We start from the raw sequence: 72,089 nt of genomic DNA, 5'->3' as shown, positions 1-72,089 counted from the left end.
ACCAGATGATACCTGGTATATCGGCGAAGTCGATCACATGACTAGGAGTGGACGGTATTTCAAGCCTCCACACCTAGATCAACCAGAGGGTCTGGGAAAGATAATGAAGCGGAGAAACAAAAGGAGAGGCAACTCGAAGACGAGGCTGTGTTGAGACAACTGAAAAGGATGCAAGCAGACATCTCCATTTGGGGACTGCTTATGGCTTCTCGAGTACATAGGCAGGCTGTCCTGTCAGCCATGGACAAGGCCAAGCTGTCCATAGACACCACGCCCGAGCAGCTGGTGGGATTAGTCTTTTCAGGAGGGAATTCCCCAGCATTGAATTTTTCTGACAAAGAGCTGCCACCCGAGGGTGCAAACCATAACAAGCCGCTCTACATCTCTGTCGAATGCAGGGATAAATGGATACCTGTAGTACTTGTCGACACGGGATCCGCTATCAATGTCTGCCCGGCAAGGACAGCTTATGCGATTGGTTTGAAAGTCGCGGATTTTATACCAACGGCCCAGGTAATTCGGGCATATGATAACACAAGCCGGGAGGTAATGGGGACAGTTAAGATTCAAACAAAGGTTGGGCCCGGACAGCATGAGATAGATTTCCATGTTTTGGAGGTTCCTGCAACGTTCAACTTGCTTTTGGGACGGCCGTGGCTGCATCAGGTAAAGGCGGTCTCCTCTACCTTACATCAAGTGGTGAAATACCCCTATGGGAAGGGAGTAGCCATTGTTTTTGGAAATTCATCAATTCATCCACCACCAGAGGTATCTACGCCTGTTCTAGAAATTGAGCATGGCATAGAAGATGTGTTCATATCAGGTTTTACCTTGGCCGAGGCTCGGGTTGTACAGAACATCATGGCAGCTAACGAAGGGGTGTATGTCAGCGCCCAAGCAGTTTATCTCATGAACAAACTCCAGCACATCCCCGGGATGGGATTAGGCAAGAGCGGTAGGAAAGGTGCCGCAGCATCGACAGAGGTGCCACATAACCCCCATACTTTTGGTTTGGGCTACTTGCCCACCAAAGAGGATTGGATAAGGAAAGGAAAGGAAATGGCCAGAAGGGCCAGGGCGAAACAGATGGGGAAGCCCTTTGACTTGATGCACCAGCCCATTCGGGGGACCCTGAACGGACGTTTCGTCCGGGAGGGGGAGGACTTCCCGTTCTGTGGCTTCCCAGAGCCGTGGCTCAACGCGGAGAAGAAGCGCGTGCCGGGATTTGAGATCTTCTTTGATTTACAGTTACCTGAGGATGACATCGCCGAAGGGCAGGCAGATCTATCGGCTGAGGCCGAACAAAGTAAGGAGGTACAGTCCGAGGACGTTGAAAATGAAATGGGGGCAGCGCTGGCATGTCTGCTGTCAGATCCTCCGATCGAACAGAGGTGCTTGGGGGATAGCTCCTCGGTATGTGTGATTGGGAATGAAGCGGCTGCGGGCCTACCATCAGCTATTTTGGATGCATCCATCGCACCTTCTCTCATTTGGCAATATGAAGAAGGCTTTCTATCAAGCAGCACCGGGTCAGGTAGTGAGCCGGAATCTGATTCTACCGAATCTTGTACGTCGGAATCAGATTCCAGCTCAACTGAGTCTGAGTCCGGTATTCCCGGGGGTGATAACCCGGATACCACAGTCCTGTCTAGGTCGTCTTTTTCATTTTCTTTTGAGTCTGTTGTAACGGAAGAATCCGACGGCTCGGAAATATTTAATGAGAACGACGTGGGTGTGGTTTCGGAGTATTTTTCTGTGCCTTTGATTTATTGCTTAAATCAGGATTTTCAAAATTTTGATGAAAACGACGAGGAAGAAATTCCTCCGGTTTTGCAACGGTTAATTGATCAAGAGCAGGAAAGATTTGTTAAACCTTTAATGGATGAAATCACTACTGTGAATGTTGGTACTGGGAAGGACCCGCGGCTGGTCCAGATCGGGTCCACGTTGTCTTCTAAGGAACGCGAGCGCTTAGTCGCTTTGTTAAAAGATTTCAAAGATGTTTTCGCGTGGTCCTACGAAGACATGCCTGGAATCGATCCTGAGATTGTACAGCACCGGATCCCTCTTGATCCCGAGGCCAGACCTGTCAAACAGAAGCTCAGGAGGATCCGCCCCGATTGGGCCATTAAGATCAAGGAAGAGGTCACCAAGCAGATTGATGCAGGCTTCCTGTTGGTGTCTGAGTATCCGACTTGGTTGGCCAACATTGTTCCGGTGCCGAAGAAAGACGGCAGAATTCGGGTCTGTGTAGACTTCAGGGATTTGAACAAGGCCAGTCCGAAGGACGACTTTCCCTTGCCGCACATTGATGAATTGGTAGATTTCACGGCAGGGCATGCCTTGCTTTCGTTCATGGATGGTTTCTCAGGCTATAATCAGATAGTAATGGCACCCGAAGACCGGGAGAAGACTGCATTCACTACCCCGTGGGGTACATATTGTTATCGAGTGATGCCATTTGGGTTGAAAAACGCGGGAGCTACCTATCAGCGGGCAGCAACTACAATATTGCATGACATGATCCATAAAGAGGTCGAGGTGTATGTGGACGACATGATTGTCAAGTCCAAGGAAAGAGAGGGCCACTACACCGCCTTACAAAAGTTTTTTCAAAGGATCAGAGAATTTCGGCTGCGGTTGAATCCCCAGAAGTGTACTTTTGGTGTTACAGCAGGAAAGATGCTAGGGTTTCTGATAACGCAAAGGGGCATCGAGGTCGACCCTTCCAAAATCAAGGCCATCTTAGAAATGCCACCACCAAGGACTGAAAAGGAGGTGCGAGGCTTTCTAGGTAAAGTGCAATTCATAAGGCGGTTTATCTCTAAACTAACCTTGACTTGTGAACCACTTTTTGGCCTCCTGAAGAAAGGAAAGAAATTCCAATGGGACGGCCGATGTCAAGCAGCTTTTGAGCAGATCAAAGAGTATCTACAGAACCCGCCTGTGTTGTCACCGCCAGAACCGGGGAAACCGTTGATATTGTATCTTTCGGTAACTGAGACCACCATGGGCTGCATGCTCGCACAGGAGTCGGAAGACAAAGTGGAAAGGGCTATCTACTATCTGAGCAAGAAGATGCTGGATTACGAGACCCGCTATACACCATTGGAGAAGGCTTGTTTGGCTTTGGTATGGGCTACCCGAAAGCTGCGGCATTACCTGTTAGCTCACTCTGTAATGTTGGTTTCACGTTTGGATCCCATCAAATATCTTTTCGAGAAACCAGCACTTACAGGTAGGCTAGCTCGTTGGTTGCTATTGCTTTCCGAATTTGACTTGAAGTATGTAACACGCAAATCGGTGAAAGGGAGAGCGGTAGCGGAGTTCCTTGCCGACCATCCGATTGAGGGGGATGAAGCGGTTGAGTACCTATTCCCGGATGAAGCGATTCTGCATGTTGAGGATGAAACTTGGACGATGTACTTTGACGGAGCGTCAAACCAGTATGGGTATGGGATAGGGGTGTTGCTGATAGCGCCTGACGATTCCCGTATCCCTTTGGCATTCAAGCTCCAGTTCAGGGTCTCGAACAATGAGGCAGAGTATGAGGCATGTATTGCTGGTCTGGAAGCAGCCCTAGAGCTAGGGGTAAGACGATTGGACGTCATTGGGGATTCGAATCTTGTTGTATCCCAAGCAAAAGGGGACTGGAAGGTCAAGGAGGAAAGGATGATAATTTACCACCAAACCTTGGATTTGTTAATTCCTCGGTTCGAGAAACTAAATTTCACCCACCTCGTAAGAGAGAACAACAGGTTTGCAGATTCGCTAGCAACTCTATCTTCCATGATAGACATCCCGTCGGGAGTCCGGATGCGTCCAGTTATCATTGATCAGAAGTTTGCACCAGCATACGAGTCAGTTTCCGCCATAGATGAGGCCCAAGACGACAACCCCTGGTATTACGATATTTGGAACTTCTTGGAAAAGGAGACGTATCCGACAGGGGCAAGCACCAAGGATAAAAGGGCCATCAGAAGAATGGCTATTCAGTTCATCATCTGCGGAGGTAAACTGTACAAAAGAGGTCATCTAGGAATGCATAAGCTCTGTGTAGAAGCTGAAGAGTCGAAACGCCTAATGGAGGCCATCCATGGAGGAGAATGCGGTGCACACATGAATGGAGTAATGTTGGCCAGAAAAATCCTTAGACAGGGCTATTATTGGTCGACCATGGAAGAGGATTGTATCGGCTTTGTTCGGCGATGCCACAAATGCCAGATCCATGCAAACCGTATGAACATCCCACCATCCAAATTGTACAATATGACTTCCCCGTGGCCGTTTTCCGTGTGGGGGATCGATGTAATCGGAGCTGTTACCCCGAAGGGATCGAACGGACATGAGTATATCCTCGTAGCGATAGATTATTTCACAAAGTGGGTCGAGGCCCAATCATACGCGGTGTTGAAGGCGTCGCATGTCGCAAAGTTCATCAGAAACAACATCATTTGTCGCTACGGGGTACCAAATGAGATCATCTCGGACAATGGATCCCACTTTAAGAAAGAAGTGGTCGACTTGTTGGAAAAGTATAACGTGGCTTTTCATAAGTCATCTACGTATCGGCCGCAAACCAATGGAGCAGTTGAGGCCGCCAACAAGAACATCAAGCATATACTGCGGAAAATGGTAGAGACCTATCGAGATTGGCCAGATAAGTTGCCGTTTGCTCTGTGGGGCTACAGAACTTCGATTAGAAGTTTTACCGGAGCAACTCCGTATTCGTTAGTTTATGGAATGGAGGCTGTTCTACCTATCGAAATTGAAGTTCCGTCTTTACGGGTATTGGCCGAGTGTCAGATAGCTGAGGCAGATTGGCAGCAAAGCAGGTTCGAAGAACTAATGCTCTTTGATGAAAGGAGACTGAAAGCACTGTACCACGTTCAGAGTTATCAGCGCAGGATTGCTCGGGCTTTTAACAAGAAGGTTAAGTCCAGGAATCTAAAGGAAGGGGACTTGGTACTCAAAGACAACCGAGCTCCCATCCACGACCCGAGGGGCAAGTTCAGACCCAATTGGACTGGTCCCTACATCATCAAAACCATCTGGTCAGGCGGAGCTGTGGTTCTAATGGACTTAGATGGCTTAGAATTCTCTCAACCGATCAATATGGACAAGTTGAAGAAATACTACCCTTGAGAGACTCGCTAGGCCGAAAACCCGAAAGGGCGACCTAGGCAAAAGTTAGAGCACAAAAAAATAGAAAATATAAAAACTGAGCTCGCAGGGCTGAAAACCCGCAAAGGGCGGCCTTGGCAAAAGTTAGAGCGCAAAAGGAGAGTGAAAATACTCGAGCGAACCCAAGCCGGAACTACGTAAGGCTTGATTCCCATGTTTGGGATACGTAGGCAGCTTCATCCTGAAGTTCAGCCATAACACTTCCCCGATCAACTTTGTCCATTTGATCATCTCAGCCATCTTAGTCCATCAGCATTCGTTGGAATCTCCGGTGCAGTGTCACTCAGACTAGGGGCAACTTTCCGTTGCTATGCGGTGCTACGAGGCTCTTCAGACTAGGGGCAACTTTCCAGTTGCAGGAATTTGGGGTTGTGCATCTCAAGCGACAGATCTCAGGCGTGTCCAGTTCTGATCCATGTCAAAAATACCTTTGAAAAGTTTTAATGTAAGCTGACTTTGTTCAAATAATTTTTTTACAACATTGACCATTTTTGGACCAAAGTGGAAAATTCTTAGTACCAGAACTTTCAATTTCATTGATTTCAAAACAGAGTCTTCCCGCTCTTACAAACAATTGAAATTGCCTTTTTTTTTTATTACATTCATGAAAGAAAACTTGAAAGTGCTAATAAAGCAATAAATCTAGGGCATGGTCAAGTCAGGTGTTCCTGCGCCCCCTCCCAGAGCTGGTCGAAGCCTCTGATGCCAAGCTGGGCCCGATCTGTGCTTCTTCATTTAGCCAATCTATGCACTCGTCAGATAAAGTGCAACTGAAAGTAGGAGCGGGGGCCAGGAGTTCTCTCATCCTCCACGCAGTGGCCTGCCAAGCAAGCTGCACGCCTCGGGTTGGAAATGCAGCAGGATACTCTATCCCCTCTGGCGGGCAGGTCTGATCATGGCCAAATTGGCGTCGAATCCGAAATGGGAAATAGAATACACAATGAGTGAGACCGACTAGTTGAATCCCAGTCTGTCGAGGCATGTTGTAACTCATTGCCGGAAGGCTCAACCAAGGACACCGCCAAGCAATACGGTCTGCGGACAAGTGGCACATCCAAGCGAACCACCATTCCTCATCCAAAGCATTGACCAGACGATGCCGGAAGAAGTAGCCACGAGCTGAATATGCTGGGCAGGAGTCCACAACCTGCAATTTATCCATCAACCACACCTGGGGAGGGATTGAAAAATGAGAGATTAAAGAATAGAGAGATGTACGAGGAGAGAAAAGTGAGAATGGGTTTTTGTGAGAAAAGACTGAGCTCGAGGGCCGAGTGATGTGAGCAAAACAGAAATGCGAGATTGGGTGGAAAACATTACCTGTAGTAGTAGTGGACTCCCCGCCAATCTAGACGTCTCATGACGGTAAAAGGCGTCTAAGCCCATTAGTGTCTCGGCCAGAACCATGGCGATACAGCTCTTGCCCTCTCTCAGGCCTTGGGCAACCTCAATCAGCCGGACACTAGCCCCTCCAGAGCCCGAAATGAACAGGAAATGAGACAGCATGCACAAGCAGAGCGCATGTCGCCGGAAGCCTTGCCAGTAATGGTTGCTGCGATCACCAGCATCAGAAAATCGATTGGCCAAACTCGGAATATCTAACATCCCGTCGCCCATCAGAGACCGAGCATCGCGCATGCTGAGCCCGCACATGCGCCCTAAGGATTGGGCATGACCAAAATTTAGTTGGGGCAGGAGCTCCTCGTCGCGCTCGGACTCCATTAGAGCTCGGAAATCTTCAAAGGTAGGACATATCTCTTGCCCGGCAAAGCTAAAGACATGTGTCACCGGATTCCAAAATCTTGCCGCGGCGTGAAGAAACGGGAGATGCAACGGGGTACGACCCAGAGTGAATAGTGCATTTATGCCGAAGCCCCGGAAATTCACCTTTTCCGAGCCATCCAAGCTAGCAATCCAAGCTGTGAGATTTTGAGCAAGAAACTCTTCCATTGGAGCAAATCAGTGTGAAAATGAGGAAAACTACGAAGCTGAGATCTTTTGTAGGAGATAAGGTTGAGTGGGGAAACAGGTGTCAACATTCTGGTGGTTCCCCTCATTTAGTGCCGACCGGCATTAAAATATGCCGACCGGCCATTCCAGTTTGCCGACAAAACAGACATACGGCCGGTAGCCACTCCTTGCAGCCGGTGGTTCCTACACCGTGCCGGTGGGCTTCTTCCCTGGCCTCCTGAGCTGTTTATGCTAAGAATTGGGGAACTTAACCACCTCCAACCCCTCCCCGGCGGTCGACTCTTACGGAGCTACGCCTGTCCGCTTGTCGAGTCTTGAACATTTGCTTATCGAGTTGTATTTCGCTCTCTTTGAGCTCTTGATTTGTTTATCGAGTTGTATTCACACTTGTTTGGCTGTGTCATGTCCTTGTTTTGCTTATCGAGTTGTAAGTCGGTTCACTACCTGATTATTACGATGGCAAATTTCCAAAATGGGTTCAATTTCGTTCACATTTTGGTGTGAAACCCTGCGATGCGATGCACAGAAGATCCACAATTGCAACATCTTTTGAACAAAATGATTCGTTTCATTTCCATCACATGTTTTGTAAAGTGCGTGAATTTTGAGAAAGAAAATAAACCTGCCTGAGGCAGTGCAATGTGCTCAAACTACTAGTAAAAAGGTAAATAAAACGTAGAATGGCAGGGTAGCCAAGTATCAGAACTGATACCGATGAAACTCCCCTTGTGGTTAACGCACCTTCCGTATCTTTGTTCGGGTCAGCCGCGTTGTCGGACGCCCTCACAATACGGGAAATCACACCTTTGAAACGTGAACCTTTGAGTTAACCTCAGGCCACAACTTCTGCAAGCAACGCTCGATGCGCGCAAAGAATGTCCCGCCCCGTATCCTTTTCATGCTTCGTGAGCCCCGCAAATCGTTTCGATTATGCTGTGTGATGTTTAATTCCATTACCTGCGTAGACCGCATGTTTTGATTGCGTAGATCGCATGTTTAATTCCATTACCTGCGTAGACCGCATGTTTTGACTGCGTAGATCGCATGTTTAATTCCATTACCTGCGTAGACCGCATGTTTTGATTGCGTAGATCGCATGTTTAATTCCATTACCTGCGTAGACCGCATGTTTTGACTGCGTAGATCGCATGTTTAATTCCATTACCTGCGTAGACCGCATGTTTTGATTGCGTAGATCGCATGTTTAATTCCATTACCTGCGTAGACCGCATGTTTTGATTGCGTAGATCGCATGTTTAATTCCATTACCTGCGTAGACCGCATGTTTTGATTGCGTAGATCGCATGTTTAATTCCATTACCTGCGTAGACCGCATGTTTTGATTGCGTAGATCGCATGTTTAATTCCATTACCTGCGTAGACCGCATGTTTTGATTGCGTAGATCGCATGTTTAATTCCATTACCTGCGTAGACCGCATGTTTTGATTGCGTAGATCGCATGCTTAATTCCATTACCTGCGTAGACCGCATGTTTTGATTGCGTAGATCGCATGTTTAATTCCATTACCTGCATAGACCGCATGTTTTGATTGCGTAGATCGCATGTTTAATTCCATTACCTGCGTAGACCGCATGTTTTGATTGCGTAGATCGCATGTTTAATTCCATTACCTGCGTAGACCGCATGTTTTGATTGCGTAGATCGCATGTTTAATTCCATTACCTGCGTAGACCGCATGTTTTGATTGCGTAGATCGCATGTTTAATTCCATTACCTGCGTAGACCGCATGTTTTGATTGCGTAGATCGCATGTTTAATTCCATTACCTGCGTAGACCGCATGTTTTGATTGCGTAGATCGCATGTTTAATTCCATTACCTGCGTAGACCGCATGTTTTGATTGCGTAGATCGCATGTTTAATTCCATTACCTGCGTAGACCGCATGTTTTGATTGCGTAGATCGCATGTTTAATTCCATTACCTGCGTAGACCGCATGTTTTGATTGCGTAGATCGCATGTTTAATTCCATTACCTGCGTAGACCGCATGTTTTGATTGCGTAGATCGCATGTTTAATTCCATTACCTGCGTAGACCGCATGTTTTGATTGCGTAGATCGCATGTTTAATTCCATTATCTGTGTAGACCGCATGTTTTGATTGCGTAGATCGCATGTTTAATTTCATTACCTGCGTAGACCGCATGTCTTGATTGCGTAAATCGCATGTTCAATTTCATTACCTGCGTAGACCGCATGCTCCATTTACATGTTTATATTTCCACAGCATTGTTATGCTCCCCACTTGCTTTGCGCTGTCACGTATTTCGAGTACACTACTTCGCATGTTGCTAACCATATTGTACCTGTTAAGTTTGTTTTCTTTTCAGGCACGATATTGTATGTACGGTTCATTTAAAGCTGGTGCAACCAGACGAGCCGCACAGGTATTTTATCTCCGAGTGAGACGCATTGAGAATTGCATAATTCTCTTACATCCTTTCTGCATTGTAGTGTAGTTCGGTGTATGCTAGCTTAAAACTGTCGCATGTGTGCTTCGTTACAGCTTTCTTTGCATGTTCATAAGTTATGTCCGGCTCTGTGCATTGTCTTGCATTTTGCCCCTGCCTTCGGGCGCATATCTTGTTTGTCTCGCATGTTTGTCTGAGTCTTCGGCCTTGTCAAAAATGGGTCGTCTCTGGGCTTTGACATTCACTCCCGTCATTGTTATGACTTTCGAGTTCTGTCAAAGAGGGGCAACTGTAGACACCCCATTTTTGACCCTCCTCAAGACTTGGACGTCACCGTTTGAACACTCGGTGATTATCCATGATTGTGTTCGTTTGGAGTTCCCGGAGGTCTCGGCTCGCGCGCCCTACCTCAGGATCTCCGAACTTGACCGTGTGGTGTCCGGTTTTACACCAAACACTTTTGTTTTGCCTTAGAAGGGCAGGGAATGTCTTGTGAGACACCCCCATACACCACCGGCAGTGGCTGGAGGCCACCGGCCGGTCTTTTTCTTCCATCGGCACTTTTGTTTGCCGGTCGGCACACTTTATTGCCGGTCGGCATAATATGTTGCCGGTCGGCACTGTTTTTTGCCGGAATAGCTTTTTTGGGCAGCCGACCACTGTTCCTCCACTTTATGGAGATATTTTGTGCCAGCTGTGATAGCTGGCACCAACTCCTTTCCCCTCCATACACGTGTATGGAGGGATTTCCCCCTAGCCAAGCTTGTTGTATAAGCTTTGCAAGAGGGATCCTTATAAGAGAGGGTCCTCCCTCTTGGTTCTAGGTTAGACTCTTAGAAGCAAAAACCAGCCCTTAACAATATAGATACACTCTATCTCTATATCTCCCTCTTCCCCTTCCTTTGTGTGTGTTTCTTGGCCCAAAAGGTGTGTTTTACCTTACTTTTGCACCATTACACACACTATCACACCTTAGTCCGAGATTGAGGGACTTGGGGGATTTGTTTCTTGAGTTTTGGACTGGTTTTGATCCAAAGAAGGAGGTTAGACCATTTGTTCTTCAAGGGTTCTTCAAGGGTGAGCATCTTCCCTTTTATTCCCCAAACTTGCATTGGTTTTCTACCTATTTTGTTTATTGTTTTGGCTCTTGTGTATAACATAAAAAAGGTTCATATTCTCCTGCTCTAACACTTTCATTGAGGTCTCTTTGTGGTTAGATCGCAAACTCACCCTCATAGGCCTTGTTTGGCCTATTTTGGTACCCTTTTGATAAGGTTTTGTTCACTTCAGCATTTTGATCTTTTGATCACCAAAAATCAGTGTATTTTAGTGTCAAAAAAGTTGGTTTGAAGTCTTGCATAGGGGAGGGACACCCCTCTCCCTTTATGGTTTTGTTCACTTGCTTTTTGGGCTCAAAAGGATAGCATGTGTACTTGTTGTTTCTTGGCTTCATTTCAGTACTTTTTTAGGCATCTTAGGTCTTACATAATCTCTGTTTTTGGTCGGATTTGGACCCTCTTGCATGCTTGTGATATTTGCTTTGTATTGCTCCATTTTGCTTAAAAGTATACCCCATGATTAGGCCATGATTTTTGTGTGTGTTGGCTTGGTTCCATGGAGTATTTGGCATTATTTTTCCATGTTTAAAATCTGTTGGTTATCAACTTGGTCATGTTTAGCATGTTTGTTAGAGTTGCTTTGTATTTTGGCTTGGAAGCCTTGAGCATTTTGACCTCTAGCATGCATGGTTGTGTTTACCCTTTTGATTTGGCATCATCTAGGGTCATATTTTAGTCCAAGAATCATGCTTGTATGTGTGCATGCATGGCCTCTTTCATGCCTTGAAGATGTGTCCTCTTATGCCTAAGAATGAGCCTTAGTTTGTTTGCTTCATGGGGGATATCTTAGTTGCCATATTAGGAGCTTCTTGGGGTCCTATCTTGCATGCATAAATTCCCTTTTGGGCTTGTTTTGATCATGCCATGAGTGGTCATGGTAATGGGGGTGGGTTGTCTCCTCTTTGTGTCTTAACTTTGGGGCCATGAATTTGCTTGATAACATGAGTTGATTGCCTACCATTTTAAGCACCTTTGGTCACTGTTTTGAGGAGGGTAAGGGTCTGTCCCTTTGTTTTTTTTAAGCCCTCTTGCATGCTTGCTCCATGTTTGTTGGATAGTTGTTCCATTAAGCTTTGTAGCACATCAATTCCATGGTCAATTTGCTTCATGTTTGCATCATGTTTGTATCTTGTGTGCTTGGTATCATACATTTTGTCATCATAGTTGCATATTGCTTGTTGTGTTTTACATCTTGGTGGTATGACACACTTGAGGCTTGTGAGCATTACATGCATTGCATTTACTTGGTTTGGGGTGTCAAACCAAGTGCGGGAGTCAAGGACCATTCATACTTCAAGTGATGTTATGTGCCTTGATCCCCGGTCATCGGGACCTTTGACTCCAATTTGATAAGGCCCCGGTTTTTCACGTTATTTGTTGCATGCATTTTCATATCAAATAGCAAATTTGATCCATTGAGTCATCATGCACCTTAGATGACTCAAAGATCGAAGGTCATGCTTCTTTGAGTTCGAAATCTGATAAGAAGTAGGACCATGCTTACATGTGTCCAAGAACCCCATGCCATGCATTGTCTGTTCTCTGTTTTGCTGTCAAATTGTCTGCTGCAGGAAGTTTCTGCCGACCGGCAGAATTTAGTGCCGACCGGCACTATCTGGAATGCCGATGGGTCTGATAAAGTGCCGACGGGAATTTTGGAGTGCCGGTGGCAATTCTGTCTGGCCGGTGGTGCTCTGCAAGATGCAGAGAGCTTGCTCCAGCACTTTGGTAATTTTCGGAAAGACAAGGCAGTACAAACAGAGGCGATAAGAGTATAGTACGGGTTTTCCGGGCAGGACGGATTCGAGCATGCATCATCTGCGCGCCCCGAGGCAGAGGCTGTGGCCACCCTCTTCATTCTTTTGCCTCCTTTTTTTTAATTAAATTAGTTAATTTGTAATATTAATTAGCTTGCGTAGTTAGTTAATTTGTAACATTTATTCGGTCCCTCCGAGCGAGGGCAAATCTGTAATAAGTGTGTGTGGGTGTGTGAATGTCTTCCAATCCCCACTTCTTTCTTCCCTTTTACTTACCTGCTTTGATGGTTAGTATTAGGTCACGTCTAATTTAGCATACCTTATGCTATGCATGTGTGCATCCATGCATTTGTATTACATGCATTAGGCTCGGTACATCACGCTAATTGCATCAATACTTCAATTTTCAAACTGAATACGTGATAATTGTGCATTTTCACATGACATGTTTAGGGTAGCCGAGCCTATCTTAGCGACATTTTGTATGCGATGCATTAGGCACTTCACATGGACTTGGATCATGCATGATTACTAACAAGTTCTTTGTTTTGGCGCGGAGTACTATGTAAGTATTTCCGCTTTAGCATATCGCATGAGTGTGAATGTTGCCATAACAGCATGCTTAACATGTGGCTAGATGCTTATGTGTTAAACTGTTTTGAATGCCTGTGGGTGAAGGCCGGATTGTTTGAGTTGGAAAAACTCGTTGAAATCCGTATTTTAGCCTACTTGCGAGTAGCAAATTCCAAAGCATTTTTCAAACCAAACGGATATGCAATGTTTATTTCCAAATTAGGCAATCTAGTCTATACTTGTTTGCTGTGCGCATAACATAGTAATTCTAGGCTAATAACCGGAATAAGAATACATAAAGTTTTCAAAATCAGATATCACGGTTAGTAGAGGCCGGTCTTCGGACCGGGCGAAAGGGGGTGCTCATAGCTGACCTTCCCCGATCGTACCCAAGCTCCCGAGCCGAGACAACTCCGGTGATGACGGACATGTGGCCTTCGGCACCGAGTCAGGGTTTCCTAAATTCCCCCATTTTAAAATATTTAGGTGGCGACTCTGTATCTGGCAAAGCAGTCCATGTTTGGCACTACTTTTTCAAAAATCTGTTTCTCAAAACGATTTGCCAGATTTGGACTCTTTGGTTCAGATTAAGAACCGTGACACAAATCGAGAGTCCGAACTGTAGCGCATGGTCCCACGCGGGCGCTGTTACAGCTTCACACAGTTCACAGAGGTTACTTGAAGATGAAATATCGTAGTAAGTTAATGTATGTGTTTGTGTGATTAGGTGGAGTCGACTCAAAGAAATTGTAACATTAACATATCCTTCAGCATTGGTGAACTCAAAGGAATGCTGAATGAACTGGTTGCAGCTATATTGTCTGGGAAACAACTGTTTAATGAACAGACACATATTGCTGAAATGAAGCAAATGATGCAGCAAGTGCTGGAAGGTTTATCGAAAACAGCACAATTGCCTCGCGCAGAGGAAAAGGGTGTTGACCCTACCATGGGAGTCGAGTTGCATGATGGCGGCGTGGTGTTCCCAACTTACTATGGTAGCCCAAATGAGGGTAATGTTCAAGATTTACAGGGGGTGGATTGGGAGGACAATACTGTGAATGGAATGTTGTCTAATGAGATAATTGATATGCACGTTGGATAGTTATGTACCGTCCAAGTAGTTGGGGACATGCACAACAACCGTGGCCTTGCTTTAGAGAAAACATACGCAAGCGAAGAAAGCAAATCTCTTTCGGTTCATTTTCTGGCCATGAAGAACGTTGCAAAAAAGAGTTTATCTTCCTTTGATGATTTGTAAACCCTACGACCAATGTGAGGAGAAGCAGACAATGTGCATCCTTCTGCCGATAAGCTTGCCCAAACTTTGGGAGCGGGACAAATTGTGACAGGCACACGAAAGGGAAGAGGAAGAGGAAGAGGACAAGGAAGAGGAAGAGGTGTTAGAGCGACAGACGTAAGGGATATGCATTCGTGCAACGATAGCAAAATAAGTACTCGACATACTGCAGAAAAATTCCCAAGTCGCCACATCACTTCACCTTTCGTATGTTTCATTACCAATTGATGCCGACATCATTACTGATCATAATTGAACCATTATTTGTGTTATATTTTAATAGTTATCATTGTAGTGCAAGTTTGCAGTAACAAATGTTGTACAATTGTCTTACAGATTTTGGACAAAGTCCTGTCCAAACTGCACAGGTTGGAGAAGCGGTTCCGTTCAAAGGTTAGACATCGCTTCACCAATTTTAGATGCATAAGGATGTGTTATGTATGTTGTAAATTACTTTTCTGAACAGTGTTCAGTTAGTTAACTGTTTATATTAATAGGAGGAGTTGATGTCACTTGATTGTTTATATTGATAGAATGACTTGATGACACTGGAGAGCAGAGAGGTTTTATCAGCGGCCGAACAGAAAGTCGTTGACTATGTACTTGACGACAGAAAAAATGAAAGGTACGGATGAGTTTAGTACTCGCAATTAACCTGTTCCGTAGTATTTGTGAAATAAGTTTGAATTCCACAATTTTCATTTGTCGTGTTATGTTTTTTTGATTTTTGTAGCTATCAGTGCTTTAATTTTTCATTCTGTATGATTTTGATGGGTTTATGATGGGTTTATCCATGTCGTATGTAGGATTTTCTTTGAATTTAATGCAGTGGCCTAGGGAAAGATCATTGGCTAAATTTTCTATCTGAAGTTTTCTTCTGTTGGTCTTATCCTGCACACATGTAGCTATTGGGAAAATTACAAATCACTGATATTTTCACAAAATATTTACAAATTCTTGGAAAACTTTATAATTTTAATTATGAAAGTTAATAAAGTTTACCAATGATTTGCAAAAATTTTTGAAAACTTATAATGAAGTGCAATTTTCCGCAGCTATTTTCTTCTAGTCTGCTTACATTTTCCATTTTGATCATTTTGGGATATTGTTGGCTCCAGTTTGTAAAAAACATGTATTTTTTTTTAAACTTGCTCACCTGTAAATGAGCATTTCAATTTTCACATATTATTTTAGCAAATACTATTGGACGTGTCATAAGTTGTAATATGTAAAACTTTTTCCTTTTACTTTTGTTTTTTCAAAACTTAAAACTAATCTTAATTGGATTGGAGCCTAGTAGAATCAGGAATATCTGGCATAGTTGTACAACAGAAAAACTAATCTTATGTTGTAGAGTTAAGCCAAATACGTTTAAGTTGTACTAGGCTGTAGGTTGCTTCTTACTGGTTCATGTATACGTTTAATGTAGGGACATTGTCATGTCTATGAATCTTCATGAAATGCCTTGCGAATGTGCTACGCGACAAGACATGCGCACGCTTAAACCAGGGGCATGGCTATCCGACACAGTAAGTCCTGGCATCTGACAATGTTATTTCCACTATATTTGCATGATGGACATTTCCATGTACGCACATCGTTATTTCGTATTACATTTAAACAAATTACAAACCTTATTTCGCAAGTTGCCTCATGTGTTACAATGTTCCAGCCAATCAACTTGGTCGCGGTTCAATTGACTAACGGACAGCGGCAAGTACACAAAGACGGGAGGCATACTACGTGGTTCTTTCCAGTATATCTGTCAGTAAGTAAGTGTTTTAGGTCGGTTGTGTATTGTAGAAGACATATTTTCAGAAAACTTTGGCTGATTGAACTTTACACACCAAACATGCAGACTTTGATACTAAATAAAAAAACTCAACCTCTGAACCATGAAAATATCGTCAAATCATATTTTGGACATGACAAATATACTGGGGTGCTTGATGCATGTCAGAAGGTAATATGAATATCCATCCCATTGAAGCGAGTAGATTTAATATGAACGTCGGTAACATGATTGTCGATCCCATTTACATGAATGTCAATGTAAATATGAAAGTGCGTACATGTTTGCATGCCTTCTAAACAATGTCTTCACTTGTGTTTGTGTGTAGATTTACATGCCTTTCAATTATAGAGGAGTACATTGGTTATGCCTAAAAATAGATATGGTAGACCGTGTGGCATACCTATTTGACTCATTGGCATCCGCCACACTGGACACCAACAAGTTGAACGCGACAAAAATGTTGGTATGTCGTGCTGAATTTCACAAATCTACTTCCACACTGTCACATCCTGCACATAAACTAACCGTCTCATTCTGAAACAGGTTCAAACAATACATGACTTACTGCAACTACAGTTTGGAAATGAATATGTTGTACACGTGCGTACTTTTGACGTCTACATGTTAGTACAAAGGCCATTACAACAGCTAGACGAGTAATCCACAAACCCTGCGTCACATTGACTTGACTCCTGAATCACTCATTTAATGAACCTACTAATATTTTACGAGAAACTAAATGTTACATTTCATTTGTAGCACTTTCGACTGTGGGATGTTTGTGATCAAGTACATGCAGCGACCTGATACACCCAGCGGTCCACACAAGGTACATTCTATAGCTTAATTTCCAATTGCGAAATAAATCCGTTTATTTCCTACTGCTATAACTGTACCTGATTTGTGTTATTCGCTTTTTGTACATAGTTTCATCCTTCAGTGCGTCAGAAGTTGGTGCTTGACTTCGTTATGGATGTGAACAATACAAAGATCGGCGAGTATCCTTCGTGCATGTGATTGATTGCAATTACAACAAATATGGCAGCGATTTTATCATGGGCTGCTAGTACGAGAGTAATTTCGATGCCCAACCACAACTGGATTACTGCATCAGCTTGTCGTGACAACTTTTCAGGTCGCAGCTGTGATAATACTAATTTTCCACACGTATTGATTGTACACATAATTCCAATGTTTGGGACTGAAACAAACAAGGGAAAGTAATAATGTTTGTTTGCTTTTATCGTGGCCTGTACGTAATGTGATACACATAATTCCAATGTTATGGGTACAGAAAAAACAATGCAATGTGAAATTTTCCCAAATGAATATAGTAATGTTTGTCTAATGCAATGTGATATTTGTCCAACAAACAATGCAAGTTAAAAGTACTAATGTTTGTTTGGCTTTACCACATGAATTATGTTTGTTCGATTTTTTTGAATGCCATGATTTTGTCCAAAATAAAGCAAAAAAAATCCCACGGAACAAACAAATAGCAGTGACTATAATGTACCAACAGGGGTCCACCTGTCTTCAGGTCAACCACTGTAGTCTGCCAGTGACCGTTTCTGCAATCCTCCTAACTGCTGCACCATGTGGGCCCTCACGTGCAGTTAAACTAAACCCTTTCATATGTGTAATTGATGGACTCTGACGCTGACTTTCACACATGTCATGTTGTGGTTGATCCACGTGTGAACAGGCACAAGCAAGTACAAGTTTTAAACAGCAAACGTGCTGCAAATTTTAAACTGCAATCAATGTCATGTTGCATACTGCCTGGTTGTTTCCAGTGTATCGGTCGGTAAGTAAGTGTTTTACGGCAGTTGTGTATTGTAGATGACATATTTTCAGAAATATTTGGCTAACTGACTTTACACGCTAAACATGCAAAGTTTGATACTAAATGAAAACTACTAAACATCTGTACATGACAGATATACTGGTGTGAAGAAGTATGACATCCTTTACATAAACGAATCCTTGGAAGAGCAACCAACCACATAGGAGATATATAAATAGAAGATATATGAAGAAGAATTATCCAACCATGTGGGAAACTTTGAAAGGGAGTTGATTACTTCATAACAATGCACAAACGGAGAAAAATTGCACAAAAAATAAAAAAACCATACAACATACCATTAAAACACAGAGTAATGACATTCATTTTTTTATTTTATCGGCAAAAGAAAAAACTTTATTGATGAAAAAGCACATACAATGTATGAATGATACATCAATAAAGAGGAGGTTGGAGCTAAAAAAGCTCCAACCTCCTAGTTGGTGAGAGACCAACGAAGAGAAACAAAACCAGAAGGAAAACAATAAGAATCTAACTCGAAACCTATCCTCACAAAAACGCATAACAGGACAACCAGATGAAACTCCAAAGCAGCATGAACAAACTTGAGACCATACAGCCAGGCTTCAGACGAAGAGCACAATGCAGCCACAAACACCATGGCCAATTTCAGACCATGAACAAGATACCAACAGCCACACAACCGAAACAAGCACACAGAGGTGAAACAACAGATCAAACATGCTACTTAGCAGCAACCACCAAAAGACATACAGCAACAGTTTGGATTTAAATTTACAGTTAACATCACAAATCTGCAGTTTACAGCAGCAGTTTGAACCATTGACAGTAGCTCCAGATCAGTGAACTGCTGTTTGACCTCCAAACAGTAGCCCACCAACACCAGAGCTGCAGTAGAGAAGAACCATGACATGCACTGCAGCCCTACAACTCAAGCTACACAACCCAGATCCCGCACTTCTGCGCTGAATGGATATAACCAAACCAGGAAATCACCTAAAGGCATACTGCTGCATCACACTACCAAGTGTGACCGCATTTCAGTCTGAATTCACACAGATCACAGCAGACACCAGTTACGAACCTGATCCATTAGACCTGATCCAAACCTCACAGCAGCAGCCACCATTGAGACTTGAGCCTGATCCTTTAACCTCCAAAACTAAAAAATAACTACAGCAGCAGACTTTCAATAACTTTCCCCAATCCAACAGTAGACTTCCAATACAGCACACCAAAACATCATTCCAACAATTGCAAAAAGGCCAATATGCAGTAGCAGACTTAAGCCTATTCCTTGATCCCATATAGCAGCAGCAGAGTACATATATAGCAAAGCAGAGTTGAAGCACAGCAGAGCAGCAACCAGAAATGAGCATGCTTGACCCCATAAACTAAGGCAGAGCAACAACCAAAAACTAAGGAAAAGCATAGCAAAATTGAAGCACAGCAAAGCAAATTAGCCACCAAGAAAATCTGCTAATACGAGGTATACACCCACTTCCCCTTGCTTCCATCAGCATAGCACAGATTGACCAAAATCCTGCACCCTATTTGCAAAAAACACCAAACACCACCCCCTCAATTAGACTTTGATCCTATCCAGATTATTGACAATGTCCTCCACTGAATACTGTAGGCCTCTATAACTTTGCTTACACCAAAGTGCAACCTTCACTTTCACCATCTCAGCCAATTCAGGGCCATCAACAATCTTCTCATTAAAAAGGCAATCATTCCTAGCTTTCCAAATCATTCCTAGTTGTGCAATACAAAAAAATACATATATAAAGTAGCCTAGGATTTGGGGAACAGAATGGCTAGAACACCCCATTCTGATTGAGCATCTGCCAGCATGGCTTGGGCTTGGTCCAACTCAGCTTTAGTTGTCTGAATTGATGTAAAACGATGTGTAATTTGGGAGAGCATCATCCTTGCTTCTTGATTAAACTGGCCATGTTGCTGCTGCAGATGAGCCTTTCTTTGCCGGACAGAGGCAAGTTCTGCCATGAGTTTGGTTTCCTTAAGTTCAAGTGCTGAGTGTTGCTCAATAATGGCTGCAGAGGTTTGCTAGCTGAGTTTCAGTGAAGTAGATATGGTGTGGGCTTCGTTTAGGAAATCTTTTTTGGTTTGAATATCCTTCGAGCAAGTCCAAACCATCTCTGAAAGGGTTGGCCATTCCGTGATGATCTTGGCCAATTGCTTTAGTTGAATGGGGTTGAAAGGATTAGGAGAGAGGTTTAGAACAGCAGTAAGACAGGCCAATGTTTCATCAGGTTTGTGGAGACTGATTTATTCAACAGGGGTGTTAATGAGGTTCATGAAGGTGGTTAAGGTTTGTTGAGTTTCAGCATGAAAGAGATGCAGCCTTTGAGGCAATGGGGATATTTTGTCTAAATGTTGTTGAAGAATAGAAAGTTTGGCCCAAATATCCTAACATGGACCGATGGCCTATGAACATAAATAGTTTGGTGAGAATATATGCTTGCAAGTAATAAAGAGTAAATAGGATGAGGTTGGAAATGGTAGTACCTGTCCTGATAGCGTGTACGTAGATGGTTAGCCTTGTTCGGCTGTGGTTGTGGCAGCAAAAGGGGTTGTTTCTGGTACTGATGAAATGGCAGCATCAGCGCCTTCAAGCTCTTTTTCTGGTTCTGCTAACAAGGGAAAGTGATGAGGACCTTCAAGTTCTGTCTCAGACATTGGATGTGGAGATGAGTCGTGTATTATGCCCATCCCTGTAATTAGAGAACAATAGCAGTTACATAAAGAGAAGTTTTTTTTTTTTTCAAACGAACAGTCACATTTGTATTTCTATTTACCTTGGATGTTGTGAACTTCTGGTTCAGGGGATTTTGTATTGTCATCTGTTGGAGAGGATTGGCTGTTGATTGAAATGTCAAATTCAATCCTCTCTGATTCTTTGTTTGAAGTTTGGGAATTGAACGGGTTGGATGGTGATGGTTGAGGGCTAAAGACAGAAGGGACAATGTGTTGAGGAGAAGTGGAAGGATGTTGTGATGCAGATTGTGTAGATTGCTGTGGTGAAGACTGTGAAGCAGGTTGTAAGGAAGTTTGCTACGATGCTTCAGGTGGTGGTGGAGTTAGTTGTACAGTGGGTTCTCTGGGTACATTATTGATGGGATTGGGAATTGGATGAATGTGTTGAGGAGAAGTGGAAGGATCCTCATCATCAGTAGCAGTAAGGAGTAATCTCCTTCTTTTTCTCTGCACAAAAGTAAGTGATCAGTCGAGCATGAATGGAAATTGAGATGATGTAAATATGTAAAGTGAAGACATACTTGGTAGAGCTGCCCTGAAGGATTTGATGTTGTTTGGCCAACCATTTGGATGAGAGGGATATCCCAATCACTTAGGTCTGTACTTAGAGCAGGAGCAGTGGAAGGCTCTTCTCTCTTCTTCGCCGTGACCTCTGTCTCGGCAAGGGTACGAGTGGTAGTTCCTCTCTGTGCTTACGTCTGCGCGGCTGCGAAAGAGTCTACCATTAATTTCGGAACTGATGGGGTGTTTGTCTGAGTAGTTGCATCCATTGGAGCCTTGCCTTTATGTTGGTCCGTAACCAATGGTTCGGCAGCAGGCCCAATTTTGGTTGTCAAAGGTTAAACAAGTTAGTGTTGTAGAGAAAAAAAATAAAATTTGCATGACACAGTCAGGGATATGAAGTATATGAAGGAAGAATACCTGCAGCCTTAAGCTTGGAAGGCGAGGATATGGGGCCCTGATTATGAATACAAGTGTCGTGAAGGCAGGTTTCAAGTGGCTTGCAGAAAATAATGGTAGACATAAGTCCCCACCAATGGTCAAAAGCAGTCGAGCAGTCCGCAGCAGGTTTGAAGAAGAAGGGGCCAAAATCTTGGAAAAGTTTGGTGTTCTCTGTCAAAATGGATTCAACTTGCATAGGATCTTTGAAGAAGATTCTGGAGCCAATCTCCTCATGGATGGTTAGGTGGAAATAAGGATAAGGGATACCTTGGGAAAGACCTAATTGCCTGGCCCATTGATTGGGACAGTATGTCTCAAAACTGCAGTTGGACATCTTGGCAGAGGATATGGAACAGCCAACCAACACATGTCTAGAGGTAAGAATATGTCTCCAAGTCTCATTTTGTTCTTGGACTTGCTCATTGTGTAAATCAGAAGGGTCTACGAAGAGGAAGCGAAGTCTGCTGGAGGAGAATTCAAAGTTTTGAAATAGCATGTACAGGTTGGAAGGTCTCTTCGAAAAAAGGTTATAAAACATGGTAAGCTGATTTCTGAAAGTGAGGATGGGTTGGCTGTTATAAGTGAGCAGTTGCTCAGCATAGGAGTAGAAAACAGGTTTTACGGTGTTAACTGGTAGGGGTCGTGCCTCAGGGAAATAGGCATACAACCAGGCCTGGAGGAGCCAGAAGGGGCCGCCACAGTTGCCAGAAATCTTTTTGTGGACAAAGGAAAATAGGGCCTTGTAAAGGGTGGCAAGAAGATAAGGGGCTAAAGCCATAAGTTGGCCATCTTGCATACACAAGGCAAGGGAGAGGTACTCTTTCATGAACTTGTACCCAGGGATACAAAAAAGAAACTCACAAAGCCAAAGTAAGTAAAAAGCAGTTCTTTCTTTGTCGTGGACAGGGGAACCAGGCTTGCCTTTGTATTTTTGGGCGAAATCTGTATAGCACATGTCAGTGTTTAAAGTAAAGCTCACTTTTTGAGGCTCAAGGAGAGCATGAATTGGATTGCCCAAGATTGGGAGACCAGTCAAGTGAGCTACATCTAAGATGGTAGGGGAAATCATACCAAAATTGAGGAGTGAGAGTTACAAGATTGCGACCAAAAGCATGCAGCAGCAGCAATCAGCCCTTTGTCCATGTCATAATTTTTAGTCGACAGTCTAATTGCTTCACTAATGCCCTGGTGCTTCCATACTTCACCGTCATGACCTTCAATTCTCCTGGCCCAGCTTCGCCAAACAGAGTCTGGTGACCTCCATGATCTGAGTGGGTTTTTGCTGACATTCCAGTTAGTCCACTTAAGTCCAGGTTGGTTGAGAAGAAGGTTCTCACCATTACCAAGGGGATAGTATGGAGCTAGCTCGTCTGGGAAGTAAGACGCGAAGGTAGGGCCTAGAGTAGCCTTAGCGATAGAGCTTGTGCTGGGCAATAGGGTTGCATCAAATTTTAGAGGACCGATACATGCTCTGATAGGGTCTGGGAAGCGAAGTAGGTCTTCATTGTTCTCCTCAGATGGTGATGGTTGAGATTTTTTCGGCGCCATGGCTTAGGGTTTTATGGTGCTCGGGTTTTGAACGGCAATGCTTGAGAAGAAGGAGTACAGTCTGGGGAGTTCAAATCAGAGGGAAATGAAGTGGTTTGAAGTTGAAAGGGTGGGTCTTTTATAGCTTATGATGGGGCTCGTACTAATAAATTTGCTATTGGGCCCAAACAATGGCCCCCTTGTTGAAGTTATATATCATATGACTTAGACCCCCACAAGGGTGCACCCCCATGACCCCTCTCTCTCTGATTCGCCAGTTTTTTTTTAAAAAAAATTCTTCTTTTTTTTTTCTTTCCCCTCCAATCAGCAGCCCCTATGTGTGTGTGTGTGGGGAGGGGGGGTGTAGGTGGTGATTGGAGGGGGTCCCAATCACTTCTGCAAGGTTAATTCATATGATATTTAACTTGAACAAGAGGGCCATTCTTTGCACCAAGTTTTGCCAGTCTCTATCGACAGATGGTCCACTTAATCGAGGACACGTGGCCATGTCTGAAGGAATGTCCACCACTTCAAAGTGGGCTCTCTGCATGTGGGTCACCTAGAAGTGATGGGGGAAGTTTTTAGCACCAGTCATGGAGTTAGTGGGCACACTTTCAAGAGGAAGCATGAGACAAAGCAGCAGCTTTGCTCTGTCGACAGAAGTTTAAAACAGCTTCTGGCCATGAAATAAACACAAGAAAAGGGAGATCGACAGATAGAAGTGGAGGTTTAGTATACTTGGAAAGCTTAGAAGGGAGATCGTTGGTTTCGATATCCGTATACTATTTTTGTGGCCCATCATTGCATGATCCCACACGTCTACACCATAACTGCCACTGTAACTGCCCCCGTCTTCGAATCTTCAAGTCCCCTCTGCCAAATATTGACTCTTCCCCGTCGACCTTCATTTTCACCATTGTGGGGGCATGTCCCTCATCATTATGAGTTAGTGGTCACACTTTCAGGAGGAAGCATGAGACAAAGCAGGAGCCTTGCTCTGTCGACAGAAGTTTCAAACAGTTGGTGGCCATGAAATAAACACAAGAAAAGGGAGATCGACAGATAGAAGTAGAGGTTTAGTATACTTGGAAAGCCTAGAAGGGAGATCGTTCGTTTCGATATCCGTATACTGTTTTTGTGGGCCATCATTGCATGATCCCACACGTCTACACCATAACTGCCACTGTAACTGCCTCCTGACTTTGAATTTTCAAGTCCACTCTGCCAAATATTGACTCTTCCCTGTCGACCTTCCTTTTCACCATTGTGGGGCATGTCCCTCATCATTATGAGACAAAAATCGATAAAATATTGTCTACTAAACACAACCACAATCCTTGCAAACTGGGCCACTGAACCACAACACTTGGCCACTCACTGTTACTGCCCTGACTTTGAATCATCAGACTCTGCCAAATATTAATTTCCCCTGTAATTTAATCAAAATATATTCAATGTTGGTAAACTTGAAATTATGTTTGAAATAACCTTTTTCTGTATTGTAATGACTTCAACACAATTGTTGTCCTACATTTTACGTAACAAAAATACACAACTTATTTACATCAAAAACAAAATATACATCTCGGGTTTGTAATCAAAAAAACCGAAATTACTTATTTTTTAAAAAAAATTCACTCATATTTTCAGCTAAATTATTATTGGATATTAGATTAAAAATTCTTCTTTGCACCTATTTTTCCCACATCCTCCCAACAGCTGCTCCATTCAACTAACATTGAATCTTGCATGCCACCTGACTTACATGCTGGAGCAGCTACTGGCAGTGCTCATGGATTTAGTGGCCACCCTCCAAGAGGAAACATGAACGAATTGGGAGTCTGTATCTGTCGAGGAAAGGCTAAAAGGGCTTGGGCACAGGTGGCAACTTCAATTATATGCACTTCAACAGGTACGAGTGAAGGTTTTATGTGGTTTGAAGACACGAAAATGACCATGCAGTTACAGAAGTTGCACAGAAGCAGTTGCAGAATCGGCAGATCATGGGGTCGTGGGAAATAATAGCTATTAAGGGCAGAATGTTTGCAGAGAGAGAGGACATGAACAACAACACAACTTACTTTCTACATTGCAACTTCTGAGTAGTTTTTTCCCTTCTACTTTCTACTTTGTTACAAATAACATAATAACACAACAACTTACTTTGTACTTTCTACTTTGTTGCCATCAGTTCATCGAAAGAAGTCTTCATCCTTTTCAGGCATTCGAACCAATACCACAATTGCTTGATTTTCTTCTTCAACTTGTCGACTTTAAATTACTGCTTCGTTGCTGTCGATATAGGCCCACCATAATTTGACTAACAATAAACCCATACTTTCATAGCTAACATGAAATAATTTCACAACTCCTGTTCATAACTCGTAATTCATATAGCAATCGTCATGGAGATAAAGCAACAAGTTCATTGGGTTACTTTCTCCAAGTAACACCCAAAATTAACTGCCACTCGGATTATATACAAAATGCATGTGCTGGTATGTAATTTTGCAAACCAACTTGGACAAAATTCGTATTTTACTCGAAACATAATACTAATTTACCGAAACAAGTCATACCAAATCAATACGAAGCCAAACACATCGTTAGTTGATAAACCACACCGCAAAAAACCCTTCAGTTAGATCTAACCAAATATGGAACACAAACAAGCAACCCGCAATAGGAATCTTGGAATACAGACATAAGCCAATTTCCCACCCAAAACAATACAGACAACCCATATATATCTCACCTTCAATTAGTTTTCAAAATGACAAGTCACTGCAAACACAAATGACAACATCACTCTAAACAATATGGGAAATTTACTACTCGTGGCCTTGTACATAGGTAACGTTGTGCCATTTCCTGGCATTGTACGTAACCAATGATTTACACGTTACGTACAGCAATCCGTGCAAAATGAAAACTACATACATTATTTCCATGTGTTTTCAATAGCTAGTACTGTCTACCTAATAAATTAAGGGAATAAGTAAATCATACAAATTATATAATTACCTGATTCACCTCATCAATTGTGGTTGAATCATTTTTGCACATTGCTGCTTCAACACTACCGTATTGGCCCGCAGGCTGCTTGGAATCAAGAGAAGCATCGAAAAATAGTCACCGCTGCTTAATGTGCGGTGTACTTGGATCCACCAACCCAGTTTTGTAGCAAACGGGCAATGACTTCGCATTGTACTCACGCTCAGTTATGTGGGGTGTATCTGCATCCGAGTTAGTACCCACTGTTCTGCTAAACCGAACCTTAGGACACGTTCGCTTTGTGTGCCCAATGCATTTGCAATTCCCACATTTTCTTGGTCTTCGACAGTTGGACGAGGCCCGTCCCGGGTTCCCTTTTGTCTTCACAACATCAAGATCTTCTACTCCAAATTGTCGAGGGAATGAATGTTTCCCTTTGTCTCCATTTCCATCATTCAGATTCCTCTCATATAACTCCTTCATCCGGCTCGTCATCGGAAGACATGCATCCCTAGCCTCTTTGAAACCTTCCATTGATTACGAGGCATAGAAACACATTTCATTGTAGGAAGAACTCAATATCCCATACCGGGCCGTCTGTGTTGTAGTGCTATCAATTGAGGGTTGAGGCCATTGCTGGCCATCCTTGCTTGCAACCCTTGTCCATCTATGCAGCACACAAGTTAGGGGAATTTGCGTTAAATTTTCGGCTTTCATAACACATATCATGTGATAGCAAGGTAGCCCCAACGACTCAAACTTCATGCAAGAACATCTCATTGCAGCATCCACTGGACTGTGTGTTACTATCCATGATCTGTCCTTCACTTTGTACTTATGAATATAGTTGCATTTCTGACCATCCGGCAAAGGGAACACGTCCTTGACATTCAACTTCCCATCTTCTAAGATTTCATCACGGAACATTGTAAATATATTTCGGGTGAATAGCTTAGCTCCATGTCTCTCTATATCTCGCAATGGAGTAATCAATACTGGAAAAGTGTTATTTGTTTCAGCATCATCTCCAGCCTCGTTATACCTTATCCTTGAAAAAGCCCGATCATAGTGTCTAACAAATTCATATATGTAGACACCCCATTTTTGACCGTCCTCAAGACTTGGACGTCACCGCTCGAACACTCGGTGATTACTCATGTTTGTGTTTCGTTTTGAGTTCCCGGAGGTCTCGGCTATGCGCCTTGCCTCAGGATCTCTCAACTCGATTGTTCTGTGTTTGGTTTTGCACCAAACACTTGTGTTTTTGCTTCTGAGGGTAGAAAGTAGCTTGTTAGCTACCCCTAACACCCACCGGCCTTGGTTTGAGGCCACCGGCTATGTTTTGAGGCTACCGGCCATTGGTGAATTATATCATTGGCCGGTCGGCATTCAGTATGGCCGGCCGGCTATCTGTTTGGCCGGTAATCTCCTTTTCTGGCCGGTAACACATTTTTACCTTTTTCAGGCATGGTGCATGCCAGCTGTGCTAGCTGAAATGCACCAAACCTACCCCGGGGCATACATGTGGCTGTTTTGCCCCTTTTGCCCCCTTTTGGTCAAAGCTTCTCGAGGAAGCTTGACCCTTTGGCAAAGCTTCCTCAAGAAGCTTGCCAGCTGTCCTAGCTTCCTCAGGAAGCCTTGCCCCCTTTGCCCCCTTTGACTCTTTTTTGTTTAGCTTCTTTAAGAAGCTTCAAAGCTTTCCCTTGTCTATATAAGAGCCTCTCCTCCTCCTTTGTTAGGGCTGAGCAAAAAACCAGAGCTATACACATATATATCTGATATATATCATCCTCTCTCTCTATATCTCTCTCTCTCTCTCTCTCTCTCTCTCTCTCTCTCTTCATTTCGTGTGGTTTGAGGGCCTAAAGTGTGTGTTTATTCTTAGTTTTGCACACAAACACACACTACTACACCATACTTCGAATTTGAGAGGCTTTGGGGGTTTGTTCTTGAGGTTTTGGACTGGTTTTGATCAAAAGAAGAAGGCTACACTTGCTGTTCATCAAGGGTTCTTCAAGGGTAACTCCTTTACTTTAGATTCCCCAATCTTGCACTAGAGTTTTGCCCATCTTGCTCTTTGTTTTAGACTTTGTGTATAACTAAAAAAAGGCTTGTATTTGCATGCTCAAGATATCTCATTAAGGTTGTTTTGGCATTGGGGGTCGACCTCCCCCTCTTAGGCCTTGTTTGGCCCCTTTTTGAGCTTCATTTATTAAGTTTTGATTTCTTTGGTGTATTAGCCTTCTCACCAGTGAAATCTAGTGGATTTTTAGTGGTGAAGAAGGGGGTTTGAGGTCTTGCATAGGGGAGGGACACCCCTCTCCCTTGGTCTCTCTTTTGGTTCATGTTTTGGCTCATAAGGGTAGCATGTGTGCCTAGCTTTGTTTGGATTAATTTCAGACGTTATTTGGTGTTTATTTAGCATGTTTTACCTCTGTCCCATGTTGGTTTGTTGGCCCCTCTCATGCTTAATACACTTGCTTTGTATTCCCCCATTTTGCCTAAAAATGCATCTAGCCATTAAACCATCATGCTTGCATATTCTTGCCTAGCTTTGTGAAGCTTTTGGTCATGATTTATCATGATTGAGGTCTGTTAGGTGCTGGTTTGGTCGTATTTGATATGTTTTGTATAGCCCCTTTGCATTCTAGCATGTTGGCATCGGGTGTGTGAGTCATGAGCATGCTTGAGTTAGGTTGTTTCAGTTGATTTGGAGTCATTTCACATGCCATTTCAGTCCCTAATCCATGCTTGTATGCTTGCATTCATCATCTCTTTCATGCTTTGAAGGGTTGTTCTTTTGTGCCTTGGAAATGGTCATTGTGCATGCCTATGTGTTTAGACATTAGGCTGCCATATCAGTGGGTTTTGAGGGCCCTTTTTGCATGCTAAAACTCTATTTTGTATTGAAAAATTCATGCCATGTTTGCTTGGGGGAGGTGTTGAGTAATGCTCCCTTTTGTGGCCTTGAATGCCCTTGTTTTGGACTCATTCCTTGGCGTGTTTTGACCATGATCTATGTATGCTTTAGTCTTGTTTTGGAGTCCCTTGGGACTGTTTTAGGTCATTTTGGTCCTTTAAGGTTTGGTTGACATAGCTTTGGTTTGACCCCCTTTATTGGCTTCAAGTGTTGGTCATTGTTGCATGCCTTGCTTGCATGTTTTGTTTGATTTGGCGTCATTCTCTATTCATTTTCAGAGCTTAGCATGTTGGTTTAATGCCCATATATATCGCCTTTAAGTATGTTTAGAGTTGTCCCCTTTTATGCTTAGGTGATGGACCTTGATGTGTGCATGCTTGCATGTATCATTTGTGCTCTTGTGCATCCTCTTAGGCCACTATTTTGGAGGTGGGCTGAGGTCCTCTCGTTTCAATATAAGTCCATCTTTGCATATTTTGCATGCTTGCATGTTGCATTGCATTGGTTGCATGCTTACATTATATCATTTTCGCATGTTTGCATGTTGTTTAGTTAATGGCATTACATAGTCTTGTTGTATGCTTGATATGTCCATATTGCATTAGTCTAGCTTGCAGGATTAGATAGTGTCATGTTGCATTAGCTTAGCATGTTCATGTTACCTTGCATGAGTTGCATCACTTTGCATTGTATATTGCATCTATGCATTACATTTTGCTTGGTTTGGAGTGTCAAACCAAGTATGAGGATTGAGAAGTGTTCATACTCCAAGTGATGTAACACGTCTCAACCCTCGGTCGTCAATCCCCTTGACCTTAACATGATAGGGTGTTGGCATTCATCTCTTTTGGTTGCATGCATTTACATCAAGTTGCAAACTTGGCCTCTTAGGCCATTATGCATCAAAATGTATAATTGATGGCCCGAGGGTCGAGGGTCATGCTCCCTTGAGTCCCTTGCATGATAGGGAGTGTGCCCATGCTCACATTTGCTTGAGAATTCCATGCCATACACTGCTTGCCCTCTGCTGCTGTCAACTGCAGGTTTCAGCAGGAGGATTTGGCCGGCCGGCAGTGTTGATTTCCGATCGGCAAAGAATTTTGGCCGAGGGCACAATATTTAGCCGATAACCTCATTCCCATGGCCGGTGGCACTCCACTGCACTCAGAATGAAGTTCAGAGTAGTTCTGGAGACTTTTATAAATTTTAGAGGGGTAAGGCAGTGTAAACGGAGGCAACAATGCTATGGCAGCGAGTTTCCGGGCGAGACGAGTCAAGCATGCGTCATCCATGCATCCCGAAGCGGGGCTGTGGCCACCTTCTTTCTGCATTTAATTTGTTAATTAATTAGAAATTCAGTTATAATTAATTTAGTATTATTTATTCGGACTGTAATATTTATTCGAACCCTCCGAGTGAGGGCAATTGTGTAATAAGTGTGCGTGAGTGTGTGTATGTCTCCCAACCCCACGTCTTTCTTCCCTTTTATTTACTAGATTTCGATGGTTAGCCTAGGGCATGTTTCAATTAGCATACCTTATGCTATGCATGTGTGCATCATTCATCAGTATTGCATGCACCAGGCTCGGCACATCTTACTAACTGCATAAGTATTTCAAATCTAACTTGAATACATGCTACTTGTGCATTTTCACATATCATTTATAGACTAGCCGAGCCTACTCTAGTGACATTCTGTATGCGTTGCATTAGCCACTTAACATGGACTTGGATCATGCATTGATTGCTAACATGTTTTTGTTTTGGCTCGGAGTACTAGGTAAGCATTTATGCTTTAGCATACCGCATGCGTGTGAGTGTTGCCATAATAGCATGATTACCATAAGGCTAGATGCTTATGTGATATAAACTGCTTGAATGCTTGTGGGTGAAGGTTGGATTGTTTGAGTTGGAATAACTCGTTGAAGTCCGTGCTTTAACCTACTTGCAAGTAGCAAATTTCAAACTGTTTTTCAAACAAACGGATATGCAATGCTCCGTTCCAATTCAGGCGATTTGGTCTATACTTGTTTGCTGAGCGCATAACGTAGTAATGCTAGGCTAATAACCGGAATAAGAACACATAACGTTTTCAAAATCGGATATCACGGTTAGTAGAGGCTGATCTTCGGATCGGGCGAGACGGGGTGCTCATAGCTGACCTTCCCCAATCATACCCAAGCTCCCGAGCCGAGGCAACTTTGGTGATGACAGACACATGTCCTTTGGCACCAAGTCAGGGTTTCCTAAATTCCCCCATAAAAAAATATTTAGGTGGCGACTCTGTATCTGGCAAAGCAGTCCATGTTTGGCACTTATTTTCTAAAAATCTGTTTTCTAAAAACGATTTGTCGGATTTGGACTCTTTGGTTCAAATTAAGAACCGTGACAATTTAAGAGTCCTGAACTGTAGTGAACCCAAAACGAACGGAACTGGTTGTCCTCTCGGGGCGTTCGGGGACATCTACAGTTTCTGGCGACTCTGCTAGGGATTTAGAGAGCTTGACTCGAACTCGTGATATCCTGTTTTGATTTCATTTATGTGTCTCTTTGCATTACATGTGCATTGGTATGCCTAGGACACCGCGTTTGCCATCTGCCATTCCTAAACGGTTTGCCGGAGGCTTGACTTTGTCAAAGCATGCCATAAGGCTGACCGGTTGTGGGCTCTGACAGTATGGGAACACAAACCCCGGTTTTACCGGGGCACCCTTTTCGACCATTCGACCTAGTGCATATTCGGAAACCATAGTGACCATTCCAAGCTAGGACAGGTTGCTTACCCGATTATAGGTTGTTTGAAACCGCTGCGTGCGTAGTGAAACCCTAGCTCCTGACAAAATAGGACAGGGAAACCCTACCCCAACATAGGGGTGTTTTGGCTCTTACTTGCTTGCTATGTGCTGTCAGAGTGTGTCTCTACAGGTTGTGTGTATCAGTTTGCAAGTCTGAGTATCAGGCTTGAGGGCATCAGTATTTTGGGGCAATCAGTTTTACCTGAGGGTATCGGTTTACAAGGCAAAATTTGGGGCAGAATTCAGTAAAGATTCAAATCTGTTTTGGTGAAATCAGGCTGAGATGCTGTCTGTTTTCTCTTTTGCTAGGTAGTCTGGGAACCATAGCTTCAAAAGGCTCCGATATCCCCCAAGGTTCATCGGACTTGTGCTGATAGACTTTGTCAGGTCAAAGATTCAGTTCAAGGGCAATCAGTGTTCCTTTGCCAGAGGCAGATTAAAAGGCCAGTCAAACACAGATCATCAGTTCAACAGTCTTCGGATCAACAGTCATTATCCATCTCACCTGTGTGTGGTTGGGTTGAGATATCTGCTTTTACCACAGAGACAGATATACCGATAGATCAGTTAGATTAGGGCAGTATGGCGGGAATGGAAGAGATGGTGCGCCAACTCCAAGATAGTATGAAAGCCGTGCAGCAAGACGCTATCCATCAAGCAGAATTTGCCAAGTAACAGGCTGTGGTCATAGCCCAACAGGCAGAGACAATTGCCAGGTTAGAGCAGCAAACTGGAGTATCTACTTCACACCAGGCTCCTTCCCCACCAAGAGTTCTAACACTCGGGGAGACAGCTAATGTCCAGGAAGATACGGACATTCCGACAGGGCCAGCTCCGCCCTCGGTTCTACCCCAGCTATCTAAAACACCTACTAACCTACCAGACCCCCCCTTTGATATCGAGACAGACCCCACAGCATTGAAAGTGAGCAAGCTTAAGAAATTGTTCAAGAAGTCTCAAGGGGCCCACTCCATTCCTGACATTGAAGATGGGTATACAGATTCGGCTGTGACGCTGCCGGACAGATTTAAGATGCCGCACATCGACCGCTTTGATGGATCTGGGGATCCCATGGTACATTTGCGGCTGTTTTCGGACATACTAAGGCCGATGGGCCTCACCAGATTACAGAAGCTATCATTGTTTGGTCGGACCCTGTCTGGGATAGCCGCAATCTGGTATGCAAAATTAGAGAACTCTGTGAAACAGAATTAGGAAGAGATGGTTGAGGCCTTCAGTGATCAATACTCCTACAACGCACAGATTGAGGTCATAACTCGTGATCTTGAAGTCACCCACCAAGAGCCAAAGGAGAGCTTCTCAGAATTCGTGGCCCGCTGGAGGGCCAAGGCCTCAATGATGACCATTAGGCCAACGGATAAGGATCAAATACAGATGGTTGTGTGCAACCTCCAGCCCAAACTGATGCAGAAATGATCGTGCTCCCCTTCCCTACCTTTTCAGATTTGCATGAGATGGGAGTACAGATCGAGGACGCTATGAAGCAGGGCCTCATTGACCAGGAGAAGGAGCAACCTAGGAGGGTGTTTTCCCGCAATTCTAGTGCGACCACCAGCGGTGATGCAGCTGCAAAATCTTCTGAAGTGGGCATGGTCACCACCACCACACCAAGAGTAGCCACCCCCTTTGTTGGTACATCCACTTCAAACCCCCGAACTTCAGACTATCTACCCCGAGGCAAGAGGGTTTTCACCCCACTCTATATGCCTTTGTCTAAAGCCCTAGGGGTCTTACTCAGGAAAGGACATCTGAAACCATTAGAACAACGGCCTCTACCCAACCCTCTCCCTGTAAAGCATGACCCGGATAAGTACTATGCTTTCCATCAACAAACCAGTCATGACACCGACAGTTGTGTCTGTCTCCGCCACGAGATACAAAATCTGATTGACAATGGGGTCATCGTTGCACCAAGCTCGGCAAAGTCTATCGGCACTTGATTAGTGAACTTGTGGGGGATAATGTGATGTGATCGAGGGATGAACCACCTGCGGACGACGTTCAGTTTATTCCAAGATGTGGCGTTTGGCACGCATTATTTTGAGCATTTGCGAATGTTAGTTTTATACTTTCTGACTTGGGTATTGGTTCAGTCTTGTCATTTTGTATTGAGTCAGTCTTTTCATACTGAGTCAGTTGGGTTTGTCTTGTTGTACCGAGTCAGTCCTGTTTTGTTGGAGTCGGGTGATTTCAGGGGTGTTACCTCGGACATCACTTGCTTGTTTTGTGTTTGTCTTTTTTGCTTTCTTTTGAGTCTGTTTCTGCCTTGGAGCCAGTTACGCCAACAGATCTGAATGGAACAACAGTGATTTTTGCACTCTTGTGTTTGCTTCTGCTATGTGCCAGTTGTGACAGAAATTCTAAATAAGATGGCAGTATTTGACTAGAAGTTGTGTCTTTTCTGTGCCTTGAATTCATTGCATCGACCTAAGTTTTCCAAAACTTTTTTCGAAACATTGTGATAAAAACGAAGAGGAAGAAATTCCTCGGCTTTTGCAAAATTTGATCAATTGAGAGAAAGAGAGGCATGCTAAGCCCTTAATGATCAAGATCATGCTTGTTAATGTGAGTACTGAGAAGGATCCTGACTTGATCCAGATTGGTTCTACATTGTCTTCAGCGCGAGCGATTTGTCGCTTTCTTAAAAGATTTCAAAAACTGTTTTGTGCGATCTTGCGAAGACTTGTGTGGAATCACTCTTGAGATTGTGCAGCTTAGGATCGCTCTCAGCCTCGAGACTTGACCCCTCATTTTCAAACCTTGGACTAGAACTCAGAAAGTTCAAAGGTCAACTATAATGTGAGGCCTGTGTGGCCAGATTCGAAGCAGCCCGTGAATCAACGGCAAGAAAAGTCAGATCTAGAAGATCAAATGTCATCAAAAGAAGCTTGCAAAGCTAGATCAGAAGCACCCCTGGAACTAGGGGCAAAGAATTTCAAATGTGCTCGAAGAGCCGAAGATGGATCATTCCACAAATCAAAGAAGGTCGGCAAGAATGCCAAATCCCAAAAGGGAGCAAAGAAGACAGTTTCTGCTGAAGAACAACTGAGTTCCTATCCACAACACTAAGGGAAAATTCAACCCCCTATTGGATGGACTCCTGCATCGTCAGCGAACAACAGCCATTTTCCTGGACTCAGATGACTTCAGGATCTCAAAACCATTGGACATGGACTTGTTACACTTTTACCCTTTGAGAGGCTCGCTGGGCCGAAAACCCGGGCGAGCGATCCAGGCAAAAGTTAGAGCAAGAGAAAAATACAAAAAAGGAGAATGCAAAAAAAAGAAGACAAAAAAAATGAAAAACATAAAAAGAAAAGATGAAAAAGAAAAAAGAAAATACAAAAGAATTGAAAAGAAAAGAAGAATAAAGCTCGCAAGGTCGAAAACCCGCAACGGACGCCTTGGCAAAAGTTAGAACCTAAAAAGTGAAGGTTAATACCCGAGTGTACCTTAAACCCGAACTACGTAAGGCTTGATTCCCATGTTTGGGATACGTAGGCAACTTCATTCTGAAGTCCAGCCACAAACACTTCCAAATCAATTGTGTCCATGTAATGGTTTTGATCATCTTTGCCTTCTCTATATCTGAGAATTTGGTTGTGTTCATCACTTTGAGAACTGACTACAATGCGCTGCGGTACCATTCAAACAATGGGCAACTTTCCATTGCCACTCAGCGCGCTGCGGTGCCATTTAAACAAGGGGCAACTTTCCGTTGCCAAGCAGCTCTCTTCGAGCAAGGGGCAGCTTTCCATTGTTTTGGATCCGAGGTCGTGCATCTCAAGAGTAGGTTCCATGCTCATTGAGCAATGACCGTTTGCAAAAATAGTTTTTAAAAAGTTTTACTGAGGTTGACTAATTCTCTCGAAAATTATTCTATTTTTCTAAAACTGGACCATTTTCTTGGACCCAAAAAGGAAAATTTTCAGTGCTCATAATCGGACTTGCATGATTTTAAATCAAAAAATTGAACTATGTTAATCTAACTCTCATATTGGTCAAAATTGTTTTAGTAGAAAGCCAAAAAAAAATGGTCAAAATGATGAACTAGGGGTACAGTTGAGTCAGGTGTTCTGTCTTTTCCCCATTGTTAACATGCTTGCCAAGAAAGGCACCATACTTACCGGAAAAAGGCACCACTGAAGCTAACCGCAAAAGGGCAGAAAGCTCTCACATCCTCCAAGCAACGAGATATCGAGCCAAGTGCGAAGCACAAACCGGAATGGGACAAGATATCCCATTCCCTCATCTGGGCAGATCTGATCACGTCCAAACTTCCCAGCAGAGCATCGTCAACCGATGTCAGCTGTAGATTTGCTACACACCCAATTGTAGCGCAACCCCTCTGTGGAAGAAACTCACTGTTGTGAACAAGAAGAAGAATCTAGCGGAATGCTAGGGGCAAGACCCTGCAACTTTCTATTTATCTACCAACCACCCAGGGGAGGGATAAAAAATGAGAGATTGAAGAATAGAGAGATGTGCGCTGAGAGAAAAAGTGAGAAAATGGCTTTTTTCAGAAAAACAGAGATTGAGTGCCAGAGTGATGTGAGAATCACAAATGAGAAAAGAATGGGAAACACTACCCGGAGAAACTGGCTCCTCGCGAACTGAGAGGTCTCTTGTCCTTGTAACACGTCTGTGTGTCGTGTCTTTTGTTTTGTTTACCTCAACTTTTGTTTTGAGTCTTTTTCGAGTGTTACTTGATGTGTTTAGGTCGTGTACCTTTTGTTGAGTCATAATATGTTGTGTTCAGTTGTAGGCTCAATACCCGGTTGAGAACCCTTTTCTCATTTTCAAAAAATCGTTTTGTGCTCAGAGTGCTGTGCCATTCTGCACATTTGTGCAAAACAAGAATTTGTTCTTTCCTAAAACCGCAGGGTTCAACCCAGGTCATGCAAGAACAGTAAAATAAGGACCTATTTGAGGCTATATGGTTTCCAGACTACAAAACAAAAGAAAAGAGGGAAAATTGAAGCATCTGAATGTGTTTCACCTTCAGCAAATTCCGTGATTGTGCTCCGGATGTACCTTTTCAGGCCTTGTCAGTGCTCCAAAGAATGAGTGTGCCTCTACTCCAAGCTTAAGCCTGCTTCAAGCCAGAATGGCAATTAAAGCAGCAGCACTCCCGCCAATGTAAACAGGGTGTTCCCTTTTCGAGCAGAGTGTGTTGCAAAGTCCTCTAAAAGGTAAATCAGAGGCACCAGAGTACACGTTTAATGCTCCTCTATTGCATAGGATGTGCACTTTCATATACACTTTTGCTGCATGCGTGCCACGCATCGTTATGATTCATGCATAGAATATGCTTGCTTTCGATTCTGTATAGAATATGCTTTCCACGATTGCATAGAAAATGCCCCCATAATTGCATAGAAGATGCATCTTATCGCACTTCTTTTGTGCACCTCACTCGCACTGTCTTGTGTACCTGTATTGCATTGTTTTGCACATCTCTAACATGTGCTGTCACGCATGTTCTACTTGCATTGTTATGCACGCTTCAATCACATTGTTATGCACACTCTAGTTGCATTGCTATGCACACTTCACTTGCATTGTTATGCATGGTTCTAGTTGCATTGTTATGTGCACTTCACTTGCGTTGTTAGGCGCATTCCACTCGCTTTGTTATGCACCCTTTTAATTGCATTGTTTTGCACTCTCCTTTGTTTCGAAACACCGGGATATGTCCCTATGTTTCTTTTCCTTTTCCGAAACACCGGGATACGTCCCTATGTTTCTCCTTCCTTTTGAAATGCCGGGATACGTCCCTATGTTTCTTTTCTTTTTGAAATACCGGGATACGTCCCTATGTTTCTTCTTCTTTTCCGAAACACTGGGATACGTCCCTATGTTTCTTCTCCTTTTTCGAACACCGGGATACGTCCCTATGTTTCTCCTTCTTTTTCAAAATACTGGGATACGTCCCTATGTTTCTCCTTCTTTCCGAAACACCGGGATACGTCTCTACGTTTCTCTCTCTTCGAAACACTAGGATACGTCCCTATGTTTCTCCTTCTTTCCAAAACACCGGGATACGTCCCTATGTTTCTCATTCCTTCCGAAACACCGGGATACGTCCCTATGTTTCTCATTTCTTTTTCGAAATACCAGGATGCGTCCTTATGTTTCTTCTTCTTTTCCAAAACATCAGGATACGTCCCTATGTTTCTCCTTCATTCCGAAACACCGGGATACGTCCTTATGTTTCTTCTTCTTTTCTGAAACACCGAGATACACCCTATGTTTCTCCTTCATTCCGAAACACCGGGATACGTCCCTATGTTTCTCCTTCCTTCCGAAACACTGAGATACGTCCCTACGTTTCTCCTTCATTCCGAAACACCGGGATACGTCTCTATGTTTCTCACCCATTTCGAAACACCGGGATACGTCCCTATGTTTCTCCCTCTTCAGTTAAAAGTGTTCGGAATACATTCCAATGCTCACACCATTCCAAAACACCGGGATACGTCCCTATGTTTCTCACTCAATCTGAAACAGCGGGATATGTCCTAATGTTTCTCCTTCTTTGGTTACGAGCATTTGGGATACGTTCCAATGCTTATACCTTTTTGAAACACAGGGATATGTCCCTATGTTTCTCCCTCTTTGGTTAAGAGCATTTGGAATACGTTTCAATGCTTGAACCACTCTGAAACACCGGGATACGTCCCTATGTTTCCCATTCCTTTCCGAAGCACCGGGATACGTCCCTATGTTTCTTCCCCATTTCCGAAACACTGGGATATGTCCCTATGTTTCTCTCTTTGTTCCTTCCTCATACAATTTCGGCGTGTTTGGAATTTGACTTAGGTTGCGTTGTATGCACTCCTAATTGCTTGTTTTGGACCTCCTCTCATGATTCCGACATGGTTGGAGTTTGTCACCCTTTGCATCTTTACCATCATAGCATTTCATTCGCGCTATCTTGCGCACCACCTGTACTTGTTAGTACATTGCATTGTTTTGAATACAAACCGGCTTCGCGAAAGCGTATAAGTCCAATTACAAACCGGCTTCGCGTCATCGTATAAGTCCAATTACAAACTGGCTTCGCGTAGCGTATAAGTCCAATTTTCAAACAGGCTTCGCGTAGCATATACGTCCAATTTTCAAACCGGCTTCGCGTAGCGTATAAGGCCAATTCTCAAAGTCTTCTTGCATATCATTTGCATCCTGCCCCTGAACTACGCTGGTTTGATTCCTTTCAAAGGGATACGTAGGCAGCCTGCGGGCACAACCATTTATTTATCGGTAGCTTGTATGCTTTGTTTAAGTCTTCGGCCTTGTCAAAAATGGGTCGTCTCTGGGCTTTGATAGTCACTCCCGTTATTTTTATGACTTTCAAGTTCTGTCAAAGAGGGGCAACTGTAGACACCCCATTTTTTACCGTCCTCAAGACTTGGACGTCACCGCTCGAACACTCGGTGATTACTCATGTTTGTGTTTCATTTTGAGTTTTCGGAGGTCTCGGCTATGCGCCTTGCCTCAGGATCTCTCAACTCGACTGTTCTGTGTTTGGTTTTGCACCAAACACTTGTGTTTTTGCTTCTGAGGGTAGAAAGTAGCTTGTTAGCTACCCCTGACACCCACCGGCCTTGGTTTAAGGCCACCGGCTATGTTTTGAGGCTACCGGCCATTGGTGAATCATATCATTGGCCGGTCGGCATTCAGTATGGCCGGCCGGCTATCTGTTTGGCCGGTAATCTCCTTTTCTGGCCGGTAACACCTTTTTACCTTTTTCAGGCATGGTGCATGCTAGCTGTGCCAGCTGAAATGCACCAAACCTACCCCGGGGCATACATGTGGCTGTTTTGCCCCTTTTGCCCCCTTTTGGTCAAAGCTTCTTGAGGAAGCTTGACCCTTTGGCAAAGCTTCCTCAAGAAGCTTGCCAGCTGTCCTAGCTTCCTCAAGAAGCCTTGCCCCCTTTGACTCTTTTTTGTTTAGCTTCTTTAAGAAGCTTCAAAGCTTTCCCTTGTCTATATAAGAGCCTCTCCTCCTCCTTTGTTAGGGTTGAGCAAAAAATCAGAGCTATACACATATATATCTTATATATATCATCCTCTCTCTCTATATCTCTCTCTCTCTCTCTTCATTTTGTGTGGTTTGAGGGCCTAAAGTGTGTGTTTATTCTTAGTTTTGCACACAAACACACACTACTACACCATACTTTGAATTTGAGAGGCTTTGGGGGTTTGTTCTTGAGGTTTTGGACTAGTTTTGATCAAAAGAAGAAGGCTGCACTTGCTGTTTATCAAGGGTTCTTCAAGGGTAACTCCTTTACTTTAGATTCCCCAATCTTGCACTAGACTTTTGCCTATCTTGCTCTTTGTTTTAGACTTTGTGTATAACTAAAAAAAGGCTTGTATTTGCATGCTCAAGATATCTCTTTAAGGTTGTTTTGGCATTGGGGGTCGACCTCCCCCTCTTAGGCCTTGTTTGGCCCCTTTTTGAGCTTCCTTTATTAAGTTTTGATTTCTTTGGTGTATTAGCCTTCTCACCACTGAAATCCAGTGGATTTTCAGTGGTGAAGAAGGGGGTTTGAGGTCTTGCATAGGGGAGGGACACCCCTCTCCCTTGGTCTCTCTTTTTGTTCATGTTTTGGCTCATAAGGGTAGCATGTATGCCTAGCTTTGTTTGGATTAATTTTAGAGGTTATTTGGTGTTTATTTAGCATGTTTTACCTCTGTCCCATGTTGGTTTGTTGGCCCCTCTCATGCTTAATACACTTGCTGTGTATTCCCCCATTTTGCCTAGAAATGCATCTAGCCATTAAACCATCATGCTTGCATATTCTTGCCTAGCTTTGTGAAGCTTTTGGTCATGATTTATCATGATTGAGGTCTGTTGGGTGCTGGTTTGGTCGTATTTGATATGTTTTGTATAGCCCCTTTGCATTCTAGCATGTTGGCATCGGGTGTGTGAGTCATGAGCATGCTTGAGTTGGGTTGTTTCAGTTGATTTGGAGTCATTTCACATGCCATTTCAGTCCCTAATCCATGCTTGTATGCTTGCATTCATCATCTCTTTCATGCTTTGAAGGGTTGTTCTTTTGTGCCTTGGAAATAGTCATTGTGCATGCCTATGTGTTTAGACATTAGGCTGCCATATCAGTGGGTTTTGAGGGCACTTTTTGCATGCTAAAACTCTGTTTTGTATTGAAAAATTCATGTCATGTTTGCTTGGGGGAGGTGTTGAGTAATGCTCCCTTTTGTGGCCTTGAATGCCCTTGTTTTGGACTCATTCCTTGGCGTGTTTTGACCATGATCTATGTATGCTTTAGTCTGTTTTGGAGTCCCTTGGGACTGTTTTAGGTCATTTTGGTCCTTTAAGGTTTGGTTGACATAGCTTTGGTTTGACCCCCTTTATTGGCTTCAAGCGTTGGTCATTGTTGCATGCCTTGCTTGCATGTTTTGTTTGATTTGGCATCATTCTCTATTCATTTTCAAAGCTTAGCATGTTGGTTTAATGCCCATATATATCGCCTTTAAGTATGTTTAGAGTTGTCCCCTTTTATGCTTAGGTGATGGACCTTGATGTGTGCATGCTTGCATGTATCATTTGTGCTCTTGTGCATCCTCTTAGGCCACTGTCTTGGGGGTGGGCTGAGGTCCTCTCGTTTCAGTATAAGTCCATCTTTGCATATTTTGCATGCTTGCATGTTGCATTGCATTGGTTGCATGCTTACATTGTATCATTTTTGCATGTTTGCATGTTGTTTAGTTAATGGCATTACAGAGTCTTGTTGTATGCTTGATATGTCCATATTGCATTAGTCAAGCTTGCAGGATTAGATAGTGTCATGTTGCATTAGCTTAGCATGTTCATGTTACCTTGCATGAGTTGCATCACTTTGCATTGTATATTGTATCCATGCATTACATTTTGCTTGGTTTGGGGTGTCAAACCAAGTATGAGGATTGAGAAGTGTTCATACTCCAAGTGATGTAACACGTCTCAACCCTCGGTCGTCAATCCCCTTGACCTCAACATGATAGGGTGTTGGCATTCATCTCTTTTGGTTGCATGCATTTACATCAAGTTGCAAACTTGGCCTCTTAGGCCATCATGCATCAAAATGCATAATTGATGGCCCGAGGGTCGAGGGTCATGCTCCCTTGAGTCCCTTGCATGATAGGGAGTGTGCCCATGCTCATATTTGCATGAGAATTCCATGCCATACACTGCTTGCCCTCTGCTGCTGTCAACTGTAGGTTTCAACAGGAGGATTTGGCCGGCCGGTAGTGTTGAGTGCCGATCGGCAAAGAATTTTGGCCGAGAGCACAATATTTAGCCGATAACCTCATTCCCATGGCCGGTGGCCTTTTTATCTGGCCGGTGGCACTCCACTGCACTCAGAATGAAGTTCAGAGCAGTTCTGGAGACTTTCATAAATTTCAGAGGGGTAAAGCAGTGTAAACGGAGGCAATAGTGCTATGGCAGCGAGTTTCCAAGCGAGACGAGTCAAGCATGCATCATCCACGCATCCCGAAGCGGGGCTGTGGCCACCTTTCTGCATTTAATTTGTTAATTAATTAGAAATTCTGTAATAATTAATTTAGTATTATTTATTCGAACTGTAATATTTATTCGGACCCTCCGAGCGAGGGCAATTGTGTAATAAGTGTGCGTGAGTGTGTGTATGTCTCCCAACCCCACGTCTTTCTTCCCTTTTATTTACTAGCTTTCGATGGTTAGCCTAGGGCATGTTTCAATTAGCATACCTTATGCTATGCATGCGTGCATCATTCATCAGTATTGCATGCACCAGGCTTGGCGCATCATACTAACTGCATAAGTATTTCAAATCTAACTTGAATACATGCTACTTGTGCATTTTCACATATCATTTATAGACTAGCCGAGCCTACTCTAGTGACATTCTGTATGCGTTGCATTAGTCACTTAACATGGAATTGGATCATGCATTGATTGCTAATATGTTTTTGTTTTGGCTCGGAGTACTAGGTAAGCATTTATGCTTTAGCATACCGTATGCGTGTGAGTGTTGCCATAATAGCATGATTACCATGAGGCTAGATGCTTATGTGATATAAACTGCTTGAATGCATGTGGGTAAAGGTTGGATTGTTTGAGTTGGAACAACTCGTTGAAGTCCGTGCTTTGGCCTACTTGCGAGTAGCAAATTTCAAACTGTTTTTCAAACAAACGGATATGCAATGCTTCGTTCCAATTCAGGCGATTTGGTCTATACTTGTTTGCTGAGCGCATAACGTAGTAATTCTAGGCTAATAACCGGAATAAGAACACATAATGTTTTCAAAATCGGATATCACGGTTAGTAGAGGCTGATCTTCGGATCAGGCGAGATGGGGTGCTCATAGCTGACCTTTCCCAATCGTACCCAAGCTCCCGAGCCGAGGCAACTTTGGTGATGACGGACACGTGGCCTTTGGCACCGAGTCAGGGTTTCCTAAATTCCCCCATAAAAAAATATTTAGGTGGCGACTCTGTATCTGGCAAAGAAGTCCATGTTTGGCACTTCTTTTCTAAAAATCTGTTTTCTCAAAATGATTTGTCGGATTTGGACTCTTTGGTTTAGATTAAGAACCGTGACAATTTGAGAGTCCTGAACTGTAGTGAACCCAAAACGAACGGAACAGGAGGGGGGACTCATCCTCCCGGGAGCGTTCGGGAACGTCTACAATATAGCTTCAATTTGTGTTGGAGGAAGGGATTGAAATAAGGATTCATACACTCCGAGCGCTGAGGGCTCTTCATCCCAGCAAAGAAATGTCCACGCATATATGCCTCAGCCCACATAGGACGCTTCTCATATGTCTCCAACACCCAACTGTTGGTTTGAAGTCCAAATTTTTCAACCATTGTCGTCCAGCCATGCTCAAACCTTGTCTCATCCGTTTCCATGTCCATGCACTGCTTGAAAACATGTGCAAAGCCACTTATGTGAACATTTGAAACAGCATTTTTCCCAAGATGCCAATTACATAATCGATGTCTTGCGTCTAGAAATACTCTTCTAATTTCCTCTCACATCGCCTTATCTCCATCTGTCAGTACGGACACAGGTGCTTTATTGCCCATCGCCTCCATAAATGTTTCCAAAACCCATGTGTATGTCTCAATTGTCTCATTAGCTAGCAAAACACATGCAAATATCATGGTCCTAAAGTGGCTAGTCACACCAGCCAACATGACAAAAGGCTTCTTGTATGCATTGGTTCTGTAAGTTGAGTCAAATATCAACACATCACCAAACTTTGCGTAGTCGGCCCGCGATTTCGAATCTGCCCAGAACAGATTTTGTAACTTGTTATCGTTACACACATCATACTTGTAAAAAAAACGTGCATCAACATCAAGTTTTGCACATAGGTAAACCAACGCACCCTACGCATCACCATCCTCAACTTCTGCTCTACGTTCGGCTTGAATATGGTTGTGCAGATCCGTACGGACGAAACCAACATTCTTATAAGACCCGGATTGATTTACCATATAGTCCATGATTTAGCTAGTCTTCACACCGACGTTGTGCATAGCCATTGCATGAGCTTTGTCAGCGCTGTTTAAACTGCGATGTGACCTCAGATACATCACACAGTGTTGTTCAGCCAATTCATGGTTGTGGTCTGCGACGAAGTGAGTCACAACATACTTTCCCCCTTCACCAGCATCTGCATCGTACCGTATGCGAAATTGGGCTTTGCAACCTACTCTTGTTAGTGCCTTGGGAGCTCTACTCTTCTCAGCAACACGGTCCAAGTATATTGGTAATCTCTAACCTTCCCTTGAACACAACCACAGCCTACTAACGACCTTTCCCTCTTTATTTGTGTTAAATCTGGATTTTCGTATACTAAATCCCTTGGCTTTAGCATACGCATTGTACAAAGCTTCTCCATCTTCGACCGAATCAAATTTCTGTTCCAGAATAGCATGTTCAACATCACCAACCATGTCATTGCCATGAGCATCGTCAACCATTTCTTTTTTCACATCGGCTCGCCATCTTCAACGTTCATGTTGGTTACTTCTTCATTGCTCGGACCAGCTTCGCAACAATGATAAGGTTTCATCCGACTTTCATTCATCAAACAAATGTCATTTGCTTCATTTGGAATGTCATAATCATCACCTTCCCTTTTAACTTCCGCTCGAGCCATACTGCACATGACATTAGTACAAACAATTACTTGATAACCGAAAAATGTTAACACAAACACAAACATGACATTTTCACACGGTTTAGTTGTTTGTGCAAACACAAGCACTCGCTTGAGAAAGAGAAAGGTTAGTTACCAATGGAGGGGTTTCTGTTTGAGCAAAGCGTAGAGCGGTTGAAGTTAGGATGGGAGTTTAGTTGACGGAAAATAGCTGAAGTGAAGAGGCCAGAGAGGGAGACAGCTCCATACCTCATATCTAGTTTGAGAGAAGGGCTTCACTTCAGCAATGGAACTAACACAGGCTTGTAGTTACGTTGTTGTTGGAAATCACCCGTTATACTGTTCCCTATAGAGCTTCGTCAATGGAATGAACCCGGCAGGGGCTTCTCCTTGTTAATGGAAATCAACAGTTACACTGACCCAACCTTACACAGAGAGGAGAACAGAGAGAGATAGGGACGAAATACAGAGAGTGAGTGGGATGCAATCATGCAAATACGAGCATTAACCGGTTGCCCCGGTTTCAACTTTTTCACAATTAAATAATTCAATGGTCTTGATCAATTATTGTAATCTGACGGCTAACAATTGGGTTGCATATGGTGTGCAACCTTGAGGGGGTTGCACACTTAAACAGAACCCTTTTATTTAATCAAGAAGGGGCGGTAAATATGACACTAGTAATCCCTAGACTGGTGTCTGCAAGTAGACTCTACAAGTACTACCAAATTGTCATTTTTACCTATAACGACGCGGATTTTAAATTCACATTGGATTGATGTATAGTGGTGCCTGTCACCTTAAAACTTGTATGGCTGTTGGACTCTTGATATTGATGGGTTGGCAAGTGAACTTTAAATATTATAATTGAGGACCCTTGGATGATGTTTGGAACCTTGATTGAAGCCTTAACAAGATATATAGATAAGATTAGATAAAAAGTCCCAAATTAAAGTTTGAATTTTTGACCAGCCGTCACTCTTTTGCCATTTTCTCCTTCCATACTTAGAATTTGAATGTGAGGTTGGAACCATTGGAAAGCTTATTTCCAGGGCTTCAATTTGGACACAAGAACGACCTAGAACGGAGTCTCAATGAGAGAGTTATACCCGTTTAAAGTTTTTATATCTGTGCTGGAAGCAGAGCCGCACTTGCGGAGAATAGCGCCGCACGTGCGGGCTGTGCGGGACAGCAGCTCAAAAACGTGATCTTTGGACCATTTCTTACATTTTCTTTTCCTCTCTTCTTCTTCCCTCCTCCATGTCTGAAACCATAGCTCCCAAAACCTTGATTTCCTCCACTTTTATGAACAATCCACCATGGTTCTTGCATCAAGGATGGAGAACAAGAGAAAATCAACATTTTCTACCGATTGGGATTTCGAAATTTTGGAGGAACCTCATCAAAGCTTTCTTTTTTTTCTTGAATCTTAAGGTAGGGATCCTAGTTCTCCTTCAATGCTTACATTAATAGATAGATTTGTGGTATTTTGGAGTATATAAATGCAAAATCTACATTGTGAGCATATAGTGTAAATCTTGAAATTTTGGGGCTAGGGTTTGCAATGTTGGGGTTCTATTATGGGGTTTAGATTATGGTTTATGGATTATGGACCTAGGGTGTATAATAAATGGGAAGATTGGAACAAAAAAATAATGGGTTAAGAAATTCGGATTTTTCTTGAAATTTCTAGGTTTTTCTTGAAACCCTAGGTTGATTTTTGATGATAACCAATGATATGGCCCAAATTGAAAGTTGAATCATGAAATTGGTAGGTTGAATTATATATGTACAAGTTTAATTGGAATTTGGTTATGTTTGAAAATTATGTTTAAAATTTGCGAATGAATTTTGTTATGAGCAATGTAAATCATGTTATAATGAGAAGGAAATTGGGGGAAATGATTTATTAATGATATAGATGGCATAAACTCGGTTATGGAATGTTGAAATGGATTTTAAGAATTCCTCTTGAATTATGTTGAATTATATTTAATGATGTTGAGTTGAATCATGGTGCTTATGTTGAATTGTGGTGATTATGTGGGATGGTATTGACTATGCTGATTTTGATTTTTGTGACCTAAAATGTGGAGTTTTAAAAAATGGGTTTAATCCCAAATCATTTTACTAAATTCTCGTGGGCTTGCTTAGTTATTAAAATCAAGAGAATGATTTAATGGGGTTTCTTTATGGGGATGGGTAATGTTTGGTTTTTGGTGAAAACCCTAGACATTCAAGGATTTTTGAAAAAATGTGAAAGATGTCCATACAATTCGTTCGAAGTAAAATGAAGCAAGAAATGAATTAAGAAAGGAAAAGACCTAATGACTAAGTTATGTTTGTGTACAGGGCACACTCCATAAAGGACAAGCACTCCGTTGTAGCACTGTGAGTAGTAGTACTATGGTCATACATTTAATCATCATTACTGATCTTTATTGTTAACATTCTGTTTCTTGCAAGTGATTATACTAATGTTATGTTGGTTGGAAGATTTTGTGTATGTTAGTATGACTTGGAAACTACTCTACATTCCGGTTACGAGTAAGGGCTATCATTAATGTGCTAGAATCTGTAAATTATCTCATGGAACTATTGAAGTTGAGTCCATTAGGATAAAAAGCAACCCATGTTATGGAAAAAAAGCTGTGTGTGTTAAGGGAATGATTTTACTGTACTTCCGTAATCAGGAGTTAATACTATGGAATTGGTTAACAGGAAGGAATGGTAAATGTGAACTTCCCTTTTTGGGAACATGACAGTTTGGACATTCCATAATGAACCATCAAAATTGGATGATCAAATAGCATTGTGGATAGTCCTAAACTGGTACGTTTTGTTTACCGTTAATAGGTGTTATTAACGTCTTGTTATCTGGAAGTTCACTTTATTGATTCATGATGAACAAATGGAATAATGATGCATGTGTCTTCTATCAATAAGTATTACTACGATTCTGATATACGTAAGATGATTATTTTAGCTTGGAATAACCTATGAAGAGATTTGTGTACACTATTGGGTGATAGTATTTTTATGAACCTTCTGGTATGGAACAAAGTGCTATACAGAACTAAGTGCTGCAATGCGAGTCACCTCTAGAATCCGTACGAGCCACCTCTTGAGTCCATACATATGTGAACTAGGCTTAAAGCCGATGTGAAAGTTATGAGGTCTATGGCCGTTCTGTGAAAGATATAATTTGTGAAGTTATGAAAGATACAACTTGTGAATTATGAAATTATGAGGCCGAGGGCCAACTTGTGAATTATGAAATTATGAGGCCGAGGGCAAACTTGTGAATTATGAAATTATGAGGCCGAGGGCCAACTTGTGAAGTATGAGGCCGAGAGCCAATTTGTGAAGTTGTGCATCTAAGTTAAGCCAAGGGCTAATTTGTGAATGTGTGAACCCATTAGGCCAAGGGCCAATCTGTGAAGTTATGAACCGACAAGGCCGTTCTGAAATGTGTATAGAATCAGACTAACCACAGGATTTTTGCATTTACTTATGTAAGTAAATGAATATGTACATTGTAAGTAAGTTAAGTTAAGCTTTAAATTGTTTATGTACTACTGTTCACTGAGCTTGACTCACTTTGTGTTATGTCTGTTTCTGTAGGCATTCCACCTGGAGGTCAGTTTTAACCCATGGCATCCGTGCCTCTTTTGTCAACCTGAGAGTGTCCAGGCACTTAAGTGAAGGCAGCTCATTTTGCTAAGCTTTTAATTTTGCACCCTGATTGTCTGCTTAAGGTTGATGTATATATAATTCCTTTGCCTGTCCATGTTGTTTTGCGCCCAATTCTAAGGGTTGGGTCTGTATATATATATATATATATGTACATAGCTAATTCTCTGATGCCCGTCACTGTATGTTTATTTGTCTTATGTTCTGTCTGTGATCCTGGCATGATAATGGTCGCTCAATGGATGCAGTTCTTTTATTTATGTTAATTTGTATTGGTAAATGCTTCCGTTCAGGCCCCATATGATATGTATACCAGGTTATGCGTCTGTTTCTGTGTAGGTCATGCCCAAACTTTTAGGGGCAAGTTTGGGGCGTGACATTACCGATATTAACCGGAGGCTCAACACCTATCCGCGCGGGTTTCTAATCTTTCACCATGGACACTCAGGCCAACTTATCAAATTTGACTACACCCCCTATCCGAACTTACCAACTTATTTACCCCATACACATTTCTGTTAGTTCTCATTACAATATAATCCTTCTCAAGCAAACATGATGAGAATGCAATGATGGCAAAATTCACTTCATGTACATTTATGATAATGAATCAAATGAAGGTGCAATGCAATAATTAATATCTCTTGACATTTCTTCGTTTTCAAAATCTCTACAATAATGTCAACAATTTCACTTTTCACCAATCTTAGCAACATTGTCTCATCAAGACTACCTGTAATGTTTTCATACATTAATTCTCACAAATCCGTAATGCACAACAATTATCATTTTACACTTATACATTTCCATGTATTCAACAATGGTTTTAAAAATAAGTTCCCCACTCTCTTGTATCAAGAAAATCATCATTTCTATATATCACATTGCGAAATCCACACTCATTAACTCATTTAAACATAAGGAAAGAAGAATTTCATTCATACAAATCCCCAATTACTAGGGTTTTTCAACAAAAACAAACATCTCTCATTCTTTTAGTGAAACCTCACCAAAAACATCCTTTTTGTGTTTAATAAAAAGGAAACTTCTTATGATTAACTTAGGATAAAGATTTAAAAAAAATCCACATTCAAAAACTCTCTACATTTTGCTCAAAATAGAAATCTAACATGAGAATCATTAGAGACCCATCAAACAACACATATATGGCACAACATGTATATATAACTCAAAAAAACCCTACCTCAAAGCTTTGGAGAAGATGAGAAGATGAAACCCTAGCTTTTGATGGAAGATCCTTCAACCTCTACCACACCAAGAGAAACTCTAGCTTTTGATCCTCAAGATTAGAGGAATGATGATGATCTAAACCCAACGGATAACAAGAATCAAAGGTTTTTGATGCCTTGGTTAGGGTTTTTAGAGAGAATGAGGAGAGAAAATGTTTCTAGAGAGAGAGAGAGATATAATAGAATGAGATACAAACAGCCCCAAGGAGAAGAAAAAATAGGGTTTTCGGACTGCCCCCGTCCCGCACGTGCGGAGCACGTGCAGAGCCTTCTTCCCGCACATGCGGAGCACATGCAGAGCCTTCTTCCCGCACGTGCGGCTCTCCCCGCATGCACCTCCTCCGCACCTGCATATATTGCAGTGTGCTGCCCAGCTTTTCCCGTAACGACCCTATTACGTATAACGATTAGCACTTAATTAATTAAGGAGATTTGGAATTTAATTGCCAATTATTATAATCTAATCTGGGATTCACGAAAATTATGGAGATTGATTCATATATGATTCTATTGAAGATTTATTTTGAAATTAGAAATTAAGGGTCCAAATGCTTCTATTAAGGAAGTGAAATTAAAAAATTGAATCAATTTAATCTTAATTACGGACCCATTTGGAAGTTTAATTAAATATTCGATTCAGTTTAGTAAAATTGAGATTCGATTAATTAGGTCCAAATTAGAGTTAATTAAATTAATTAAATTATGAGAATTGAGAATTGTGATTATTATGAATTAAATTTATTTATGGAGTACCCAATTTGAATATGTAATTAATTGACCAAAATTTTGAGTTTGATTAGAAATTGAAGACTTAAATGATTTAAGAAACTAAAATCGAGGATGGAAATAAGTTTAATTTAATATTTGGAGCCTTTTAGGAGTTTGATTAAAAATCAGATTCAGAATGGTAAAGATTAAATATAATTAATTGGGCTTTAATGAAGTCAAATTAGACTGAGTAAATTATGTGGGATTTTGATTAGTTGTGATTAATTAAATTATGTACTAATCAAGTGTTAATTATAATTAATTAAGACAAAAGTGGGGTTTAATTAAGTCAATGCATAAATTAGTAATTTAGTTAATTTTAGAGCCTTCTAATCTTTTAGTATTGAAACCTTGTGCACGTGTGAATAGTGTTGAATCAGGAAGTGGGTTTGTGTATATGTGGTGCCAATTTCAAGTGAAGAAGTGGGCCTACTCTTTTTATTCTTCAGAAACTGTTTTGTTGAATACGGTTTGGAGAGGGAGAGAAGAACCAAGAGAGAGTGAGAGAGAGAACTCCAACCATTATGCTGGAAAAAGCTTTGGAGAAATGGGCTTAAGAGATCTAAATGAAGATAAGAGAGGGAACTCAAGGAATTAAAAAGAAATTCAGCCATTGAAAGTTAAAGGTAAGGATTTCAACCTTGATTTTTTGTAGAATCCTTGAATCACACTTGGAATTAAAAATGAGTTTGGCTCAATTTCATGTAATTAAAAGGGTATTAGCAAGAAGATGATGGAATTAAATTAGATTCATGGTTATGGAGTAAATTTAGGAATTAATTATTTTGGGTTTGATTTTGAAATGCCATGCATGAATTTGAGTCAAATTTTTACATGCATGAACAAACTTTACAAGTCTCAATACTCTAATTGTACATGCATCTTAGATGTTTAAAAGATTTGAAGGATTAGTTTCATGTTTGGGTATAAGAAGAGCAAGTTTTGGGGAAATATGAATTCATAAACATTTTGAACTTAATATTGAATTAAAGAAATTTTAGATGTAATTGGTTTGAATTTTGATCCTAATTTCACACATGCAAATATTTTTTAAGAGTTTTATAACTTTAATTTCATATTTTAGATAATCCTCCATGCATCATGAAGTAATGGAATTAGTCTCATGGATTTTGTAAGAAATAAGGTTTTAAGTAAGAAATTAAGTAGACTCATAGTTGTGGAAATTAATTTAGAAAATTAATTGTTTTTTATTTGATTTTGTGGTATTTTCTTGTGATACATGAGTTTTTAAGGGAATTGAGCCATTCAAGTTCATATTTTGAAGAGATAAAAGAAATGTTTTAAGAAAATCGAGTTTATGAAAATTTGGAATTAATCCTAAAGTTTGGACGTTATAATTAGATTTTTAATCCATGCATGTAATGTAATTTCAAGAGTTTGGAAAGTCTAATTCATATTTTAATATTGTGGGTTTGATATAAAGAAAATGAGTTAAAACTAAATTTGAACTTCAATTACAATTATGGAAATTCCAGAATTTATGCTGTCCGCTCGAGCGAGGAAAGTCTCGCTCAAGCGTGAAAATCGAGCTCCCAGAAGTTTTTCAAATTTTACAGTCCGCTCGAGCGACCAAAGTGGCGCTTGAGTGAAGACCCTATTTTCAACATATTTTGGAAAATTGCATTTAGCTCACATTTTTATTCTCATCTCTTTCCAAACCATTCTAGGCATGTTTCATGGCTCTATAAGGATTAATAAGCTAACAATCAACATTAATTAGTTGATTAAGAGAATAAGTCATTAACATAGTAGTGCGTGATTAAGAAGTCAAGTAAGAATTGGTTTATTCAGAAAAGAATGACTTAGTAGTGAAAGGATATGTGAAATAAGAATCCGACTCATTTGAATAAAGGAAGAATACACGTAGTAGGATCTCGGACTACTTAGATAGAAAAAGACAAGAAAAGTCAAGTTTGATCAAGGAATTGATATTGTGTTTCGATGTGTTTATGTTATGGGTTTGTATAGGCCACGCGCTATCGTTCGCCTGATCGATCTGAATTGTCTGCATTATCTGATCTACTAGTGGAGCCAATGTGAGTAACAATGTTGTAAAGCTATGTTCAATTACAATTATTTTCTGAATGATTAACTGTACTACTTTCTGAAATGATATTGTTTACTGAATGAATGTTTGTCCTATTTTACGAATTGTACTCGTGGCATCCATAACAATTGACTGTTACTACTACTGTTACTACTACCATTACTGCTACTATTACAGAGATCTCTGTCAGTTCCAATGTTTGGAACTACTACTGTTTACTGTTTTGATGACCATCAACTGGCTGTTCGGTCTATTAAGACCTACTGTACTGTTCTACTATTGGATGTACCACGCATGACTGCTATGATTTCTAAATGACTGATATGACATGAAATATGAGACATTGATTGAATAATTGATCTACAGGTGCAATTGACTGTTTTAATTACTGAAAGGACATCCATTCTTAACCCCTTTACACATTCGTTATTCACTGAGCTTCAGCTCACAGTTTATTATATATATGTAGGTGGTCAAGTACCGGCTCAAAGTTAGCGGCGTCAGCCTAATTCTGTTTCGTCAAGCCAACCCATTGTGCCTCACGTGGAGGTTCCGGACATGTCTAGTGATTATGGCTTAGTGCATAAGTTGAAGTTTTGTTTTCCTGTCCAGCTAGACAAATCTTTATGTATTTTGTAAATAGGCTAAGTCCTTTTTTGTCTAGCTTATATATGTATATATATGATGATGTGTATTTGTATGTATATAAAGTTTAAATTTTTCTGTCTCATATAAGTCTGCACAGCTCAATGGATGTTGTATAATTGTTATTTGCTTCCGCAGCCCCTAATTATATGTTATTCTGTTAAGAGGCCTTTGGTAATCCAAGGATTACTGGTCGGTTACGACGCTAAACCTATAGGGGCGGGTTTAGGTCGTGACATTTCCCCTGAAATCCGTACGTACGCCCTCACACCCCGCACGTGCAACCCTTTCCCGCACGTGCGGCCCTAGGCCCCCGCACGTGCGGCTAGCCCAACAACCCAAAAAAATTGATGGCTCGACCCCCGGCACTCCGAACTTGACTTCATGCTCCTCGAGAATCAAAGAACTTCAACACTGAATAAAACAAAAACAAGGACTTTGTTTGAGAATAACCTCCAAACATTTTCAAACTCAATGAGAGCGAGAAGAGAACGGAAAGAATGGGAAAGTAAAAGAAAGAAAAACAAGACCCGGTCATCACATTTATAGTTGTGTATTAGACTGTCTCTCATAGTTGAATATCTGCTTTGATGTAATTTTTAAAATATTTATATTTTATCTTCTATTGAAAAAAAATTACAAATACACTCCTTCAGGTTTGTCTAAAATATGAATTTCCCTTTTAGCTTTTAAAAAATACATTTCGCCCCTTCAAGTTTCAAATCGTATGACAAATATCCCTTTTGTTAGTCAACAATTAGGTCAACTAACTAATTTTGCTAATGTCCATAATTTTATTTAGGGTAAATTACAAATGCATCCCTGAGATTTGATTAAAATACAAATCATTCCTGTAGTTTTGAAAATTACATTTCACCCTTGAGATTTCCAATTTCATAACAAATCGCCCATTTTATTAATAAATCATCAAGTCAATTAATAGTTTTTAATGATGTTAAAAATATGTTTCAATTAATAATTTAGGTAATTTTGTTATTGTATAGGAAAGCAATTATGAATTTTATTTTTTCAATTAATTTTGTTAAATAAAAAATTCTAATAATATTTATAATTTTTCAAACCACAGGGAACAATCTATATTTTAAGCAAACCTCAGGGGATATATTTGTAATTTACCCTTTTATTTATGAAAGTACCTATTTAACCCTCAATACACCCTTAACCAATATATATATATATATATATATATATATATATACTAGCATATGCACGTGCCTAAAGGTACGATGAAAATAATTTTAAGATTAAAATGCAATTATAATTTATAAATGCACGATGTAAATAATTTTAAGATTAAAATGCAGTTGTAAATAATTTGTGAAGTTTGTGTCATTTTTTGATAAAGATACTGAAAAAAATATATTGAAATATTTTTCTTCTTAAAGAACTTAAAACAATTTTGCTTGTATTACACGCTCTACAAAACTCAAATAAAATAACAACTCCTCCTAATCTTAATGAAAATTAAGAAACAAACATATAAGATTTATAATGTTCACCAATATTGCAAATCAAAATATAAGAGGCAGTTAAAAAAAGTGTAAACACTGAACAAAAAACAGAAATTAAAGTTATATTGTCATACACCAAAAGAGGGTTAAAACTTTACAAAAAGTGGGTCAAAGCTTTTCAAAATATGTATGCTTTACAAAAGATGTGTCAATAACATGACTTCAAATATGTGTTTGCCCAAACTTGCTCCTCATTACTTTCCAAAAAGTCTTTGTATCAACTTGTATGTATCCCCAATAAGGAACATGCACAACAATCTAGTAATTTGTGGAAACAAAAAAATATATATATAGATTAGTATATTTATTGGAAATATACATATCAAAATACTTTGAGATTAAAATTACCTTATTACATCCCCATCGAAGCAAGCTAGTCGTATTTCTCTTTTTAAGCTCTATAGATTTTTCGATTCAATCCTACAAAAGTTCATATTTCAAATTATTATTAAATTGAAATTTTATAAAAAGTTATATAATCAGTAGAAATAAATCTACATGGTTACCTTCTGATAAAACGTGATTTAATCTACATAGAATACTACAACAACACTTCAGGATAAACAATATTTGTAATAGAATCCAAACTATATTTAGGGAGGAGAATACTCATACAATCAAAGGATGTACATCTAGACAATGCCACATATAATTGCCCATGGTTAAACACTAATATACACAAATCAACCCCAACAAATTTCACAGATTGTCCTTGAGATTTATTAATGGTCAAGGCATATGCCAATCGGACTAGAAATTGACGTCTTGTCATTTGGAAAGGCATTTCTGAAGAAGATGGTGTCAAAAATATCCTTGGTATGAATGTCAAATTGCCAAACTTTTCTCCAGTTAAAATTTAAGCTTCAATTATGCGAGTGTCGCACCTAGTAACCATCAATCTTATACCATTACATAGTCCATCTTTCGGTGCAATGTTTCTCAACAATATTATAGGACAACCCACTTTTAACTCTAACTTAAAAGTTGGCAGTCCAGGAGGATCCAATGAATTTAAATATTCATTAGGATATCTATTTGTAATGGTAAGATCGATTTCATTATCTTCAGACATTTTATCTGCTGCAAGATAAGTATATAATCTCCCTGGAAAGATATTCAACGCAGTAGTATTAATGTCACTGACATCATCATTATGCATAGACAGAATTGTGCGTTCAGTTAAAAATGTTGGAGTTGACGTCTCTATCATATTCAATTGTGGATAAACTATAGAGAGTAATTCATTTAAATCTTGACATTTGTGTATTGTTGATGGAAGGTTAACGATTTCTTGAGTATTGGTCCCAATCTAAAAAAAAGTGAAATCAATAAAAAAGTAAGAGTGTAAACACAATTTATTAATTTAAAATAATTTATATAATAGGGAAAAAGGTTAAAGTAGTGTTACCTTCATCAAGAAATTTGCAAAATTAGCATTTTTATGGCCTTCATGATTCAAGCGCATATTCAAATCCAAAGTTAAGATATATATATATATATATATATATGCTTCCATAGAACAGAGTGTCTTAATGATGCATTCACAATTTGCTCACGAACTCTTTTGGTTATAACTGGTAAGATTTGTCGAAAGTCTCCACCAAGAACAACAATAATACCCCCAAATAGCTTTTCACTATCACAAATATCCCTCAATGTATGATCAACTGCCTCAACACAATGTCTATGTTGCATAGGAACTTCATCCCAAATTATGAGTTTTGTTTCTCTAAATAACTCAGTTTGTAATGATTGTTTGCTAAACCCACAAAGTGAATTTTCCAAGACATCTAACGGAATGGAAAATGTTGAATGTGCAGTGCGACCTCCTACCAGTAACAATGATGCAATTCCAGACGAAGCCACAGTAATAACGATATGCCCAAGGCTGCGACATTTTAATGCAATCGTATTGTACAGATATGTTTTCCCTGTTCCAGTACCCCCATTCAGAAATAAAACAGTTCCTTTATTTTGAAAAACTGAAGAAGTGATTGTGTCATAAGCATTCTGCTGTCCATTATTGAGACAATCAATAGTAATTTGTGGATCTACATGTTGTGCCTCACTCTGCAATTGTTGATGTTCGAATATCAATCAATTACCAACTACCGCACTCCAATTTGCAATAGGTTGTGGCATGAGTGGGAAGTCAATTAAACTTTTGCCTAATTCATGAAGCATTTGATTCAAAAAATAGAGATCATAATCTTCAATTTGTGCCTCAGTTGGGTTAGAAATGGAAAACAATGTACGAATCTTATGTGCAAGATCATCACATATATGCATTGAGAATTGATTCCATAATGCACATAGATTTAGTGGAGAACACTAGGTGAGAATAATGCTAAACAATCTCTTCAATTGATATCCAGTTTTTATAACTGCAGCCTCTTTCAAGCATTGTATCCATTTTTCATCATCTTCTAAAAGCCCCCTTGCAACACATGCTGATTTAAATGTATCATGCACAACATTATCGACCATGCATAAAAATTGAAATGACTTTGGTCCTTTGACAACGGTTAGTAACAAACGCAGAGAAAATCTTTCACCACAATTAGGGCTAGCAAAGTACATTCTACTAATTACATATCCCTTTTCTCTTGATTTCCATCTCTTTTCTGACTTGAGCCAAACAAAATGTTGTGGAAATTCTTGATAAGTGAATGGACATTCATCTTCACTGGCAGCACAATATGCAAAAAAGCCAGTAAGAGTTGACATTTGTTGGCCAGCTCTAGATTGAATCGTTTCTAATGACTCTTCTGGGTTAAAAACAACGCGATGCATTCCAGGTAAATGAAGTGACAATCGTACAACTGTTGGCATCTCTGCATGCAAAGGATGACCAAATATTTGCCAAGCAACTTCTGGAGGTCCAATATACCTTGCATCAAGATATTGTTGAATCTTATTTATCATTCCTAACACTATCGTTGTACGATCATAACCCTTATAAATATACTTATGTATATACTTGACACATCTCATTCCGACACAAACTTTCACATTTATATGACAGTTAAAAAGTTTAGAAAGATATGCATTGTATGGTATGACATCCCTGTTATCAACTTCTAGCTCCCTCACAGTATGTACTTGACCATTATTGCGACGACAATAGATAGGGTATCCATTTTGATCCATAGTTGTTATTTCTGTGAAAACTCGAGGGTCTCTCTTAGTGCATCTACCATTTTCCATATATGGTGCTCGCGGATTTCGAGCACCACATGGTCCATGTACCATACAACATTTGATAGTTTCAAAAAGCATAGGATCATCTCTTGGGTCTGAAAATTCTGCAGAGACTAATTTGTCTACTTGAGCACATGTCCGAATTTTGTCTAGACACTTAAGAAATGAAAGTGCATGCATATGAGGGAGGCCTCATTTTTGAAATTCAATTGTAAAAATATGTACAACTTTATTTCCAAACACTTTATTTGTTTTTATCTCCTTCATCAAACATTTTCTCTTCAACTCAAAAACACGAGCAATTAAATCAGAATGATCAATAGGTTTTTGATATGGTAATAATGCTGATGTAATTTCTGGCCAATTGGGATTTGCAGTCATGGTAAGAAAAATATCTGGGTGTTGGTTGTATCGTGTGATAGCCATTGAATCTTGAAAGATTTCAAACATATGTCTAGGACTACCAGTAAATAAAGATGGCAAAACAAACCTTTTACGAATTTGACCAGGTCGTACATAATCTAGATTCATATCTGACAACTCTTGGTAAAGCTCAACCTAAGTTTCCCTTGATTAATCTTGTAGTATGTCAATCGATTTTGCTCAGTTGCAGCCCAAGCATCCACCAAAAACTCTTGAAATGGTTTCCCACCTCGCAAAATTGTTGAATACTCTATGGGTCGTTCAAATAAACGATAACTATAAAAATCCATTTGAGCAAGTCGATCAGTTGAAGGTCGATCATACTGAACGTTCCACAATTTCAACTCAGGTTCCTATCCAAGCTCACCATATGGAAATAATAGAACATAATGTAATGGCAAGTACGCTGCGTGACATTTATTAATTTGCATCAACTCATTATTTTCTCAAAATTGTAAGATAATATCTCTCATTCCATTTACCTCTGTTCCATCACTTGGTATTACAATTGCAATCTCATCTGTAGTTGGTAGATTATACCGACGTCGATCAGTTGTTGAATTATAATGAAGATGAGCAGGTCGATTGTGTCATGCCAAGTCTAATTGATATAAAATGGCATGAGCCTAGCGAAATTTATCTATAAATGCATTGACTTGCAACAAACTATCCTGAACAGTTTTGAGAACATCCTTTCTCAAGTTAGGATTTCTACGATTACGAATTTCTAAAGTTGAATAAAGGTCATAGATATACAATTGAGCATAACTCACATCCTGCACTGGTTGTGGTTGTAGTGATCCTGTTCGATGTCACAATTCCCCATGAATTGTGAATGATGTAGGGCCCCTTCCACTGAGTACTCTAGGATCTAATGTAGCACCAAGACTCGTAAAAGCATTGGCTGCATTGTACACTCGAGTATAACTTCAAAAGGATTTTGATTAATCATTATTCCCATCATACAATGCTTGAAGTGGTGGAGGGGATGTGATAAGTAAAGGTAGCCTAATCTTTCCTTCCAAACAGCAAGTTCCGAATAAGGGACGCTTCATAGATGATTTTGTCAATTTTTCATCCATCCAATGTAAAGCTGAACAATAAGGACATAATACATCCATCTTGCTAAGATAATGGCGGCAAGAATCTTTGTGTGCCCGGGTGTCAATTGATGTACTCGTAGGCATATATTTTAATTCATCATCAGTACATAGATCTTGTTGAAGAAATCGATTTATAGGAGTAGACCTACGAATATTTGTGTATAAATAAAATTCTGTAAAACAAAACGGTACAAGTAAAAGTATGCATTTCAAGATTAGACACAGTAGTTTACCGATTCCTTTGTGAAATTAAAGATGTTCTTGGCATAGAAAATGAACATGTAGAATGATGGGTAGCCATTGTTCATTTTTGTGCCAAATGAGAATCTTCAATTATTGTTTCCCACTCCAAGTGAGTGCGATCACGACAAATTGGTGTTAAAGAACGTTGTCTTAGTTGAACACATTCTTCTAATCCCTCTTGTTCTCATTGCAAGCATTGAAATTCAAAGTATGACTTTTCAATTTTTTCACGCTCTCGCCGTGCACGTTAGGCCAATGCAGCTTTTGATATTACATTATTATTTTGTGCCAAAAATGAAAATATTTTATCATTGATGCAAAATATGTGAATATTTTGTGCTTAAAATAAAACCATCTTCTTATTTCTTTCCTTTCTCTTAATTTTGTTTTATACCTTTAATAGTGTTATCTTTATTTCTTTCTTTCTTATTTCTTCCCTTTCCCTTTCTTTTTTTTTCTATTTTATATATTAAATAAGAATTAAAAACCTATCTTATTTAGTTTCTCATTTCTTTATAGATTTTTTATTTATTCATTCGTTTCTTTTTTCCTGTTCTCTTTATATAAGTAGCAACTTATGGATGGTACATTATAAATGCACATGTATCCATGCAAAATAAAAATAAATAAATTTAAAAAACACATACAAATAATAACAAGTTACAGGAAAACATATTACAATCATTCTACAAAAACAACATAAAACAATAAATTCATTTTATACACTCATATCTTTTAACTATTCGAAATTTTGATTAGTTTGGCATCATATTTTTTAAAAAGAATATATACCACTTGACACGCATTTGACATTCTCTTGCCAGAAGGAGCCATCTTTTCTTTGCCTTTAGACATTGGGTTGACCTTTTCCTGTTTCTTTTGCGTAACAAATATAAGTAAAATATTCAAAAGATTAAAAAAATCTTATATAAATAAAATACATACAATGTTTGACTTGATTTTGTACTTATAGCACGAACACGGATAACATTAAGGTCATACTCATCACGGATGACCACACCAACATTTCTAGTTGGGATTGTAGGAGGAGGCCTACAGAAATGGATTGTGAAAAAATTAAACACAGTTGTTTACCAATTTGGTAATAGTAAGTGTGTGAGTGAATTTCTAACCACACTGGCAACTCAGTATTCAGCTGGAGAGCACTGGCAGAATAGATGGCACCTGATTGACCTGCAACAGAAAGAAGAGATTCCGGCAGTTGTTCGTCCACCCGGGGGCACTCCGACGATCAAGTTAGCTATATCTCAAAGATAAATCAAGTGCTTAACTCACTGTTCAGAATATAAATTGCATACCTTAGACCCATGGGGTGCCTTTCTTTTATAGTTAACTCAATCCTAGTCCCAATAGAAGCCTTGCTTCAATGGACATTAGCTTAGTGCTTATCCTGGATTCTTCAATAGATAAAGATACACTCCCTAAAAGCTTTATCCTTATCCAGGATGAAGTCCTTCCTCATTCTAGGACTCTTGTCCCTTATCCGCTTATCTCGGATTTCGATATCTTCGGAGATAACCTCAGCCTATCCGAGATCACCTCGGCGTCACAACCAGGACACGTGGCACCTCGGCTGACACGTCGGCGTCACCTTGGCCACGTGTTGATACTCAGAAAATACATCCTCACAACTGCCCCCTAGGATCTATTACCTCGGCATCCTGAGGCGATGGAACCTATATCGTCATACCGGATAGCATGTCGGCTATCTTGCTCTATCATTCATTACCGTGGTCATAATACATCGGCTTCACACGACCAGGACCTGTAGTCTGTCTTATCAAGGCTTTAGAATCAATAACCTAGTTTGTTCAAGTCTATTCAGCCGAGATTGCCCTTCTTGCCGAGGTATCATCTTCGTTAAATCTAGAACTCCAAGATGCCTATCACACACATGAGCTGTCACGCACAACATTTCAACCGTTTCAACCACGCGTTTTTAACCCATTGGACCGTGTTTGATACGCGCCATTAAATTGCCTCATGCCTGCGTGCGCCGTCTAACAGATACGTCGTTCCAGGTTCATTTAATTACATTTTGCCGCCTCTTCGCGTTTTTTTTAACAAAACTCGTTCCCTCTCTCTTTGTCTCTTCACTTATCATTGTTTTTGTTCAAACTTTCTGTCTCTCTTACTTTCCCAAATCCTCCATTGTTCGAAGCTCTCAAGCTCTGCTACCTCCGCCGTTCACCTCCTCCGGCGAGGCTCTTGCTAGTCTTTTCCGCTGTTGTAGTTCGTCTGACTTCGGCAAACTCAACTCCGGTTTCTTTTCTTCAGTGAGTGACTGTTTCTTCTTGATTTTAACTTTTTGTTTCAGTTTGTCTTGCTTTACTGAACTCCACTGCTCTGCAATCCTGCTCATATCTTTGATATTTCAACTTTTCCACCATATGTTTGTTTCATGAATCTGTTTTTGCCCCATTTATTTCCTGAATTCACACTGTTCACACTTTTGTTGATTTTTGCCACTGTTCTTGGCCTGACATACTTGCGCGAACTTTTGTCTTGTGTTTCTTGATGATCCATCACTGTTCGTGACTCTGAATTACTGCTTTTGTTTGTGTTTTCCGCATTTTCTCCAGATTCTTGCGTTCAATCTCCATTTGCTTAGACTTAGGTTTGGGATTTGCCGTAGAACACACGAATCTTAGGGAAAACTGGAACAAATCCCCCTTTGATCTTCACAATTTCTTACCCCAGTGTGAACTTTAGGTCTTGCCGAGGTCTTCTGAGCCTTTTCAAAACAATTTCCAATTTATACACCTTCCCCCTAAGCCGACGTCATGGGAATGTAGAAGCATAGGGTAGACACCCCGACCAAATTAGAGCATTTTAGGCAGGAGTTTGACATCCCGGCCAACGTTCATCTGAGGTTGGCTGGGGAGGATGACTCCATCATGCCTACAAATGGATCTATGTCTTTCCCTGTTGTAGCTTTTATCGAGTGTAGACTTAGGCTTCCACTCAACATCCTTTTTCAAGTAGTCCTCCATTACTATAAGTTGAACCCAATGTAGCTCGTCATCAATTCCTATCGAGTCATTAATGGCATAATAGCCTTAGCTTGACAAGAGAATGCTAGGGTTACCTTAGCCGACATCCAATACTGTTATACTATGTGCGGCCTCTCACTGAAAGAGAAAGGTTATATTTACTACCTCAAGCCGAGGTCCACAGAGTATAAAATCGTGGCCGACCTCCCAGACTCCAACAAGGGAGCTGGAGATGATTACTTCATTACCTCGGGGAACTGGGAGTTCGCTCCAGATGAGGACCTCCACTTCTACCCTCTTCCTCGAACAGTTTTTGTAGAGGGTAATGGTAAAAGCCCAGTGTTTATACTTACTTGTTTTTTAAAGTCTTCAACACTTCATTCTAATGTCTGTGTTATTCTTTTTATAGTTCTACCTCAGCCACCAAAGGGCTTTCGCCAGTCTTTCTTCCCCAGCAAAGACTTGAAGAAGCTTTTGAATTTTCTAGTCCACAAGCGCAGAGCCCCTTTGGTACTCAACTTCATCCCAACATACAAATCAGTACTCCCCGACATTCCAAAGAAGAAGAAGAAGAGTCAATCTCCCCCTTCTGCCACAACTCCTCAAGCTGCCTCCACATCTCGGCCAGATCAAGGATCGACCTCTGATCCAGCAAAGCAGCCGTCAACCTCGGCTCAATATCTGATCCCTCCATCTCAATGCCATCAACGACGCCGAACTGCTTTTGCTGCTAAGATGGGCCACCAGAAAGCAGTCGCTAAGGATCTTTTGGCTAATATTCCTGACTCAGTTGATGCTCAACCAGCACCAACCCAGCCAAAGCTAAAACAAAAAAGGATAAAGAAGGCTCAGCCAAAGGCAACGGTGACTCAGGTTGATACTGAGGACACCTTGCCAATCTCCAAATTGGCTGAGAGCGATAAGTCCCATTCTGCCGCCGAGAAGAGGCCCGCCGAGGCCCAACCGTCCGAATCCACTCGGTCAAAGAGGCCGAGGTCCGAATCTACAACAGCTTCAAGCTCCATGAAGTCTGGTTACCCTTGGGCCCCCCGAATTACATTGGAGGACAGGCAAGTCAGAGCTGGCGATAGTGCCGATGACGTTAATGTCGGCGTCACTCTTAGTACCGCTTTGTGCTTCCCTGGAGATCTCGACCGAAACGCCAAGATGAGCGAGTATGAAAACTTTGCTCTGATGCTCCAGTGCTCTGTTCAAGTAAGTCTTTGCATTTGGTGTCTTTCTTTTCTTCTTTATACTTTAGAAAATTTTTCTAATAACTTTTGTTTTGTCTATTTTCTTCAGGCAATCCAGCACGCCCATTCCTTCTCAATGTAATCTTTTGGGACAAGGAAGGCGTTGGCCGACAAGACTAGAGAGGCTACTAGTCTGCAGAAGACCAACAAAAACTTGCAATCCAAAATGAAGACTTTAGCAGATCAGGCTGAGGCTGCTGTCAAAGCCAAAGACGTGGCCGAGGAAAAGGCAGAGGCTGCTGATGCCATAAAGAAGGTTCCTGAGGCCCAGAGAAAAGAGGCCGAGGAAAAGACGGCCGAGACCCAGAAAGAGCTACAGGATGCCTTGGCCACGAAGGACACTGTGCTCAAGGCCGCTGATCAGAAGGGATACAATGAGGGGGTGGCCAATGTCACGGCGGACTATGAGAAACAGGTGAAATATGCATGCAACAAGGGGTTCACCCTTGGTTGGATGACTTTGCTGAAAAAGCTTGAAATCTCGATGACTCCCTCCTCAGGAACACCGACGTTCTTCCTCTACCATTCCCTCCAACTCCAAGCCAATCTGACGACGATTCTGAGTCTAAGGAGGAGGCTTTGGTGAGGAAGTCAAAAGAAGCTGCTGGGGCTAAGTCCCCTACTCAAAACAAGCAAGTCCTGGACTTGACTCAAGATGAGAAGGGTGAGGAGGTTCCCATAGATGTTGCTCCTCAGAAGGCGGCATCAGACGTGCCTATCGCCGACAAGAGCCTTGATCAAACCCTACAAGAAATAGATACCAAGCTTGCAGTTGAAAAGGCGGCTGACATGTCTTCTCAGCAGTCTTTCGAGCATCAGACCCAACCTGCTAGTGGTGCTGAAGAATCTTGATTTGATGTTCTTTTTCTTTTTTTCTGTACCTTGTACTTTTTCTTTCTCTGGAACAATGCAAGTACTTCATGTGGCCGACGTGCCTTCTTTTGAATATCAATACAACTTTCTCTTTCCAATGCTTGTATGCTCCTATACTTAGAATATTTCTGCATATCTTTAATGTACACTTGAACTGTGTAGTCTTCTCGGGGTGAAATACCTCGGTTATACATACCAACAGTTTACATCGGCAAGTACATAAGTACTTATTTTAATACAACCTCGGCCTTTACTTGTAAATTTTTTCATAAATTTCAACAAGTGATTGACATGATCTCAGTTTAACTTCGACTTGTAAATTTTTCTCAAATTTCAACAAGTGTTAAACATAATCTCATATTAACTTCAACTTGTAAATTTTTCACAAATTTCAACAAGTGTTTGACATGATCTCGGTTTAACTTCAACTTGGTAAATTTTTCTCAAATTTCAACAAATGTTAAACATAATCTCAGTTTAACTTCAACTTGTAAATTTTTCTCAAATTTCAACAAGTGTTAAACATGATCTCGGTTTAACTTCAACTTGTAAATTTTTCTCAAATTACAACAAGTGTTAAAACCATTTTCCAACTCTCTGCCCCCTAATGCGAACTTAAGTTCCAATTGGGTTCTCATTATGCATGTATTCCAGAAACATCAGTAAGTATCGTATTAATCACAAGTGTAAAAGAAGAATCAAGCTAAAATTGTATTTATTACTTCGGTAAATAACAAAGAACATGAAAATCTAATAATAAAAAAAATTCAAATTGCAAGTATTCTAGTGCCTCGGCAACTCATTGCCCTCATTATCTTCAAGCCGATATGCTCCATTGCCTAATATTGAGATGATTCTGTAGGGTCCCTTCCAATTTGGGCCAAGCTTGCCTTCTCTGGGATCCTTCTTGTTGCTGACGACCTTTCTCAAGACGAGGTCACCGATTTGAAACTCTCTTGGGTTGACCTTTTTATTATAGGCCCTGGCAAGCTGCTGCTGGTAGGCTGCCAGTTGTATTGTAGCTTTCTCCCTTCTTTCTTCTAGTAGATCCAGATCTCGGGCTAATAATGCGTCATTGGTCTCATTCTCTACTCCCTGGGTTCTGATCCCTGGGATGCCGACTTCCAGAGGAATGACTGCTTCTGTGCCATAAGCCATGGCAAATGAGGATTTCCCAATTGATCTTCTCGGCATAGTCCGATATGCCCAAAGTACACTTGGGAATTCATCCACCCACTTTCTTGTCGCTGCCTGCAGCCTCTTCTTTATCTCATCCAAGATAACTTTGTTGGATGCTTCTGTTTGTCCATTGCTTTGAGGAAAGCTTGGGGTTAAAAAGTAATTCTTGATTTTGAACTTTACACAGAAGCTCTTGATTAGCTTACTGTCAAACTGTGTTCCATTGTCTGTAACAATTGCTCTTGGAATCCCAAACCGGGTGATGATGTTCTTCCATATGAAGCTCTTCACATCCACAACTCGAATCTTGGCAAGGGGTTCAGCTTCTATCCACTTGGTAAAGTAATCTGTTGCCCCCAGCAGGTACTTTCTCTGTCCAATTGCTTGGGGCAGTTGTCCAACAAGATCCATGCCCCATTGGGCAAACGGCCAAGGACTGGATACAGGGTTCAGGTCTGCTGCTGGTTGGTGTATCAATGTTGCAAACCTTTGGCACTTTTCACATTTCTTGACATAGGCTTCTGCATCTTTCTGCATGTAGGGCCACCAATACCCCTGGGTAATGGCCCTATGAGCTAGTGATCTGCCCCCAGCGTGGCTTCCACAAATTCCTTCATATATTTCATATAAAAAATCTTCAACTTGTAAAGGATATACACACCTCAAAAGGGGTCCAATGAAGGATCTTCTGTAAAGATGTCCTTCTGCTGTCAGACTGAATCTTACCGACTTCAATTTGATCTTGTGTGCCTCTTTGTGGTCATCTGGCAGCTTTCCTTCTTTCAGGAATGCTATAATTACATCCATCCAGCTTGGTCCCATGTCCACACACATTGCTTCACGCTCCGTGGTCAGTGGTTCGATGCTTGGGCCCGGCAAGTAGTCAACCATTATTGTCCTTACTTTTCCAGGTTGTATTACACTGGCTAGGTTGGCCAGGGCGTCGGCGTGACTGTTGTCATCTCGGTTAACCTATTGTAGTCGGCAATTCTGAAACAAGGCCACTAACCTGCCTACTTCCTTTGCGTATGCCGACATACGTTCATCTCAGGTTGCGAACTCGCCTGTTAACTGGTTGACTATAAGCTGACAGTCACAGAAGACAATTACCTCACCTGCTTCTATTGCTACTGCCAGTTTCAGTCCAGCAATCAGTGTTTCGTACTCTTCTTCATTGTTTGAGGCCTTGGATACCAAACGAATGGACTGTTCTAATATCTGTCCATCTGGAGATACCAGTACTACTCCTGCCCCCGCTCCTTAGCGGTTTGAACTTCCGTCGATAAACAGTTGAAAGGAGTCGCCGATGTAAATGCTACAGGGCCTGAGTTTTTCTTCTTTCTTTTGTTCTGTTGCCCTTGGATGGGCTCCTCTTTGTTCACTTGGACATCGATCACCTCGGCTCAACGGAGCCCGATGTACCATGGCTCCTGGCGTGAACTCGGCCACAAAGTCGGCTAAGACTTGGCCTTTAATTGCTATTCTTGGTCTGTACTCTAGGTCATACTGGCCCAAGGCCACTACCCACCTGGCTATTCTGCCTGTCAGATCTACCTGCTGTAACAAGGACTTCAAGGGATGTTCAGTTAGCACCACAATTTTGTGGGCTTGAAAGTAATGGTTTAGCTTCTTTGAGGCCATTACTAAAGCTAGTGCCAACTTCTCTAGGGGTAAATACATGGTTTCTACATCAGTCAGGGTTTTGCTTACATAGTAAACAGTATTTTGTTCCCTTTTTTCTTCTCAGATTACCACTACGCTTACCGCGTGCTCTAAAACTGCTAAGTATAGGAACAGCTCCTCTCCAGGTTCTGGATTCGAGAGTACTAGAGCCGTGTTCAAATACTTCTTTAAGTCGGCCAGGGCAACTTCGCACTCCTCTGTCCATAAGAAGTTTGTGGCCTTCTTCACTAAGTTGAAGAAGGGTTTGCATTTGTCAAAGCTCCTGCTTATGAACCTGTTCAGGGCTGCAACCCTTCCAGTCAGCATCTGCACCTGTTTTGCCAACACTGGGCTCTTCAACTCAAGGATGGCCTTAATCTAATCTAGGCTGGCCTCAATGCCCCTTCTGGTCACTAGGTATCCCAAGAACTTACCAGATCCAACTCCAAATGCACACTTCGATGCATTGAGTCGGAGTCGATATGTTTTAAGGATATCAAAGACTGCTTTTAGGTCGGCCAAATGACTTGCAGGTTCCTTAGTCTTCACGACCATATCATCGATGTAAACTTCAACTGTTCGGCCAATTAGGTGTCTGAACATCTTGGTTACCAACCTTTGGTAGGTTGCTCCTGCGTTTTTCAACCCAAAAGGCATCACTCTGTAGCAATATAGCCTTTTTGGGGTGATAAACGCAATCTTCTCCTCATCTGGTGGGTACATGACTATCTGATGGTACCCCCTGCAAGCATCTAGGAAGCTCATTCTTCCATGCCCTGAAGTGGCATCTACTAGTTGGTCAATCTTGGGTAAAGGAAAACTGTCTTTGGGACAGGCCTTGTTTAGGCTGGTAAAGTCCATGCAGACCCTCCATTTACCATTTTTTTTCTTTACCACCATTGTGTTCGATAGCCATGTCAGGTAATCTACCTCGCGAATGGCCCTGGCCTCTAGAAGTCTGTCTACTTCCTCTTCCACTGTCTCGACGTGCATCAATGTCGGTCTTCTTGCTCGTTGGATTACAGGTTTGGCTGACCTGTCAATGTTCAGTTTATGGCAAGTGACCTCGGGGTCAATGCCAGGCATTTCGTAAGGCGTCTAGGCAAACATCTTAATGTTTGCTCTCAAGAAAGCCTCCAACTCTTTTTCCCCTTCTTCGGCTAAGCCCGAGCGGAGAAGAAAGAAGCGTTCTTCATCCCCCTTCTGGACGAGGATTTTCTTCAGTGCTTCTTCACTCTTCTCAACTGGCTCCTTGCCGACGTCCTCTAGGACCTTCACGTCCTCATCTTCGATCTCTGCCTTTTCTGGTTCTTGTATGCTGCAGGTGGATTTCATTGCTGCCATGGAGTAGTTCTTTGCCTGCAGCTGATCTCCTCTATCCCATAATCTGTTGGGAACCGCAATAATTGATGCAATATTGAGGGGACAGCCCTCATTGCATGCAACCATGGCCTTCCCAGGATAGCATTGTAAAGGAAGGGCGTATCAATTATGGTGAACTCTGTCTTTATCTTCCTGGTGCCAGCCTGCACCTCCAAGCTTGTTGCTCCCAGTGGCCACATCGGCGTTCCATTAAACCCGACCATTGGGCCATTGCTTTGCTCCATATCGTCTGGGTGAAGGCCAAGCTCCTTGTAACTAGGGGTGTGCATAATACCGCCAAAACCGCCGGAACAGCCAAAACCGCACCGAACCGCACCGCCAAGGCAAATTCGTTATTATTTGCCAATCTAACTGCCGATTTTTTGTAAGAAAAATGACAAATTCTAATGACACTTTTATCAATCTGCCAGTTTTTATTTTTCTTCCAACCCGCACCAACCCGCACCGCTATTAAATCATGTTTTATAAGATTCTAAAAATTCTTTTTTACTTAAGATTGCTTGTTGTTCTATATCTTAGAATATAGTATTACATTACTGCTCGAGGGAATTCAAGATGTCAGTAATCCAAAATAAAGTTGGATTCCAATTCACTTTTCAATCTTTTTTTTTCTGGCCATGTTGCAAACTTGCATCAGCTCATTTTTCAATCTAAATACTTTTCAACAGTAAACATTTTCAATATATTGTAAACCCTGAATGATATTAATTTTATGTATTATATTTGATCATTGTAACTTCCACAGATGCTTGTAATGAACTGATGGCATAGTCGTTGATATTATCATGTTGTTGCTACACTTGCTGCATCAGAAGAAAGCTTCGCAAGATGCTTAACATCACGGTATCTCTCGTCTTTTTTTTACTCTTTGATTTAAGTTTTGTAATTTGAATTATATTTTTTATAAACCGCCAATCCGCCCAAACCGCGAAGGCAAATCCGCCATTATTTGCCAACCGAACCGTCAGTTTTTTATAAAGAAAATGGCAAATTCTAGTGACACTTTTATTAATCCTCCACCCGCCATACGGTTTCTATTTTTCTCTCAAACCGCACTGACCTGCACCGCGCACACCCCTACTTGTAACACCTGACATACAAGATGTCACATGAGCTACCTTGGTCAATCAGGATACGCTTCACCTGGCACTCCCCAACCTAGAGGGATACTACAAGGGCATCGTTATATGGATGTTGTACCATCTCAAGGTCGGCTTCAGTAAAGGACACTACTGGTCCCTAGCACTCCTCAGTCTGATGTCGTTTCTCCCCGACCTGGTACACATGCCGCAAGTGCTTTACCTACTGGGTCTCCCCCCGTATTTCGTTTTCGTTAACCTTCGAGTGAATTACATTAATTACCCGAGGTCCTCCTGCCTACGGTTGTTGTGCTGGGGGGGTGGAGGTCTTCTAGGTGTGTCTTCAAGGCTCTGCAACCCTGAGTCAGGTGCTTATCCTCATTATGGTAAACACAATGCTTACCAAGGCTTCTTCCCATGAATGCTCCTAGCACCCTAGCTGGCGCTCTGAAATAGGTCTGGGATCGGATTTTATCCAAGACTTTGTGAATTGGGATTCGGAATACAGTTGTGACTGCCTGTGCAGTCCTCAGTCCTATCTCTTGCTTGTTGGATCCGTTGTTACCTCAGTCTCGCTTCGGTGAGCCGTTTCCTTTCTCTTGCTTTGTCTCCTTAGTTCTTGATGTGTCTTCCTCGGCTCTGGCATACTTCTCAATTCTGGCTATGAGCTCTTCCATTCTTTTTGGCAATGTCTTTGCCAATGACTTTCATAGTAGACAGTCATCTTTTAGGCCGTTCTTGAAAGATACGACCGCCACCTCTTGGTTGCACTCGGGTGTTCGGTTGAACACCTCATAGTACCTTTTTGCATAGGCCCTAAAGCCTTTATCCTTGCTAATTCTCAAAGCCATCAAAGCATCTACCCTTAATGGTTGTAGTTTGTTTGTCACGAATCTGGCCACAGACATCTCGGCCAGGCCTTCTCAGGTCTTCACACTTCCCTTTGACAATTTGTGAAACCAATCTAATGCAATCTCCCCGAAGGATGAAGGGAACACCTTGCAGAGCAACGGCTCGTTCCCAGTGTATAGTGCCATCGAGTTCAGGTATAATCCGACGTGAAAGTTGGGGCCCGACTTTTCGTCGTATATTTGGAACCTCGGCATACTGAATCTTTTTGGGGCCTCAAATTTGTCCAACTCTACCGATAATGGTGTTTTCGGTTTAACAGGGGAGGTTACCTCGGCATCTTGTTGCTTTCTCTTAAGGTAATCTCTCAAGTCCTCCTTTGTCCGCCTAGGAGCTTGGCTATCTCCTGATTTCAACCTTTTTGGTGCACTACTTTCGGCCTCGTTGTGAGCCCTCTTCGACCTTTCTCCATTAGTTGTGTCGAAGCACAGTGCCTGCCTTAGAGCATGCCGATGTTCCTTAAGGTCTGCCTCCTTGGTGCGATGTGTCCTTCGAGACTCTTCCCTCCTCGACTCTCCTCGCCCGACCTCCTTTGAAGGCCGGTAAGAATGTCTTTCACTCCTGGTGTGTTGGGGGGCTATAGGGATTGTTTTCTGCCCTCCCTTCTAGGCATTGGCCGCTGGAATCAGCGTGTCCTGTAGCGGGAATGGTGGCTACATGACGTTATTTTGCATCATAAAATTGACGACCGATTGCAGGTCAGCCAATTTGTTTG

The 72,089-nt window shown here is 41.5% G+C and overlaps 1 protein-coding gene across 1 annotated transcript; it reads right to left on the bottom strand.

The window, feature by feature from the left end:
* Positions 1-55,908: 55,908 nt before the first annotated feature.
* LOC145824448 (uncharacterized) lies at positions 55,909-57,236 on the bottom strand. Its single transcript, XM_082924112.1, has 3 exons — positions 57,165-57,236; positions 56,886-57,122; positions 55,909-56,361 (listed from the first exon to the last, which is right to left on the bottom strand). The coding sequence occupies exons 1-3, from the start codon at positions 57,234-57,236 to the stop codon at positions 55,909-55,911; spliced, it is 762 nt and encodes a 253-aa protein (XP_082780238.1).
* Positions 57,237-72,089: the final 14,853 nt, after the last annotated feature.

This window comes from Camellia sinensis, chromosome 4 (genome assembly GCF_055761805.1).
Source record: "Camellia sinensis isolate YWXY chromosome 4, ASM5576180v1, whole genome shotgun sequence".
NCBI lineage: Eukaryota > Viridiplantae > Streptophyta > Magnoliopsida > Ericales > Theaceae > Camellia > Camellia sinensis.
Note: the sequence above shows the minus strand (reverse complement) of the source record. Positions and strands in the feature narration are given on the sequence as shown.

Bases quoted from the DNA above. Each gene is read 5' to 3' on its own strand.
- LOC145824448 (XM_082924112.1), bottom strand. From the start codon at position 57,236: ATGCTTCATGAATTAGGCAAAAGTTTAATTGACTTCCCACTCATGCCA. The intron at 57,123-57,164 runs GTAGTTGGTAAT...CAACAATTGCAG, and splicing joins CTATTGCAAATTGGAGTGCG to AGTGAGGCACAACATGTAGA. The intron at 56,362-56,885 runs GTAGGAGGTCGC...ACTTTTTTTTAG, and splicing joins GAATTGCATCATTGTTACTG to ATTGGGACCAATACTCAAGA.